Raw genomic sequence first — 72,089 nt, 5'->3', positions numbered from 1 at the left:
TAATGATTTACTTGCAAACTAATAGTAAGAATCAAAATATTACTGATGAGCATTTCACAAAGCATTTATGTCTTTTATATAAAACAAATATACATTCCTAATCAGCTTTCTCACAAAATATGTCTACTAAGTTTTTCACTTCAAAAGTGAAGTATATACATCTACAATGAACTTAGTAGCTTACTTTTAGAAACATTGATTAGATGTTGACTGTTCAAAAAAGGTTTGCTTACTGTTATGTCCCGACAAAAATAATGAATGGTAACTTTTGAGATCCATTTATCGACCAATACTAAATGTATATTTCTATTGTATAATTATTAAGTAACTAAACTATGCATATTCATATTCCTCTTATTATAAGCTTTATTTTGACCCAAAAACTATTATTGTACATTTTACCATTCTTGAGTTGTACCCACTATATTAATTACCACCTCCCTCATTCACAGCCACATCTGGCTAATTCTTGTATAAATGTTGTTTCATACTATATTTGTACGTTGTGGTCTGTTTGATTGGTATATAAACTCAGTATGTTTGAAATAAAATGATTCATATCGCAGAGACTCGGATTGGTGTTCCGGACTTAACTGGCAAGGCTGGGCGGCAAGCAGGATCAATCAAGACTATAGGTTGCTCGCACGTGTTTTCCCGTCCTTGATCCGATCAATAATTCACCGCTCTCTAATCGGCGGTCATGAGTTATAACACTTACCAAATTACTTATCAGATAAAATTTTAAGATGTAAAACTTTGATATACAGATAATAAATTCTGAAAAGAAAGAACATAAAATTTAGCCATTAAGTTAGTAACATTTAGTTCCTTATAACATATGCTCTGCTGTAATTTTAAAAAAATATAGTTAATCATAAAATTAAGGTATTCTGTAAGATTATGATTGATTTTAGTGAATGAAACTAGATTTGTAGATTGTCTATTAGTAAAGCAGGAACCATATTTTCATAATCATATTATTATTGATGGCTTAATTCAATATTATAGTTTTGGTACAATATAGAATAATTCACAGTACAAAGTATTTTAACAAGTTTCCTTTTCTTATTTCTTGATTGATCTTGACGATGAATATTGAATGATTACCAATTAGATGTTAGCAGTTCAGGAATCAACATTAATGATGATTTATTTTCATTCTTTGCAATGCATATTACTAGCAATCATGATGTCTCTGATTGGGCTCTTTTGTAACTTGTACAGTGAAACGTCATAAACTTTTCATAAACGCACCTGAATATATTATTCGGTTAATAGATATAATGAGTTAATTGAAGCTAGACCACCATGAAAAACCTGGAAGCACTAGACGGCCGTTTCACCCTAGAATGGGACTCCTTAGCAGTGCGCATCCACGACCCCGCATCCCACGAGATTCGAAACCAGGACATATCAGTCTCGCGCCAAGAGCTTAACCAATGGACCACTGAGCCGGCATCCAACAGTGTTAATGTCTAACTTCAACCAATCCACGAGGTTGCACCACCGTACACCATTGTCTTTAGTGAGTTGATATCCCACAACAGACCTAGTTGAACTCCACTGGCAAAGGCTTCTCACTAGAACTCCAGGAGTTAACTCATGATTTCAATCAGTGAAATTTCTAAAATCTCCACAAACCCCTTCTGATAATAATAAATTTGATGGTGTGTTAAAACAAACAAAAACGGATAACTTGTTGAAATATCTAGATGATAGAAACAGGTAGCCCAAATATTCAAGCAAGCTGCAAATCATTCAGTGTTTGTATAGTCAGCTAATTCCATACTTCTCCATTCATTATATTTTTTTGAATAGAACAAACAATTCGATAGATACGGTGATAAATTTGTTATGCTTAATTCAAAAAAATAAAAACCTCAACATAAATGAGTAGATAAATTTTGTAATTAGCAAGATATTTGATTTATGCTGAGTATCAGCATAATAGAAAATAAATTTATAGATGACTACTTCTAATAAAAATCTAAAATAACGGAATGGATAAAGAGAAAACTAAAGAAAAGGAAAGAAAAGACTTACTCATAGATTAAAATGTGACAAAATTATTGAAAGAACTTCTTTTATCCCTGCTTATTTCAATAAACGTTTATTGGAAGAAATTTTTCTTGTTTTTTAGAAAAAAGAGAAAAATTGCAAAAAATTTAGTCGTGCATAAATAATTCACCATTTTATCTTAGTTTCTGTTTGTTTATTTGTTTTTTTCGTTTTTTTAATTTAGTTCTCAAATTATTGAAGATTTACTAGTATAGGGGTTGTGGAGATTATTAAGTTTTTGATTGATATGTTAGACCACCTTTGGAAACCTGGAAGCACTAGACGGCCGTTTCGTCCTATTGTGGGACTAATGAGCAGTGCGCGTCCACGATCCCGCTCAATGGATTCGAACCCAGAGCTTTCGGTCTCGCGCGCGAACGCTTAACCTACTGGACCACTGAGCCGGCATCCAATGGTGATAGTGTTTAATATTGTTGTCCAACATTTGTTGATTGGATGACTGATTCCATTTCGACTTACAATTGATAAGGGATAGTAGAAATGAAATTATTCCCATATTTTTTATTTTTATTTCTTTTCATGGTGTTTCTTTTTTTTTCTTGAACTTATTTTACTTGTAGAATACATTCAAAGTATTAATTTATTCTTTTGTCCAATCATTTATCAAAACTTTTAATCCATCAATGGATAAATAAATGAAGATTGAATGCCACAAATCGTCTATTTGAAAAATGTATATTTTGATTAGCATTTGCAAGTTCTATTGATTATCAATGAGAATTTGAATTTTTGGGTTCTTAACACTTGAAATTATCAACATAGATGAAGAATGTATTTATAAAATATCAGCGAAAGAATTTGAAGTAAATCTAACGTTTCATCTGGCAAGGATATTTCCTTGAAAAAGCTTGGACCAAATTGTCAGGTGAAATTTTGGATTCACTTTAAATTCCTTCGATGAGATTTTACAAATACATTCTTCCACTTTAATGTCTCACATTAACTTGGTGCCCAAATACTGTGAAACTATTCGATCAAATTTAGACAAAATCTCTTATGAATATAGATATGTAGAAAATTGAGAACACTAATTAAATGTTTGTTAAATGTGTTACTTCGGTAGTATTATTCTTATGCCAATGTAGATTCTGACTTCTCATCTCAAATATGATTTTGAAACTACTCCAGCTTTAATAAACAATATAATTAGAATTATTTGTTAAGAGGTGTAACAATTTGAAATGCTGTGTGATACCTTGAGAATAAGTATTGATTTTTTCTTACATTTTTAAGCATTCTGTGAAATCCCTTTCAGTCAAATCAGTCTATAGTTAAAACATTTGATAATCATAAACAAACTAAATTCAATAAGTAAGTGATCATAAGTCCTATCTTCGCAAACCTATCCAAGTACAATTTAGTCTGTCAGTTTTTGACAGTTAAGCTTGTTTAAATTGTATGAATAATGTTTAGCTGCATTGTACAAATTATTTGACAGCACTGGTGTAAGCTATTTCACCAGCTGTAGATCCAATGACTTACACGGACGAAAAGAAACATTTTGTTTGAGCTTTATTTCACCATACACATGATAGAAAATACACTTCAAGTAATAACTAACTACTATTTTTTAAACTTAAATTTCTAGAACCTATAATGATTGAATCATTATGAAATTTATAAAAATTTCGTATCTCCGATTGTTATAGAGCGTGAATACTGTAGATTATAACTGCTGAACCTCAATCAATAAAATAAATGATTCAAAGAATTCGATCGCAATGAAAACAACACAGAGGATCATTTTAATGGATTCAAATATACAATGTCTGTCTGAACCATAGCATCCACAGACAAATCAAATAAGGTAAAGCAAATGTATTTATCACTGACTTTAAACGTAATGAACTTACACTGTAGATCAAATAAGCTAATGTGATGTCTTTTTATTCTTCACTTTCATTTTTGAGTAAGTCAGACTACAGTAGCTTTCAAATGACTGAAAGCATCACTGATGTAGGTATAATAAAAAAGCATTTTTATATATGGAAATGATATTCAGTGCATAAAATAGGAATTGACACAGTTCAACGGGAGTCTGACACTGTTAAGTTAAAAATAGGAACATACTTAAACGTTTTGTACATGTTTCTCATAACAATGGTTAACAATTGAAAATGTTTTATATTCATCATATGAGAACGATACTAGTTTCAAAAGTATTTCTTTTTAACCTTACTGGGAAATACTAACGATTTGTGGAAAAGCAAAGGTTTGTTTCATTGCGTTTGTCAGAGAACCCTTCTGAAACCTATGTAAGCTAACCGAAGTCAGAGTAATTTCCTGGTAGCTACAACTCTAACTTGAACTATGTAAATCTCATATATATGATAATTGTATTTTTTTAACAGTACAAGAAGTTCTATATCTTGGAAAGGTTAGATGAAGCATCGTTAGCATGGAATTGTTTTAGCTGCAATTGAAGCGATAAATAAAAATTTATTTTCAGAAAAAAGTTTTGTAAAGATTGTACTAATTTACTAGTTGAATTCACGAATCAATTAAAGGTAGACCATCATGGAACACCTGGAAGCACTGGACGGCCGTTTCATCCTTGTACGCAGTGTGCATCCACGATCTCGCTCGCGGGACTCGAACCCAGGACTAGACTAATGAGCCAGCAATGGTGGATGGTGGCGCAATTTTGTGGGTTGGTTAAAGTTAGACATTAACACCGCTGGATGTCGCTTCACAGGTCTGCAGGATGAATGCTAGCGTGCGAGACCGAAGTTCTTGGGTTCAAAGTTCTAATGGATGCGATTTAGGCTTCTCAAGATATTGTCTTTCAATGGCTCAAGAAAAACGACTCAAAAGTTAAGTTAATAACTTGCTCTGTTTTAATAATTTTTAGCCAGCATTTCGATTTATCCATAGCGAATCCTTCATCACTGTTCTTAATATCCATCAACTTCGTGAAAAACTACATATCCAGCGATAAAAATTCCTCTCTTTACTACACAAACAAGCAAATAGTTGAATGCTTTTGGGACGCTTTACTATAGAATAAAAAAAATGAAAGGTTCTAACAAACTTTATAGTTTAGTGAGTCAAAACTTACGCCCGTCATCTCTTATGGAGGAGCATAAGTCGCTCACCAGCACTCTCCATACAAACTTATTTTGGAGATCCTTTCCAGTTATTTCCAGTTTCTATTCATCCTTTTCATGTCTGCTTGTATTTCCCGACTTATTGTGTTTTTTGGCCTTCCTCTTTTTCGTTTCCCTTCAGGACTCCAAGTTGAGGCCTGCCTCGTGGTGCATTTTGATGATTTCCGTAATGTATGTCCTATCCTATCTTTTCCTAATTTCCTCCTCAGATGGATGCTGTTTTGTTCTATTTCACAGTAGGCTGTTACTGATGTTATCGGGTCAACAGACATTGAATATCTTACGCAGACAATTGTTTATAAACACTTGTACTTTTTTGACGATGGTTGTGGTAGTTCTCGAAGTTTCAGTTCCGTACAGTAGAACTGTCTTGATGTTCATAATGAAGGTTGTGACTGTGCTTTTGTCTGATGTTCGTTTTGAGTTCCGTTTGTTCTTCAAATATAGAAATGCTGTCCATACTTTGCCAATCCTTGCATTTATATTAGCATCATATTTTTATTGTTTATCAGCCATCTTAACTGTTCTATTCTCAAATAAATATCAGTAAAATGAAGTATTTTAAGCCTTAAGGCTTAATACGGAATACTGTTTCAAACTAAGAATTTTATTACTTTTATTACTAACTTCGTGTTTTTGTGTGATTGCAGTAGGTGTTTAGATAACAGTTGTCATGCTTTTTAGAGTAAATAATTTGTTGTGAAAAGTTTATTCATAGTTAACTTGGAAAAATGAAACTTAAGTTAGGGATTGTTTAAAAATGTAGGTTTTTTCCATGCTTTTACAGCAAGATTTTTCAATAGCTCTCGTTTATCTAACGATATCATCAAGTTTTACGGGAACATATTTATCTCGGGATATTTAAAGCATACTAATTTAAGCATAAGACGTGATCATCATTTTTACTTACGAAGTCTAAAAGCGGCTTTTAGTTATTTTCAAGTCGGATTTCAACAGGGCTGGAGGAACAAACAAGTATTTGTTTGTTATTTTTGAATATTCCACTTGGTTAACTATAGAAATAATAAGCTCATTTATTGATCCCTATTTTTTGTAGCTGACTCAGTACACTTATTTCATACATAAATCCAGCTTGTGTACTTAATTCACGTACTAAGAGACCTAAATGAATAATTGAAAATCATACAACCATTGCCCAGAAACAAAAACAATACAACATATTAACTTTTAATCATAATAAACAGAAATTCATCTGTATATTTACTTTTAGGCTGTTTCAAGTATTCTCAAATGTTACTAAATAAAACTGTCTTAACATTCACTAATGCTACTTCATTAAACACTTGATCATTTTAAATTTAGATTGTTGTCTAACACATATCTTCTATTAATTTCCAGGACAAAAAACTTACACAATTATTCCTAAATTGCAACAGTTCACTTAATAATAATTTTTTCTGTCATCAGAACAGCTTTTATGCTGTTTGTTGCGCATATAAGGATAGAAATCAAATCTTCCTTTTTTAAAAACGATGGAAATGTATCAAGATCTCTACATTCTCACAGGTTGAAATCATGAGTCAGTTGAAGCTAGACCACCATTGAAAACCTGGAAGCACTGGACGGCCGTTTCGTCCTAGTATGGGACTCCTCAGCAATGCGCATCTACATTCTATTATTATTATATAATAAAATCCTTTTTCTAGTTTATACTCCTATTTACAAGCTTATCGAGTTGCGGAAATAATTTAGACAACAACAAAAATGTTAAATATAGATAAAATAAAAAGAATTAAATACTTAAACTGTAACGAGACTACAATTTATGGACGAACCAATCACGTATAAGATAATAGGTCTCGGATTTTGGCGCAAAATTCACTCATTCATTTGGTTAAATAGAGTTTTGGCATTATAGCTGATGTCAGTTTGTGATGAAAACCCTAAATCCAATTCCTAACCTTGATCATTAACTGTAAATAATAATTCTAATTGATCACATTGGTTTATAACCCTCATTTGGTCTTAATTATTAGGTGGACACTCTCGTGGTCACTTTAGTGTCACTCAAAGGTCGTCCATAAATTATACTCTTACCTAAATTGTATAAAACACTCACTATTGAAAATTTACTCATGTTTAAACGTTCATGCAACGAAATCTTATGATTAGAATCACTGTTATTATTAAATTGTACAATCAGTTATTGGATTTAATTTCTACTATTCTAATAGAAATTTGAAATAACTGATAGGGTTTTCACAAATATTCAGTGGTTTAAGTCCTGAGTCAATTGAAGCTAGACCACCATAGAAAACCCGGAAGCACTAGATGGCCGTTTCTTCCTAGTGTGGGACTCCTCAGCAGTACACATCCACGATCCCGTCCCCCGCGAGCGCTTAACCTCTAGACCACTGGGCCGGCATCCAACGATGTTAATGTCTAACTTCGACTAATCCACGAAATTGAGCAACACATCCACCATTGTCATCAATGAGTTACTATCTCACAGCAGACCTGATAATAATCATCTGCTCACTAGTAACTGACTTCAAGAGGCATTTCCTGGAATTCTAGTGAGAAACCGTGACCAGTGGAGTTCAACCAGGTCTGTTGTGAGATATCAGCTCACTGGAGAAATTGGTGTGCGGTGGCGCAATTTCGTGGATTAGTTGAAGTTGGACAGTAACACCATTGGATGCCGGCTCAGTGATCTATTGATTAAGCGCTCGCGCGCAAAACTGATAGGTCCTGAGCTCGAATCTCGCTGGGGGCGAGATCGTGAATGCGCGTTGCTGAGGAGTCCCATACTAGGACGAAACGGTCGTCCAGTGCTTCCAGGTTTTACATGTTGGTCTAGCTTCAATTGACTCATGACTTCAACTATTGAAATTTCTAAAATCTCCACAAAACTCCTTCTGAAAATATTCAATAGTCAAATATGTTATAATTTACAGCTGAGTAAATTGAACATATATATGGGTGAAAGTAACTCCATATTTATGAAAATAATTTTATATAATTTGTATTATTACTTAAATTGTACTTAGATTTGTTTAAACTGCATAGATTAAATAACAAAATGTGGTAAATATTTTAATTAACAAACAGCATATTTCAGGGAGGGTTAAAAAGTCACGCCACGGGTTCTCGTGCGTATGTTACATGTTGTCGAGGATTTTGGATGTCGTTATTTATCAGCTATTAACAATATTTTTTCCGCCATACATCAATTTTCGTAATTTTTGTGCTTGTTACATAGTTATTATTATTATTATTATAACAACTATGTAACATGTTACATAGTTGTTATTCCAGGTTATTAGTAGTTTGACGTAGTTGTTGCTCACAACCTGGGTGAAAGTCTAGTCAGCCTAATGTGGTTATTTGTAACAATGCAAACTCAAGCAAGTGAAATTCATCAAAATAGACCACAATCAGAGTTTTATGCAAAAATGAGCTCTAAAAACTTGTTCATTTGACTCACCTCCTAATTATTGGTGGTGATGAACATGGATGTTGGTAGTTGTTTATAAAAAGTAGGTTGAAGCAAATAAGCGCCAAACTGTTTTTGAATATTATATAACTTGCTAATATACATCCATAAACAGTTCTATCCATTATAAGTATTATCGTTTTCGATTGAACGTATCTGATCAGATCTCTGTTAGAAAACCCTATTCTAATTTTTGTTTACGAACCCTTTAGACACTAATCGCAAATACTATCTCCTTGAATGTACCCTGGACTAAAAGGCTATACATGAGCAACTAATTAAAAGCTCGTATTTGGTTTTTGACAGTAAAATGCCTATCATAAAATCATTTATTCGGCAAACACTGGTCTCGATGAAGACGTTATTATCTGATTCATTTTGTAGTAAATGACAGTATACTTTCATCTGCTCACATACCAACAGATAAATAGGCTTTTTACCAAGCATTCTTTATGCTTTCAAACTGACTTATTTAAATAATTCTACATTAGATAGTAGTAAAACTTGAAACTGTTCTTAGACATCCACAACAAAAACCATTATAAATAGATTTATTATTATGAAGTAGAACATTATCAATCATTTAAGATTGTTGATGAGATAGTTAAATGAAGCGTACATTAAAAAGATTTACAGTGACTCTCTTTTGTTTATCGCTTTTAAAAACATTGCAGTAGTAAGTCATACTAAATATCTTTTTCTTCACGTCACATGATACATTAGATTTTACTTTGGGAAAAGATTAACGTGTTTCTGTCACAACATATCTGGAATCAGAATGTTTTCCTTGTGATTATTTTTCCGAAAATTTATTATACAACCCTGTTAGTCAAATATGTGACTGAATATACACTTTACATGCAGATTACATGATATAATATTTATGAAAATATTAAACTAATCAAGCTAGTTTATGATGGGTATACAACCACAAAACTGAGTCAACAAGTGGGTGAACACCTCCCTTCGCGGTCAAGTAAGGGTACAATCTAAATAATATACAGATTCATTCTATTACTCTGATTGATAACGGTCACATTGCTGATGGAAATAAGTGATTTCGGGTGACTTATCGTATACCTGCTACCTTTCCTTATGCGGTTCTTTCTCGTCTCCTGCATATAGAAGAAGCTGTAGGGAATAGAGCCAACAGTCCAAGTCTTTGCAACACTCTTATCTCTCTTTTGGCCAAATTGTGCTCTACAGTTGTGCTACAAGGAACAGAATCCAGCGAATATTAATCTCTTCAACATGCGATTATATATATATATATATATATATATATATATATATATAGAGAGAGAGAGAGAGAGAGAGAGAGAAAGATAAACCCTTAGAAATAATAAATAATCTACACTTAAAACAAGTTGATGGCTAATATAAACTCAGTCGATAAATGGACAAGGTGTTTGGGTTTGAAATGATTACTATCCTATTCGAATTTCAATGTGAACATCAGCATACGTTCCTGCTGCTAACCATGATCCAAACGTTCATTATAAAATATTATGAAGTGATTAAATTAGTAAATAACAAATATTTTCAGGTCATACTTTAACAACTCCATACAACCTATAAACTTATATGATGAATTTTAGATAACCGATTTAGGTAAGCATCATTCAATCGAGTATTTTGACAAGAATAAACTTGAATGTACTCTATGACAATACTATCGAACACTTATGAATCCATTATTAACAATAATGATTCTCCACTCTTGCTTAATTATAATACAATAAATGTGGGTAAAAAAGTTCATGATAAGTTCATCAACGATGATTGTTCAATCTTCTTTCAAAAATGTTGCTTTCAGATTAAAGAGAGTACTTGTTATAAAAAGATAAATATCTTTTTATAGCTTTTATATTCTTTGTTCTTCTCTCCTGTACTTTTGGAAAGTATATCACATGAGTATTGAAAATTTTCCCTTTGTTAAAATGAATCCTTTCAGTGTCCCGATAAAAAGTACATTATAAACACAATAACAATTTAAGAGAAACGTAAATGAATAATCGTAATATCTTCGAGTTAGATGGTTTGTGAAAATTAGTTTCATTTTTTGCTTAGCTTTTGATTAATAATATAAACCGTGGACTAAAGCTATGAGCTACAAGACATTCATAGTTGTAGACTCCTAAGCAGACACAATTCTGTATGTAGACTGTTGATCAATTGCAACTATCACGAAATCAGGAAGCTCTAAACTCGAAGTTTAATGATGCATTATCCCAGTTTTATTCAGTTTGCAATATTAGTCTAGAATCATTAAAGGTTACTAAGGCTAAATTTTTTATTCCCGGAATAGTTGATCTTACTCGCCTACGGCTTGCTAATAAAATTTAAAGAATTTTTTTCCCAAAGCTAGTCACTTATAAGCAAGTTGTTACTACTGATATAAAGTGTTTTTGAAAATCATTCATTTTAAAATTAATTTTCATCAAGGACTGTCATCAACTAAAAAAGTATCGAAAACCATGATTCTACAATTGATAATAACATCAATAGTTTTCGTCCATTTGGTATTAAAGAACTATTGCTGATATATTTACCTTATCGTTATTACTAAACTGTAATTGATACTTCAGTAACTAAACAAGAATTTCCAATTATTCCATTAGCTATCACGTGGTTTATCTATTTCTTAAGACATAATTCAATAATCATAAGTATATATACTGACTGTTGTTTATGATTTTTGATAGGTAATTTGATATAACGGTGTCTATGAACGTTATGTAACCTATCGCTACCTTTTTGAACAAACCTACCATAAGACATAGAGAAACCATAATAACATATTCCCTAGACATTTGAAATATAGTTTTTTTCCGTCTGAAGAAGTTTGCTGAAGGCATAGATTCAACAAATAATCACATGTGACTATCGATCTATAAACCCAACTAAGCTGAATAATAGTCATCTGAAAGTAGTAATACGAATAACTAACGAATTATAGTGTTACTTAATGTTGGAATCTGTTCACCTTCATTCACTAGATTAAAGCAAGAAGTAATGCTTTAAAAACCTAACTAGGTATAGAAATTTTTTTATAATTGAACAACCCTATTATTTCTTAACATTTTGTTCACCTTTTGTCTGTCACGCAATGAACCCAACCTTGAAAACGTTTGTATAACTAATAACTATAATCAAATACTTAATATTTTCAGGTAGAAAATGTTTTTTTCATCGCTCTTAATTTAGGTTTCAGTGTTAATTATTGTTGCATGATTGGTTTTCCGTTTTTTTTTATTTTTTTGAGAAAAGTTAATTGACGATAATGTTGTCCGAAAATATAATGACAGTCTTGTGATTAAACCATTAATTACAGAGAACATATTGTAGTGAACAGAACACGGGTGGGGACAATCGAATGTACTTAGGACAAAATTACAGAGTTACTTGGCAAAATAGAAAAACCATATAGTAAATCGTTAATTTGCAAAATATTAATCCATCATATCAAACAGGACTGTTCCTGCTGCAAACATCAATCCATTGTCTCACATTTCATTGTTCTTGCATTTCTATACTACTTGCTTTCTATTCCCATTCTTCCTTTCTTGATCTATCCAATCTTCTGCTGCCAGACATTACATTCCTGACTCGTGTTATATACTACTTATATTAATATAAGTAGCACACCACAATATCACTACAATCAAAAGCAATAATCTGATGTAAAAACTTACTCCATCGTTCCGATTGTCTACTATCGAACTGAAAATAGAGTTCATAAAAATCATTCAAACTGTAGAACATATTTCTATTTCCATTTTTATGACATTATGCTTTCCACTTATCCTGCGAAATATCAGATACTTCCATATTTTAAACATAATTAAGCTTTTCACTAGTACGATTAACACTTTGTATGTTAATTACCATTCTATAGTTTATTTATCTCTTATGTAACTGATTTAATATATTTAAACATCTATCTTCAGAAATCTTATGTTTATGTTGGTAAGACAATGTGTTGATAATAGTGAGACTTAACACTTATTCCAGATGGGTTTTTTGGAGATTGTAGTAATTTCAGTGGTTAAGATCATGAGTCAGTTGAAGCTAGACAACCATGGAAAACCTGGAAGCACTGGACGGCCGTTCCGTCCTATTGTGAGACTTCTCAGCAGTGCGCATCCACGACCTCGCCTCCTGAGAGATTCGAACCCAGGACCTGCTGGTTTCACTAATGTAAAACATTCATCTAAATTGTATGAAGTTGATGAGAACACATGAAATAGAATGAATTCATTGAATTCTACAGACCTCGTTGATTTAGCCCTATTTAGAAAAAAAAAAGACTTTGATTTCTTCTTAGTTAAATGTAACCAACAAGGCATATCTAAAATCGTGAAGAAATTACTACTGTTCAGTAGATTTCAACCAACATCATTTACTGTCACAGTCAGTTTATCACTCATATATATTTATATATATATATGAGAACATAAGCTGATTGGTGACCACTTAAACAGTAAGGTTTACATAATCAATATTTAACTTTATAACTCAACTACTTTTCATAGAACAATACCTTTATAAAAAAAAGTATTCAGTAGAAAATCAATAAATTCTATTAATTTACCTAAGAACTGCCAGGATATTTTAAACAAAATTGATGGTTGAATTATTACTGGGTTTTATTCATTTTTGATAACATTTTAAAACGTTAATTTATACTTAGGAAAGATTTAATTCATTATATCATATGAAGAAGACCAAAGAACAAATTACTCCGAGAAATGGAGGGAGCCATGAGAAGAATGAATAATAATTGGATAGAACTAAAAAGGAAGGCTCAGAACAGAACGGGTTGAAGAATGCTGGTCGGTGGTCTATGCTCCATTGGGAGTAACAGGCTTAAGCTAAGCTGAGCTAAGTTGCATTTATTTAATACTAGTTTAATAATGTAGAAATTAAAAGTAGTAGTACTTTAAAAATTTAACAAAACTGGTGAAAATATTTTTTTTATCAGCATAACATAATTTCGATTTATTTAATCTAATCACAAACCCATTTTAATCTTCATTCATTAATCCACAAAAACTTTATTTAGCCTTTAAAGTAAACAAATAATCACATATGTAAATAAACTTTATAAAGTAGACTAATTGAATGTAAATATATTCCCTATGTTTGTTTTTAACTTATTATCCTTTATACATTCATGTTTTGTTTTGTTTTTTTTTCATCTTAGCTTTGCGTCATTTTACTTCATCAGTCTGAAATCTTTATGAACTAATGGTGAGATAATAATTATGTGTCGTATACGTATTGTGATACATTAATTAGGCGTACTCTATAGGCGTAACCCAATCTTGTTTGTTTTGACTTAGCATAGCAATGCTTATATATATGATTAAATCTACAGATCGTTGCTTCCTGACCTTTCTAATTTTCATTTGATGACTAGATGTAATAAACAATGATAAGGGATATGTTTTTAATTTATGGTTGTTAGGTTAATTTTGTATCCTTGAAATTTTTTTAATTTTTAAGTCCATACAATTTCTGAAGCATTCATCTTATAATGCGGTTACCAGAGCTTTTTAGAAAAATGATACATGATTGTTGTTAGCTGTGTCCGAATGATTAATTATCAATCAAGGCTATTGTAATTAATCTATCAAAATGCAGCTGAATGCTATGAATATATGAATAGTATAGGATATTATGTTTAAGTGAATTCTGTTTTAGTCTTTCCGTGAATTAATTTGACATGTAAACACTGGGACCAATATAAATAACACTTTGATGGAGATTCATTTAATTTCAATCATACAGTTTTAGTAGCCGTAGATCTGACTCCAGTTAGATCGTTTCTGATTGTTATTGGAATATACATGTCGCCAATACTCGCATATAATTATCACTTAACTCGCATTAGTGAGTAACGAAACTAAATAAGTCAAATACGAGAATGGATTTTTCGTACAGTCGTTGTCGGAAAGCTAAGCAAAACAAAATGACGCGCAATGGAGAAGGTGAGTGAGCCAAATCAATTTAACCAAGCGTGAATCGATATTTATAGTCAGACCAAAAATACGTTACAGACATGTGATGAGCAAGATAAGAAATGCACACACTTACGCTTAGATAAAAACATTCAAGGTTGATAAGCAAATAAGTGACAGGGTAAAGATGTGGCTTGAGAAAACGAATAGACTGATTTGTTCAAAGGATAGAATAACCTATGTGAGTTTGACATAGTACACAGTAATAATGTTAATTGTTCACAAGAGAAAAGGCTTTTATTCTCTTGCCACTAACTTTCAGGACTGACATTGAGCAGTCGCTGCTTACACATAGATACCTTGGAAGTATTTCTCAAAATGGCTTTCTTTTACGAGTCGATTGTATACTATATGATGGTTTCAAGTATAAAACTCAATACTCAGATTCAGCACATTTAAATAACTGATCCAAAATTAAACAATAACAAGTCTAAAACCTAACTAACAATCATTACCTCAGTAATTTTACAAACATCATAAATATCATTTTCTCATGATTTTTACTTACAAATTGTATTGTATTTTGAAGTAGTTGGACAACAAATAAGAAAATAGTCAATATTTACAACTAATGACTGTGACTTCACTTGGTATTTTGAGTACCAGAGTGAACATCAACTCTGAGGTGCAGGTACATCCAGCTAACGAGTCCCAAATAGGACGAAACGCGCGTTCTGGATCCCACCGCTAGCTACTATCCATCTTTGCTTATAATCACTGTGACCTCTGTACGAATAACAACTGAAATGTAAATAATTTATACAAATATTCATCGAGATTAGAACTAATAGTTTGACAAAAATTGGGCGCCGAGTATAGAGAAGTCATTATATATGAAAATTATATTTTAAATAATCTCAGCGATTAAAATTTAAAATAATCCCAACATTTTGTCCAGCTAACTTATCTGAACTTATTCAGGGTAGTAATCAAAATCAAAATCACCATAGAAATATATAGCATTTTAACAATCAAATCAGATCAGATTTATACTGTGTTTATGTAATCATAGGTTCCCAAAGGAAGAACAACAAAATATTGTCCATGAGATCAACTATCGTGATTGTAATGCAGCTTATGTGAAAGAAACATACAGCCAATTGAATGTAAGGTTGAAGGAACACAAACAGTGTTTGAAAAACGTTCCCAAATCCTCAGTTGACTTAAAGAAACTTGAGAATAAGTGTACGATAGCGTCACATACATTAGAAACAGGACACAAGATTAATTTTGAAGGGACTAAAATACTTCAGAAAGATTTTGGCATACATAAAGGAAGTGACAGCAGAAGCGCTATATATATGAGCGAATAAGAACAGTCTAAACGGAGAGGATGGTATTCAGCTATCAACTACAAGTTATTGAACCCATTCTTTATTCAAGCTGTTTATTTCACATGCATCGTTATTTTGACTGAAATTAATGTGAATTATTTCTAACAATACAAACATTCATTTGATGATTCTCATTTTTACTTGCACTTCAATGATTCAGAAACAATTTTTCAACCTTCAACTTACACATTTATTTTTCCTTCATATAAAAACATATCACTTATAGTTTGACAGAAATTGGGCGCCGAGTAAAGAGAAGTCATTATATGTGAAAATTATATTTGAAATTTGAATAATTCCAACGTTTCGTCCAGCTAACTTTTGTGATTTTGATTTTGATTATTACTCTGAAGAAGTCCAGACATGTTAGCTGGACGAAATGTGGAAATTATTTTGAATTTCAATCGTTGAGATTACTTCAAATATAATTATCACATATAATGACTTATCACTAATAGCTCAATCTTACACATACATACATACACACACAGACAATTCGTTTCAGTCATTTATTTTCACATCGTGAACTTTTCACGTGTTTCGCATTTAACTTACTTATATTATCTTATTTACTTAAGTCAACATTCAAATATGATTGAATTAGCACAGTAAAAATTTGATCTGATTTGATTGTTAAAATGCTATATATTTGTATGATGATTTTGATTTTAATCAGAAAGGGTTTTGTGGAGATTTTAGTAATTTCAATAGTTGAAGCCATGAGTCAATTGAAGCTAGACCACCATGGAAAACCTGGAGACACTGAACGGTCGTTTCGTCCTAGTATGGGACTCCTCAGCAGTGCGTATCCACGATGTCACCCTCCGCGAGATTCGAACCCAGGACCTATTAGTCTCACGCGCAAGCGCTTAAACATTGATTTTGTTTATTACCCTGAAGAAGTTTAGTCAAGTTAGCTGGATGAAGTGTGGAAATTATTTTGAATTTCAATCGTTGAGATTATTTCAAATATAATTATCATATATAATATAATATAAATAATTACATCAAATTATTATAATTAATGAATTATATCTTCTTTGTCTTATTCCTTTTAACTAATTGTTTTTATTACTTAGTTGTATTTCTTATATGTGATTGTATCTATAAGAATAATTATTTCCTTTTATTGAAATTTAAAAATAAATCCAGTTACATAAATTATCATTCATCTATTCATTGAAACAAAATAATAGACCAATTAAAAATGTTCTACAAAATATACATACGTACATCTTTGCCAATATCAGATTCGAAATAGTTATGAAAAATGATCGATTGATTATTGTCTTGTTTCTTGTTTTGTTTGTTTTGTTTTCTCATCTTTTTTCTTCCTTTATAATTACTCCATCTTTCTTTTTGTATCATGTGAGACATTGAATAAAATAGAAAAGAAAATTATTCCAAATTAAATATTATTTGAAATAATTTTCAATTCAAAATCTATGACTGAATAATTGTAATTAGATGTAGGGAAAAAAAAAATTAAATACCAACTAGTTTTACATAACTTAATTTTGATTGAATAATAATTTGAAGCTGAGTAGACTAATGGTTAAGAGCTTGCGCGAGGGACTGATAGGTTTTGGGTTAGAATACCGTGAGGTGAGGTCGTGAATGCGCACTGCTGAGGAGTCACATACTAGGACGAAATGGCCGTCCAGTGTTTTCAAGTTTTCCATATTTGTCTAGCTTCAATTGACTCATGATCTCAACTATTAAAATTATTTTGTTTTCTAGACTGATGGTTAACAAAATTCAAATGATTAATATTAAGTTTTTACTTTGAAACCATGATTTACTAAAAGTTTTGATCGCCGTTTTTTGATAGATAGATATATATTCATACTAATTTTGTAACGTCCACCAATAATAGTTATGATGAATTTAAAGGAAATATATTAAACATTACTGAAATTACATATCGTTTGTACAAAAAAGTATCTTAATGTTATTTGCTATTTTGAGTTGATTCTCAGGAAATATCTTAATTAACGTCTCATAAATATATATTCAATAGGGATAAATAAAGATACCATGAACATATAACTATTTTGGGCACACGAATTCCATATTTCAATATTAAACAATTTCGTTGAATTATTCCAAATTACAAATACAAGTTGTCGAAAAATAGATTGTATAATCAATCTTGTCATATAATGTATTGCTTTTAACAATAAAAATGTTCACGTATAAATTCAAAGCTAATATCTTTTAAAAATTACCTAAACTAACTCTTTAGTTAACCAGCAAAGTTGTTCACTATCGTATCTCCCATTTGATTATGAATGTGTGTCAGACCAAAAGTCCACAGAAACTAACTATCCGATCATGTTATCACTAAACATTGTCATTTAATTAATCAACTTTTAAAATACTGTTTAGAAATCAAATATTTACAACGTTTATTCTTTTAAAATATGTCCTGAAAAATTAACAGATTGTCAATAGTTTGACTCATTTAAGAGAATGATTTGATAAAATCTATTTCATCAACATACTTGATTAGAAATACAATTATTTTAACGTCTTACAATTCAAAAAAAAACTATAAACAGTGGAGAAGATTTGTAGCTCAGGTGGATGATTTTGATGGAGTTTTGCTTTCTGCCCAACTAAACCATCTAGCTTATAGAACAAAACTCAGTCAAAAACTGTACACAGTATCATAATAATTCGATTGAATAATATTATATTTGTATACGGAATTCAACTACATTATTAATAATTACATAGTAACAATTTTTTTATAAATTAGATATTAATAATTGTTTTGTTCTTTTTTCCAAAAAGTTTTTCATTGGCAGAAATAATATTTCTCAACTAGAGAATAACAATTGAACTATTGATTTTAAAAGAAATCAAATCAAATTTCTCATTTATTGTAAACTGATCATAATGAAATAGAATGTTCCATAAACAATTATTGATTAGTTATGAGTATTTTGGAAACAAGATATTTTTGACAAGATTTCATTAATGCTTAACCGGTAAATATGAATTATATTGGGAAACAAAGATTCTTCTAACTAACTGAAATCTATTTATTTATTAGCCAATTGAAATTTTATTCAATTATGTGTGAATTTTGTCAGTAGAACAAAACAAAAGATTCAAAATGTTCTTAAATTTGTCTTAATAGATTGATGAATTCTCATGAATATGAACAAAGAAAATAGAAATGTTTTTTTCTTATTATATGTTTGTTCAATATTAATAAATATCATTCAGAAGTATTGATTTTTTTAAATATAAAAACAGGATTATTGAGGAGTTACTATGCTACTTAATCTAAAGGAAGGGGGTGGATATTCTCGATTAGCATATGAAATCGATTCATTTAACTCAATAAAATCTCACTGATCTCAAACGAATTTAAAATACAATGCATCGATAAACCAGACAAATAAAATATTCATTTTATTGTTTTGCTATATTTGCTTGTTTCTTCCTGTTCAACACAATGAAAACAAATTCTGATAATAAAAAGAAAAAAATTCAATTTCCTTGTTCTAAAAGAAAATGATTAATAACTGCAATCATAATAAAAACAACTTCAATAATAGGAATTTATTTATTTTCATTTGTATTTTTGTCGTTGTTTATATTGTTGTTCAGTAGGATCTCTCTTTTTTTGTAACGTGTACATCTCAATGTTCATTTGTCTTGAACAGATTAATACAGAACTCAAACAAAACGTAAGTAAAAATTGATATTTAGAAAATATTTGGAAGATGATAAACTTTGTTAATTCTTTATGTTGTCGTAATAATTACACCAGCTCACTATATAATTCAGTAAGTATGAGAACTTATAGTTTTTTTCTTTATTTCGAAGAGATATCAATTATGTAAGAGCTTTTTGTCATATATATAATTTTGAGTACTTTTCAGAGACTTGGGTGTTATAAGTAGTAAATAAAAATATATCAAATCAATTAATAAGTTTTTATCCAAACAACCAAAAATATGGTAACTTATTTACAAGATAATGAGATAACATTATTCCTTGCTTTGTTTGGACATTTAGTCTTTTTCAGAGGTCATCTATCCTTGAGTAAATGAATCTGTGTTACTGATTGGTCTGATCTAAATGACTTGATCGAGATTTTATTGTCATTTCAGATAACATCATTAACGTCCACTTTATGTAAGGGTGAAGCTTTCATTTATTCCAGTAGTGTTTCTGGTGTTTTTGTTCATGATTTGTTGTTTCGTTATTTTAGTTGTCTTAATTTGTTATGCCATTTGTGTTGAAATTCATTTTTAGTTGACGTTCTCCCATAATATGATTGATCTTTCTTTTTTCTATATATCAATATATAAAACTTATTTTGAGGTGTTTATTGACTGCCAATAAATTTGAATGCGACTCTTTTCAGAATTCTCTGTAATCCGCAACGTTATGCAGTGTCCGTGTTTCACACTGATAAGAAATCAGCCTATACCCGAACCTTAACGTCTACTCGGGTGAAAAGACTTGAAGTGAAAAGGAAGTTTATTGACTAAATCGAGTATGGAATCTTTGTATACTTACTGACATAAATGTACATGTACTTAATACACCAATGGTATGCGTCTCATTCCTTAGAAATATATATATATATGACCTCACTACTAATCTATATTTATGTATATGTTAGTAAAAAAGGTTCCCATTTTGTTCTATGTGATACTTCGCACAGTTGGTGCAATTTATATTATAGGTAATAGCTTCTTTATCTGGTGAGTCTTGAAGTCTGTATAAAATAAAATAAATTGATTGCGTTTGTTTGTAAACAACAGTATTCCCAATTATTTTAGACTCTTTGTAATAGTTTCAGACATATTTTCACATACGTTACGTACATCAATTCCTTGGTTTTTGAAGTTTAATAGCTAGACACCTTTCGAGGAAGTTGCTGGAAGAGCTGTTCTTGTAATAATCTCTGTATCACAGTATGACAATTCAAAGTATTCAAATTGATTCGCTAACTAAAAATTCTCAGAATAGTTCAAATTCAGATAGATAGAACCTGATCAGCACAACTGAAAGTATTACATTAAGAATCCCAATTAGCTGCCGAATAAAAACATTGGAATCATCAGTTAGTACAGATGTCAAATACAGTCTCTACATAAGTTTAATTTACTTTTTCAAGAGACGACTCATTTTGATCATACTGTTTATTCTGTAAACCTGGCTTTGTCAATTCGCTGTGACCTTAAGAGCTTTTTATACATATGCGCATGAAGATATGCAAATCTGTCTGTCGGTTTGAGTCAGCATAATGTAAGAGAGAGTAGGATTACTGTTGAAAGTCCTGTATGTCCCATTAACGGCGTCGAGTTGATCTGGAGAACCATGACAGAATGAGTTCAATACGCCTTGGGGTTTTATGAAAGCGCTATGTGAACTTTTGTTGAGCCCACCTTGTACGTTTATAAGTGCATGCATGAAAAAATCCCTTCACGAATGTATACAATGTGGTAGTACGTTCACAGTTTCTCCTTACACGTAATATTGTTCTCCTTACTCTCTGTATTAATTTACATTAGGTGCATACTTGAGGTCAATACGAGTGATTAGCATTGCTAAATAGTTTCACATTTTGGCCATACCTACTTCTCCGATTCTATATAGTCTCTTGACGGATGTGGCGGTTTTCCTCTTTTAACTCAATGTTGTAGTGACCAGGATTGATTGTGACCATCTCTTGTAGATAGAATTCATGCTTTCTGTTAGTCGAAAATGTTTAGCGTAATTGGCAACTCATTAACCGTGTGACTATTAACACTTAGTTCAATTGGTTCGGTCGTACTTACAGTTTAGATACTGATTACCTGCATAAAACAAGTCGAAAACTACCCATTTGTTGTATGTTCTCATTTTTAATGCTCATCCTTACGTTACGTTGACACCAACTGATCATGATGTTCAGAAGGTCTTAACATACACAAAGGAAAAAGGAAAGATCATCAATTATAACACAGAGAACATCAACACAATCACACTCGATGGAGAAACCCTAGAAGGTATGGAAACATTCATGTATCTGGGCAACATCATCGATGAACAAATAGGATTTGATGCACACGTAAAGGGAATTATTGCCAAAGCGAGCGCAGCATTACTACAGTTCAAGAACATATGAAATGAATAGCATCTAGTGTTAAGTTTGTCTTACATTGTTCCTACTCGTTCCCTTTCTACTATTTTGTATATTGTCTTATACTACTTATTTACATTCAGTAAGCAGTTGTATTTCCAACAACCCAAGTTGTACTGTAATATTCTGAAATGTTCACATATACTTATAACGTTTATTGTACTTATCACTGTATTTATCATTATGATTACTATATCTTAATCGCTGTAGCCGTTATCCACAGTTTTGTGAATTTGTTTAAACGCAACAGTTTCCATATTGTTTGCTCTTGGTTCGGGTTTCGGTTGTTCGTGAACTGTTATCAAATTTAGACGCAGCTACCAGCTGTCCTTTGTACTATTGTATGTTATAATTATTCTTTATGTTGCTGTTGCAGGAAGCCTTTTTATTTTCATACTTGAAGGACGCGTTTAAACGCCCCAGACACCTCACAAGTTGAGGTTTGTAACTGAATTTTGTTTATTATTTAATAAAGAACCGCTATTGTAGACAAACCGTTGTTTTGGAACTTCGGTTTTGCGCGTATCTCAATCGGGTGACTTGGACGCTTCGATAGATCTAACGTCTGGAAATAACTGGAAAGGATTGCTAAGGTTAGAATTCGATGAAGAATCCTGGTTGGCGAACTGCGCTCCACGAGTGTAAGCAAATAACTAAGTAAGCTACCAAGTTACCATGTTTTTATTGATGTAGATCACTGGGTGTTATGCCCACAGACTTCGTAGAAGTTTCGTGCGGTATTCTGGGAATTCTCGACTTTACATTCACTAGTTTCAGTAGAACTTGTTACATTCTGAATCCCACACAAACGCATACACAAAGCTAAATGGGTCTCACAGGATCACACCGTGGAGAACCAAATAGATCATATTTGTATCACGGATTCAGGATCATCAAAGCATCCTTCAAAACAAAGAAGGGAATCACGATGAATGTTATCCAGTGTTATGCACCCATCAATGATAACAAAGACGACAATAATGATCAGTTCTATGAGAGGCTGCAATCAATCATAGTGGAGTGTCCAAGAACGGATCTCATTATCCTGATAGAAGACCTAAACGCCGAATTCGGAATGGACAACAACGGATATGAAGATATCATGGGACGACGTGGACTGGGCGAAACAAAAATGGGGAGAGATTTGCAAATTTATGTGCATTGAACAAATGGGTTATAGGTGACACAATATTCCCAAACAAACACATACACAAAGCTACATGGGTCTCACAGGATCACACCACGGAGAACCAAATAGATCATATTTGTATCACTAAAAGATTTTGATGGTCAAGGGGAGACATGAGAACCAGGAGAGCAGCTGACATAGATTCAGATCACCACTAGCTAGTGGTTTCAAAGATGAATTTGAATCTAAAGCGACACTGGACAACTGGACAAACAGCATTACAAAGGTTTAATGCATCTATCCTTCGAGATACTGACAAACTGAACCAATTCAAGACAACTCTCAACAACAGCTTCCAAGCCTTACAGAATCTACCGAAAGAAGAGGGAACTACGATGGACGACAACTGGAAAGGGGTCAGAGAAGCATTAACTTCAACGTGTCAGGAGGTTCTGGGCCGCAAGAGGCATCATCGTAAGGAGTGGATCTCTATGGAAACCCTGGACAAGATTCAAGAAAGGAAGAACAAAAAGACGGCAATCAACAACAGCCGAACCAGAACAGAGAAAGTCAAGGCACAAGCTGAATACAATGAAACAAACAAGCAAGTGAATAGAAGCAATAATGCCGACAAGCAGAAATACGTGGAAAAACTAGCAACGGCAGCGGAGGAAGCTCCATGAGAAGGAAATATGAGACAGCTATATGGCACAACGAAGAAACTAGCATTGAAATATGGTAAACCAGGGAGACTTGATGAAAGGCAACGAAGGCAATCACCGAGATTCAAGGACAAAGGAATAGGTGGATAGAGTACTTCAAGGAACTCTTGAACAGAGCAGCTCCATTAAACTCACCGCACATTGAAGCAACACCCACAGACCTTCCTATAGATGTCACTGTACGGCGCTCAAACTTCGAGAACTACTACAAACATCATCAAGAAGGTACAAATATTTATGAACAATTGCCTACACAACGTACTCAATGTCCGTTGAACACATACCATCGGCAACAACCTACTGTGGGAGAAAACAAACCAACTTCCAACTAAGCAGGAAATTAGAGAAAGACGTTGGAAGTCGATAGGACATCTATTAAGGAAATCACCAAGCCGCATCACAAGGCAAGTGCTAACCTGGAATCCTGAAGGGGATCGAAAAAGAGGAAAGCCAAAGAGCACACTGCGTTGAGAATTGTAAGCAGACATCAAAGGGATGAATGACGACTGGAAATGATTGCCCAGGACAGGGTTGGATGGAGAATGCTGGTCAGCGGCCTGTGTTCCTCCACGAGAGGTAACACTCGTCAATAAGTAAGTAGGCGAAATCACCGAAAATGTTAACTTCACATTCAACGAGTTTTGGTCACAAAAGACTTGTATTTGAAGACATTTACATACAAATTCATACAAAAGGCACAAATATTTTACACTTGTGTTTTTGTGATGCATAACGACAAATCATGGGAATAGTATCATATTCAAAATTTTCTAATTTTCTGGCGTCGGGGCATGCTCCAGCAAAAAATAAAGCGCTATCGGAGAATCCCTTCTAGTAGTGTCAGCCAATTAATATATCTAAATACTTTTAATTTAATATCCAAAAGTTTTGAATCCTGATTCCGGTAACATCTCGTTCCACAAACTAACAAGTCTTTTTTAATCGAGGGTGTCAACGTCCAAACCTCAACATTGCTCAGAATACCGTTATTGTATAATAGTGGTGGGTAGGATGTGACCGCCGAAACATCTTTAAGGGCGTAAGTAACCTTCTGAGCACTTGACATTCCAAACTTTAGTCGTCAGGTGGAATTACAGATCAATTAACACACTTGATTAGGACGTATATTTGCAGGACTTTAAACAGATAAATATTTCCGAAGTTATCAGCTGGCCATTCCACAGTAATTTTATGATTTGTAGTGAGATCGGAACGTCACCTCCTCCTTAGAAGAGACCTGACACAAGGTCTGTTCAACATATAATAAATAATAATGGCGCGACAACATCGCATACAGAGTGTGCGAATGCATGAATACAAACAACCTTATACTTAAAAGTACTATGTTAAGGTTATTCAATACCACTTTTGTGTTGAACTATTTTCCTATACTATCCTCAGCTCTTGCAGCAAAATGCTTATAATGATTTCTCAAAGACTGGAAGGAGTTTTCTCTTTATAAACCTTCTTGCCTATCGTAAATGGATCGCCGACTCCACACGGTATGGATGAATTTATATGAATCAAGTCAAAGTAGAAGTATTAGTAATTTAGTGTGGAATACTATTCTGCGTCTTTGACAATGTGTATAATTACTCTCAAATGAGGCTTTTGAAGTTCTTTGGATCACTTCACTTGATAATGAATTCCACGGCGGGAATACACGTGAGGATTATGTTTCCCTATAGTCCAGCACACCGCTCAAAACCTCCTAATGGACACTACAAGCTGATGATGCCAGATCAAGCGTCATTACTAGCTCATAGCAGGAGCTAACGTAAAACTATTTCCTTGTGTTAGCTACATAGTTTGTATGGATATGTAAAATTCACACCACGAAGCATTCCGACAAAGGATGTGATAGCTAGATTTATTTGATCAGTCCAATCAACTGAATTTTGTGATATGTTCTGATATATCACTGTCTAGTTGTCTCTATCTGTTAATCTTGCTCCGCTATTCTGCTGACCTATAAAAATTCAAAACTCCGCCTGGAGTCCCTCCGGGGGCTACTGCCAGTCCCAAGCCCGGATAAAGGAGGAGGGTTGGGCATGGGGTTAGCGTCCCCATCCCGTAGAAAACTAACTCGCTAAAAAACGCTAACCAGAAAAAATTATTCAAACCTTTTAAACTCTGCCCCGGGAGTCAGAAGGTCTTCATTTAAAAGAATTATGACGCCTCATGATGAAAGCCGAATCCCTTCGGAAGTTACGAGGCCGATGCCCCTTCTGACAACCAGAGCGACCATTTATTTAGATACATGGAATGTTCGTACAATGTGGGACACCGGGAGAGTCTTCCAAATTGCTGCAGAAGTGAGGAGATACAACTTAGAGGTGCTTGGGACCAGTCAAACACATTGGACACAAGTTGGACAACAACGACTAACTACAGGAGAGCTCCTGTTATACTCCGGCCATGAAGAAGAAAATGCACCACATACACAAGGAGTTGCATTGATGCTGTCCAAACAAGCGCAAAATGCACTTATAGGATGGGAATCTCATGGACCAAGGATCATCAAAGCCTCGTTTAAAACAAAGAAAGAGGGCATTTCAATGAACATCATCCAATGCTATGCGCCTACCAACGACTACAATGAAGACGCTAAAGATCAATTCTACAATAGGCTGCAGTCAATAGTCGAGAAGTGCCCAACAAAGGACCTGACCATTCTGATGGGAGATTTCAACGCCAAGGTTGGAACGGACAACACTGGATATGAAGACATCGTGGGACGACACGGACTGAGAGAAAGGAACGAAAATGGTGAGAGATTTGCAAATCTATGTGCCTTCAATAAGCTGGTCATAGGCGGCACCATATTCCCACATAAACGTATACACAGAAAAACACTATGGAAACTTCTTCGACACTACGGCGTGCCACAGAAGATAGTCAATATCATACAGAACTCATATGATGGATTACACTACAAAATTGTGCATGGAGGACAGTTGACAAAGTCGTTCAAAGTGAAGACCGGTGTTAGGCAAGGTTGCTTTCTCTCACCCTTTCTCTTTCTCTTGGTGATCGACTGGATCATGAAGACGTCAACGTCTGAAGCGCGGGATACAATGGACATCTAAGATGCAGTTGGATGATCTAGACTTCGCAGACGATCTGGCCCTTCTATCCCAAACGCGACAACAGATGCAGGAGAAGACGAACAGTGTGGCAGCAGCCTCAGCAGCAGTAGGTCTCAATATACACAAAAGGAAAAACAGGATTCTCCAATACAACATAGAATGTGCCAATCCAATCACAATTGACGGGGAAGATTTGGAAGATGTAAAAACCTTTACATATTTGGGTAGCATCATTGATGAACAGGGTGGATCTGATGCAGATGTGAAGGCGCGGATCGGTAAAGCAAGAGCAGCATATTTACAACTGAAGAACATCTGGAACTCAAAGCAACTGTCAACCAACACCAAGGTCAGAATTTTCAATACAAATGTCAAGACAGTTCTACTGTATGGGACAGAAACCTGGAGATCTACGAAAACCATCATCCAGGAGATACAGGTGTTTATTAACAGTTGTCTACGCAAAATACTTCGGATCCGTTGGCCAGAAACTATCAGCAACAACCAACTGTGGGAGAGAACAAACCAGATCCCAACGGAGGAAGAAATCAGGAAGAAGCGTTGGAAGTGGATAGGACACACATTGAGGAAAGCACCGAACTGCGTCACAAGACAAGCACTCACATGGAATCCTCAAGGCCAAAGGAGGAGTAGAGGAAGACCAAAGAACACATTACATCGAGAAGTGGAGATAGACATTAGAAAAATGAACAAGAATTGGATGGAACTAGAAAAGCAGGCCCAGGACAGAGTTGGTTGGAGAATGCTGGTCAGCGACCTATGCTCCATTGGGAGTAACAGGCGGAAGTAAGTGAGTAAGTAATAAAAATTCAAGATGCATTAAGTAATTGACGTGTTGGACGGTTTTGACTCATTTCAGTATAATGAAGATCAGACCAATCTTATGAAGACCTGAACTTATTTAAATGCAAGTGATGGATATTGTATTGTCAGTGTTATTTCTATCTCACAAAATCGCTAGTGATTATTTCGCCAATGTATGAGAAAACCCTTTATAATTTTGAAGTCCGTGTATGATATTTATCCAATGCTACAATAACTTTGGTTCCCTTTTGTCTATTGAACCGCGAACCATGTTTATTACTAATGTACATGTCAAGCAAATCAACGGCTGAAACATAGATTACGTGACTTTACTATTTCAGTTCTTATTTAGTACATTAGGCATCACTTAACGAGTTAGGGAAATTTGGCAGAACTGTGGAAATTGTGCTAACTGATGACTCCTTTTTACTTGATTACACGTTAATTACAACTTCTAAATATAACCCACCTAGTTGTGCTCATCTACTATTACCTGCCTTAAATTGTACTATTTCGGAAATCCTTAGTTTTTTCAAAAATCCTCATCACAGTAAAAGACTAATATATGAACGATGAATATTCTTTTCGATAAATTCCCATCAGGTCCTACAAATATATATTCGGATTAGTAATCCGAAAATTGGTCAGGTTTAGGCCGCGTTCAACGTTTAAAGTTATAGCATGCGAATTTAGGATTGTTAAACAAAATAAAGTCGTTAATGTTGGGATGATTCATATTCATCATTTACTTGAGTCAGCCTATACGTCAAGTGAAATGTTAAGATTCGTGATTAGAAAAAATATGGGTCGGACAGGGTGATAGAAATAACAGCGCAATTACAAATTAGATCAAATGTTTAGCGGAAGACTATGTTGTGTAAAAGTTCTATGTGAAATCAATGAAGAATAATCAAGTGGGATGAATATCAAGTAAATGAATAATGTATTCGGAAGATTAATAATGACGTTAAACCAATAACAATAACAATATACATATATGTGAATAAATATAATAGAGAAAATTATATTTGACCAACAAAGTTTGTAAGTACATCAATTAAACTGGGTCATTCAGTAGCCAAGATTACCACTGATTATTTATCACTATCGATGGCCAGTTTGGGATAAACAGTTGAATATACTCCTTTCACACAGCTATGGCTTCTTAATCCGGGTAGCTACTGCTTCCGCAGCAACGAATGATTTTTGGACTGTTCCTCATAATCTCCAGATTAATATTTTGCTAGCTGCATCCTCTCTGGCTTGTGGAAGCATGAACTGGAATTTCTTGTTCACCGTGTTTTTTACCTGGTCTAACCTTCGTGACCACATATTTGTTTAGAATTTTTCTAGGGTATCCGTCTCCCCTTAAGTGTATTACTCAAGGCGTTCAGCTCTTTTTCAACCATATCCGTGGAATATATAGTATGTAGTCGACAGCTAAGAGTTTCGGTCAGGTTTCTTCTGAACCACAGAGGTACAAAGCAAGCAAATGTGCGTACTGTCCTGTCAAGGTATATTTTATTCTTTAAGTATCTTCTTACTGGTCCATCAGTTCATTCGGTTAAGAGAACGTTTAAAAGATTATTCTAAATCCGCTTTCTTCTTCAGATGTAAATTTAATGGTTAGGTGTACTTCAATGAAGTCAATTCGAATGCCACTAATTATCATAGCAGCATCCAGAAAACAGTTTATAAGTTTTAAAATCCTCTATTACTTCATACAGTGTTTTCAACTGTAATCTTGAAAATCCATTGAAAGGATTACTGTGATCCAGTGTCCTTGATATTTTCATCATTTCAGTGACTTTGTATTCTTCCCATTTCATTTATCTACATGATATATTAAGTTCCAAAAAGGGACAGATTCACAGTTTCCGAATTAGTGTGACAGATCACGTTCGGCTCGCCTTCAAAGATGCCACAAGCATTCAGAGTTTGACAGTACCTTAACCAATAACACACTTTGTTGTTAAGATGTTCCAGCACAGTCAAATCAAGAGTTAAATGAGAAGAGGTCCGGAGATATATTTGATAGGCTACCGATATATCAAGAAGTGATAAATCTAAGCTGGCTAGTGGTCGTAGGAGACGTGGAGCACAGCCTACTTTATCGTGATCTGGTGCGGATGCGTAGCCGAGCGCCTTCAGCTAGTTGAGTCCATTACAAATAATGCGTCTGCATCAACGGTCGAGGGCTTACAGAGCTATTGATTTTGGGATTAATTTGCCTTTATCGTGATACCCTCACCTCTAGATCATGCTTATAAAGTCATATTAATGAAGAACTAATACGAGGCCTCGAAATCTGAACAAATGTGAAATCTTTGTCTTTGGTTTTCAATTTGGTATTAAGCGAGGGAGTTTCGACATTTTCTAGGTCACTTTGATATTTGTTAACAGTTCTAAATGACGAATTGAATGTCCTCTAGTTTAAAGTTATGCAGAATGCTCACTTCATAGTTAGTCGTGCCATATTAAGTTCTACTAAGGACACATTTCGACGTTGCTTTAACTTGTCTACCAAACATTTATTTACTACGCCTTACTTGGTCCATAAAATCAGGATATCACGTCACACTCGCATTGATTTATTCAACAGGAATTTTAGCTCTTCAGGTCCCAAGAGTATTACCGATTCTCCAGTTGAGAAGATCAATGCTAAAGGTAATAAAAAAACTTATAATAACTAGTTGGTCAGTGGTTCCAAAAATTAAAACAAGCTTTTCTTATGATGATTCTGTCAAGTCTGTGAAGTATATCACACCACTTAGAGCATTACGAGAATATATGCTTACAAAACAGTAAGTTTCAAGTCCCACTCGAATTTTGTGTTGTTAATGCTTGAAGTGATTTAGATCAGTTACCACGTTATTACAGCCGAAGTCCGTATGGCAATGAAACTAAAACTCTTGTTTTCCTCCGATCAGATGTAGAGCAAATGTAATTCATCCAAATATCTAATGTTTCACTTCAAGGGCTTACGCAAAGCACGGAGGCCATGATGATTTTGAGTTACGACGGAAACTCATGAAGGATATGGAGCGAAGAACCAAAACAGGTAGGTATATAATTGATTTTCATGATCTCTTAGAAATCTTCAATTTAAGGAAGGCCTTAAAATACCTTCAAAACTCAGCAGAAGCCAAGGCGACTGGGACTTCGGTACGTCACTTGTCACTTCGTTGATATTAATTGGTGTTGCAAGAACCGAGAAAAATACTCAGTATTCTCTATTATTTCTTCCTTTATTTATAAACAAGGTATCTTTACTTGCGGATTCCTTGTTCTCTGCTTTCAGTTCTCAAGCGTAATTCGTGTTTTTTTTAGTTCGGTATAACTAGCCTGGAGCGATTGCCTAGTAGTTAAAGCGTTCGGTTTAAAACACTAAGTACCGGGTTCGAACTCTGCTCCATCTACTTCGACCTGGGCGACCGGTTAGTATCATTACCTCTTGCCCTTAGGCTGTAGCTCTTAACCAGGCATTTGGTGGATGAGTTGGCTTCATCCTTATTTTTGTTAACTTACAAGCACTTGCCATTTGACTTCATAATTCTAATTCGCTAGTAAAGTACATGCCACCAATAGATGACTTTACATGTATTGCTTTGGGCGTTTTAAAAAAACAACAGCTGGAGTACCAAGTCACTTGTGATTCTATCACTTGTTTTTCCCTTCTCTAGCTATATTCATTGTTATCTAAATGTTCTTTTACAAACTGCACAGCTCTACAAAAAGCTGCATATTTGTAGTCCTACTAGTTATCGGCTTTGATGTATGAACATGATAGTTGTGTTAATCGGTATCGTAACCCTTCCAACTTTTGCCAAGGTTTTAGTAAAGGATATTACTTAATATAACTAAACTCTAACTTTTTTGAGTTACTGTGCAAACTCGATCTTCATGTATCATATCTGTTTCGCCGCTTAATCGAATTACCTTATCCCTGTTTCTATGATTACGGCATTATCATGTAATCGTAAATAGTATTTTCAAATATTTAATATTTTTTTCTGCTACAGGTTTTTATGGATAAACGGAAAAGTTTGTTTACGTCGGGCCCTGGTCGTGTTGTTCTTTTCGCAATAGCAATGTGAGTTATTTAGATAATTTCGACTAGCTCATTTGCTTACTGAATTTTGCAAGACTGTCTTAATTGTAGCTCCGGCAGCTGCACTAACCTGTGATTGATTTTAACTGAGTCGTTTTAGAGACCATATGAAGGTTTTCCTATTCTGGAGCACATTTTTTTACCTATTAAATGATTTTTAAGTGTTTGAGGGTATAAAACCTACAGTCATTGGTTCTGGTTTACAATGGTGCCTACTTTCATGCTACTGAGGACCACCAGCTAATAAATCCTGGAGTTAGTGTTTAGTAAAAACGTTCATTGGTTCCTGGATTTTTAAACTTTGATTGCCCAAGGTGATCAACATCTGTTGCACATTCTACTATACTCTGTACTATGACATAGTAGTGTTATTATTATTTGTCATTCGAACACATCAATACTGGTACAAGGGGGTAGCAGATACATATGCGCTACACAAATCTCATTTGGTTTGTGTGAGGGCTGTAATACTGTTCGGGTGCCCAAACCGAAGCAGGTAGTTTTCTTAGGGGACCACACCCGCAGCCTTTTAATCTAAAGGTCTGATCCACAATGCAGTGGAGCATCGTAAGGAGATTCAGTCCCATGGTAGCCGGTGACCAATAACTGGTTCATACGCCATTTGTTCCTTCAGGATTCTGGAGCCTATGTGCACCATTGGTTCGGAAAAAGGGTTTTCCAACTCCCCTAGATGGACTCTCCATGTCCACCAACCCGGTTAAAGCACCGGACATTCGCTTTTCGTCCTCTCAATTCCGTAAACAACACTCCTGCCACGGGAAGGCAGTGAGTAGGACTTCCCTGGCAGGGGCTATATACGCGTGGCCATGTGAGAGCATTTCGAGAGGGAGAGCGGACTCTCCCCACTCTCAGCCGTACCAGGGCATTTGAGGGCACATAGTAGTGTCTGAAATAGAAGTAAAGCGAAAGTTTCTGAGTCATTAACATGGGGTAGAAGACTTATTCATAGAGTTAGTGGCTGCTGTATCAAGTTGTTAATATAGTGTCAACTCAAGTACAGTCCTCAAAACACACGAAGTAAAAGATTGAAAATATTCTGTTGTAACTCAAATGCATCTATTCTTCATTCCTTTGTAATTAGTAGTCATAATATTTTCCCTAAAAATTATTTTACACATTAAGTTACCTTTTTGTAGTTTATTTACTGTCAGATATACAAGCTTCTCCATTATTTTTAATCGCTCAACATAATTGAATATATCCTACTACCGTCTAATGCAGAAATATCGGGTATAGAAGAGTACAGTAAAGCTTACTCTATTAACTGGAAAGATTATCTTGTGAATAATTAAAAATAGGACATTATGAAAAGGAAAAATAGTGGTAAATAACAAAGTAAAAACATAGCTAAGATAGATTTTATTAATATTACTGTTTACTAAGAATGCGATAGCAAAATAACAATAGCTAACGAGTCCCATTGTATACGTGGCCATATCTATGGATTTTTGACCATATGCAACTATTTTTGTACCATTCTAATTAACACTAAGAATACGGCTATATTTATCTTCGTTTAGTGGAATATCTACCCGACGGTATTTTTTATTGTGGTTTTACTTGTGTTATATCCAGACAAAGAATAAATCAATGATAACTTCTAAGAAATATTTTTGGACTATTATTACATATATTCTTATTGTGTGACCATTAAGTAACCAGATTATGCATATGTTCATATTGCTTTTATCGTAAGCTTTCATTTGACCTATTATCTATTACTACACAATTTACTATTTTTAATTCATTCCCAATTTATTAGCCAAAATCTCCCATACTTACAGTCCTTTTTGGCTTGACCTTGTATAATAATGAATTCTTATTTTATGTTATTATGCGGTCTGATTAGCTTACATATAAATCACGTGTGTCTAAAATATACGATTCATGCAGCGGAGGCTGAAATTTGTGTTCTGGACTGAATGGGCTGGGCTAGGCGAGAAGTTACTCTACAGGGGACCAATAAGGACTCAGAGTTGACTCTAGACTGTTCGTGCTGGTTAACAGATCATTGGTTTAGCTCAGGGACAAGGTCATATAGTTCGGTATTCCAATTGGCGATTTTGTCACGTGGTATTTAATGGGCCATAGGACATAACGTGAGGTGGTGAACGAGGTTTCGTATTTCGTATGGATAATTCGAATAGATGTATGTGCTTTATCTCTTTCACGTAGTATCTTCCTCAGCATAAGTACAAGTGTGTCATTAATATTTTTTTTATTTTCGCTCATAAGATTATGAAAAGATGCCTGTTGATCCAAACATATTGAAAAATATACTATTATTCTCGATTGCTTATGTTATCGGAATTTGATGTTTATTTGGTGAATATTTTGAATTAGTTGATGTTACCTGTTAGTGGGCTGGCTTCCCTCTTGGTTAAAGTTTCCTGAGAGCACTGTGTCCTATTTTGTATTTATTTGTTTCTATTTATATTAATCAATTAGTAGTACTGTATATTCTATATTTTATTTCCAATAGAAATGGTCTCAACGTCGCTGCCAAAGCCTTCGGTTGGTGGTATACTGGTTCTAAAAGCATGTTTTCTGAGTTGATGCATTCGCTTGCGGATACGATGAATCAGGTACTCTTTTCTGTCAGTTCTCATTTTATACATACTATGTATCACTAGACTGCCTATCATAAAATTCCGAAACTTTTACAGTGGCCATCACAAAACGCAAGGGTTATATTTTTTGTATAATCCAGTCGGACTTAGTAGCCAAAGAGAAGTATGTGTACCGGTTTTGGCTACAAAACCTTGTTGCTTGTGGTTCCTAGCATCAAGTCAACATGCATTAAATATTTAAACCCATATCTTTTCTATGTAACATTAGAAATACACTGGTACTGTTTCACGCCTGTAATATTAATTACTATAAATTATCGTGGGGTGTATACATTAGCACAAACAATACGGAAAGAACGAAGCAAACTATTTTTCAATCCCTTTCAATTTAACTAACTGGTATTCTTATTCCTTTTAGTATCGTTATGAGAACATTGCCGTTGTCGTGGTGTTAATAATGTTCTTGTGATAAGCTACTAATAGGGAGAAACATCACAATTCTTTTGAGCTTTTATCTTCAATGAAAAACATTGGCACGCCCGGCGTCTTGCTAATAGAGATGGATTATTTTTAGTCACATACTAAAATTATAGTCTTTTCACTGTTTCAATATAATCTGAGCAATTCCGCTTTTACATGGCTTCACTATTTGCTGGCATTTTCATTAGCATTTAACCACCGGAGCTATAAAGGTACAACTATCATCCATGAATTTCAGTTTCCCATAAGTTTATTCTTCAATATTTTGCACTTATATCATCTACTTACAAGAAATCTCAAGAATATCTTTAAATTTTACAAACAAAACGTGTTTTCGTTCAAGTAATCTAGTCATTTATTAAGGATTATGCACACATATAGAACGGAAATTAAATAATTTATTAAAGCTCTCGTCTGATTTGTTTTCGCACTTCATTGTGTTCTGAGCCTGATGAGATGATTTTAATAGCAGTATTTGACTCTGTTGACCGCGGAATTCTGCGGCAGTGTCTGTCATTGAAAGGCTTACCTCAGAAGTACACAAACTTTGTCAAAAATCTTTACTCAAACACTACTGGTTGAGTCAGGACTTATGGAGAACTGTCATCTGCTTTTACAACCCCAAGTGGTGTCCGTCAAGGCTGTCCACTTTCTCCATTTTTGTTTAACTTCATCATAGACCTACTGATGAAAACAACGTTCTTGTCGACTGAATTTTCGGGTATTAATCTCCTACCAGGAGGTCCACTTATCGACTTAGAATATGCAGATGATATAGTCCTATTTGGTAAAGATGCTATTAAAGTGCAGAGTCTTTTGGTAACACTGATCAACAATGCCAGAATGTTTGGGATGCGTTTTTCCCCTTCTAAATGCAAACTGTTGCTTCAACACTGGCCTGCGTCAACACTTGAACTATGGATAGGGAGTGAAGTAGTCGAACGCGTTGATAACTCCACTTATCTTGGAAGTCTGATCAGCCCAAATGGGTTGGTGTCTGACGAAATTTCTGCATGAACTCGAGAATCTCGTCTGGCTTCTGCCACCTTACGTCACCTATGGTGAAAGCGAGATATCCGTCATTCAATAAAGGGAAGAGTATACTGCGCGGCAGTCCGTTCTGTTTTACTTTACGGCAGCGAAACATGGCCTTTAAGAGTAGAAGGCACTCGTAAGCTATTAGTATTTGACCACAGATGCCTTAGAAATATTGCTCGCATCTGCTGGGATCACCGGGTAAGTAATAGTGAGGTTAGACGCAGGGTATTAGGGAATGATAGTAAATCAGTTGATGAGGTTGTGAATTTTCATCGACTGAGATGGTTGGGCCATGTGTTACGTATGCCTGGACACCGAGTACCACGACGTGCAATGCTAACCGGTGTTGGAGATGGTTGGAAGAAAGTAAGGGGCGGCCAAACCAAAACGTGGCATCAGTGCTTGAAGTCACTAACTTCTAGTCTGAGCCATGTTGGTAGATGCAGACTACTTGGTTGGGGTCGTTGTGACTATCATAACCAATGGTTGGAGACTCTTGGTGACATGGCTCAGCATCGATCACAATGGCGTCGGTGTATACACTCTCTATCTTCCCTTAAACTAAGAGATTAAAATTGCTTCATATCTTTCTTTCTACGAACTAATTCTTTCTTCATGTACTATATCCTTATTGCAATCTTTCTCCTATATATTACCACCTTTGCTGCAGTTGATTTTCTTTAGGGGTTAGCTGAAACTTTTATAATCTTATTTTCTTAGTATTCAGTTTTCACTGGCATCTTCAAACAGAGGACCTAATTTGTACGTAAGTAAATAGCAAAGTACCCAAATTAGTTTTTCAGTGATACGTAACCGACCAGTTTTCAGTTTTAATAACTTAAGATTTTAGTCCCAGAACCTTTCAAACCGTTTCTTCTCGTACATTTCAATTTTTGTTTAACATATCATCCTTATTCTTTCAAGTCTCACAGGCGCCAGCTTCATGAGTCTTATATTCCACTGATTTTCTATGGATTTCTTTTTAAGTTACAGTGACTTAGAATTGTTTCACGTCAATTGTTTTTTATCAAACAGTCTTCGTTTATTGTTATTTGGTACAATAGATAAGTTAATTGAGTGATTCATAATTACTGTTTTCTCCCAACCTTCTAGGTTCTCGTTGCTTATGGTCTATATTCATCACTTCAGAAACCAGATGAAACGCATCCGTAAGCTCTTTTCTTTTATTTATGTTCCTTTAGATGTGTGATTTCATTGGTTACTATGTATTTTCATTACTTGGTCTTATGTAAATTAGCTTTATGCATACTTTAATCATTAGTATTTAAACTGTTCAACAATAGGATCTACTACAATGTAGCTTTTAATCTGAACTTTGTTAGAAGTAATGTTTTTCAGTATTAACTCAAACAGCTTATTAAGTACGTCACTTTTTTACTATTTTTTCGCAGACACAGTTTGATCATGTATTTCTCTTTACTTAGGTGTAGGTACTGTTTCTAGTTCTGACAAATCACAAACTATAAGTCCATCAAGGAAAATCTCAAAAAGGTACATATAATTAATAACAGGATCTAACACAAACGTACGTCAATGTGGATTATCAAGTACTTCCTTGTTCGCCAAAACTACAATGTACTAGGTAAATAACCAGAGAATTTAAGGCGTTCCTAGAAAATACATTTAACATCAGCTTAGCGAATACGACTACAATGAAGTGCAGATAATAATACCAACAATGGTTAAAAAATTGTAGGTAAGAAATAGAAGAAATGGATTCATTCGAGTAATCAGTCAGTCAGCTACAACGTAGGACCAGGCACATTTATGCATCGGTCCAAGTTGCCATACCTTATTAACACAACAAGATGGACACCGGATTCATAAAAGTAGTGGATTCAGAGGTGGTAATATATAAAAGAGAGATTGCAATAAGGATATAGTACATGAAGAAAGAATTAGTTCGTAGAAAGAAAGATATGAAGCAATTTTAATCTCTTAGTTTAAGGGAAGATAGAGAGTGTATACACCGACGCCATTGTGATCGATGCTGAGCCATGTCACCAAGAGTCTCCAACCATTGGTTATGATAGTCACAACGACCCCAACCAAGTAGTCTGCATCTACCAACATGGCTCAGACTAGAAGTTAGTGACTTCAAGCACTGATGCCACGTTTTGGTTTGGCCGCCCCTTACTTTCTTCCAACCATCTCCAACACCGGTTAGCATTGCACGTCGTGGTACTCGGTGTCCAGGCATACGTAACACATGGCCCAACCATCTCAGTCGATGAAAATTCACAACCTCATCAACTGATTTACTATCATTCCCTAATACCCTGCGTCTAACCTCACTATTACTTACCCGGTGATCCCAGCAGATGCGAGCAATATTTCTAAGGCATCTGTGGTCAAATACTAATAGCTTACGAGTGCCTTCTACTCTTAAAGGCCATGTTTCGCTGCCGTAAAGTAAAACAGAACGGACTGCCGCGCAGTATACTCTTCCTTTTATTGAATGACGGATATCTCGCTTTCACCATAGGTGACGTAAGTTGGCAAAAGCCAAGCGAGCTTTTCGAATCCGTGCTGAGACATTCGAGTAATGAAAAGTAAATAACTTTACCAAGTTCAATCCTTAGGAATGAATAAGTAATAAATCTATCTGCTTCATCGCCACCGTCTTTGTATCCATTTGGTTCGTTATCTCCTAGTTCACAGTTAGACCATATATCTGTCATAAGAATAAATATCAACTACCTGGGTTTTTTATTCATTTAAGCAAAGAAAACCATTGCTGTCTTAATTATAATGGGACTATTTCCTTTTGAAGTAATTGGAATCTAGGTGCATTAGTATGAATTTCCGTTAACTTTGGAGAACTATGGCAAAGTATGGAATGCAGAGAGTAGAGCGAAGGCAATGAACATAGTTTATTAGTGTATTAGTTACAATTCAAAATAACAATCGATTCTCATGCACCGAAATTATTTGATCACCTATTATTATTTGTACATTTTAGCTATTTCAAGAAAAAAAACTATTACTGTGTGATAAAAATTAATAAGTTTGCTCATTAAATAATTTCTCAAATATAATAATGGTAGTATTACACGATAAAAAGTATTAACCTACTTTGTTGCAATATAGAAGTACATGTTTTAGTTGTTTATTTCTGTGTGATTAAACGCTGACGAATATTACGAAACAAATCGTGTTAAAATGTCGTTGCTGATTTATTCAGTCTCTAACTTGATGTTCCTCATGAGCTTATTCTAGAGTTACTTTATGTGCGTCGTATTACTTTATTAAGTATAGTGTTAAAACAACACTAGATTTTCAATGGGAAATGTATTTCAATACAAGCTTCACTCGAACAGTCAGTCAGTCAGTAACAACGTAGAACTTCGTACGTACGTACATCAGTTCGAGTTGCCACACCACATTAGCACAGAGATGCAGTGGTCGATTCAAATCCCCTAGTGGTAGAGGTAATAAGAGTAAAAGCAGTAATTGGGAAGATTAGTGTTTGGAGATGTTACTTAAAGAGTATAATACAGTGAAATAAATTTGGGAAGAGAAAAAAGAGACAAGGGGGAATAAGGAGATCAAAATTTGGGAGAACACAAAGAGTGGATGCACCTGCGCCATTGCAAACGATTTTCAGCCATGTCATTCAGGGTCTCTAACCATCGGTTGCTATCATCTCGCGGTCCCCAACCAGGTAGTCTACACCTACCAACATGACTCAGTCCACTTGTCAGTGACTTCATGGACTTGTGCCATGTTTTGGTCTGGTCGCCCCTTGCTTTCTTCCAACCTACTCCTACACCAGAAAACATCGCACGTCGAGGAAGTCGGTCGTTGGGCATACGTAACACGTGTCCCAGCCATCTCAACTGATGAAGTTTCACTACTTCATCAATTGATTTGCCATCCTTACCTAGTACCCGTTTCCTAACAACTGCGTTACTTACTCGGTGGTCCCAGGATATACGAGCAATATTTCGAAGACACCTATGATCAAATACTAGTAACCTGCGAATATCCTCTACTCTTACCGGCCATGTTTCACTGCCATAAAATAGGACGGAACGAACTGCTGCGCAGTAAACCCGAACTCGAACAGTACAATCCAAAATAGTGATTGGTAATGTTTAGTTCGCGATTAAACTAAGTTTTGCAGACTATTTGACTCAAAGTAGAATGTAATTTCTGTTTAACTTCTTAGTTGTAAACAGTTATCTTGTTATTTAAAAAAAGAATAATGAGATTCAATTTTTTAGATTGTCATTTAAAGTTGAATCTAGTGTATTTTGTGCCTAAGGAATTGAAATCGACCATGATTTAATCTGTTGATATCTTTATTACTAACTACAAAATGCCACTGTTACTTGGTTGTTTTTGTCTAATTTACCATATCATGATCGTGGCTGTACATCATTAAGAAATCCTTTATTAGGACAAAACAGCTATTTAGTGCTGTCTGTTTTTCGATGGCTGTCTAGATAATGCCACTCTGTAATGTAAACCACAAATTGGTAAATCTCCGCAAATTTTCTCTTTTGGTAATAATTTTATTCTCACTAGTTAATGGTTGTGAAAAGTATTTCCGGTGCTCTGGTAGGAGGCCGTGCTCAGCGGAATTCAGTCCAGACCTTGGTTCGGTCCTTATTGGGGTCGGGGATGTGCACTTCTGAGGAGTCTCGTGCTATAAAGAAACAGCTATTCTTTGGAATCTGATTATCAGTTGTCTAGCCAATGTTACTTCGTGGTTCAAACTAACAATAGCAATTTTCTTATTCACGATCAAGAACAGTCCGTTTTGAGATATTGTATAAGTGATTTTTCAGTTTCATTGAAAAGCCACTTTTCTTGCTTGGTTTGATTTTCCTTTTGAATATCATTAATCTCAACAAAGTATTTTACAATAATACTTGATTATTAGGTACGGTTATATTCCAATGCGTAATGTATCATCGTTGATAAGTGGTGTTGCCATTTTCTTCCTGGGAGCTGGTCTTACATTTTATCATAGTGTCCAGGGCATTTTAGCACCTCACGAATTTGAATCTGTTAATCTGGTAATTAGTTTTGTTAATGTTTTATTCTTGCAATAAATGAATAATTAATAAGTAATTGACAGCATTTAAGGCCAATGATTTTAGTTTCACGTATGCTTCAGCTACATAAATGATCTGATGCGAAAATTTGTCTGTCTTTCAAACGGTGCTTATTATTATGTATTAATATTTCATGATTAAAATATAATAGTGAATAATAAGATTCTTGTGAATATTACTTAACAGTAAAATATGGTAAAAGTAGAGACATCTTCAAGAGTAAGATTTAGCAAAATTTTTTTGTAAATATAAATTCAAGAAAACCAAAGGTTATGTAATATAAAGGGGACTAGACATAGAGCTGTCGATATACCTAATAACTTGCTGTAAATTACATCGAAACAGAATCTGAGGCTCACTGCCTCAAATCCATCGCATATTGTAAGGCAAGGATATTACTGACCTACCTGATGTTATACAAAAAGATGCTTTTAAATGCGGCTACAAATGAGACCTCAAGTAACGCTACCGTTGTAGCCATAAATTCAACTGGGATATTATAAAGTCAAATATATTTAAGTTTGGTCGAGCATGTTCTAGAAATTGAACATTTAAAGCGCAGTTATGAATGCCGAAATTAATCTTTAACTGATTTTTGTAGCATCCGAATCGAGCATCACATGTAATATTTGATTGTGAGTTGCACGCAAACTCTCCATTTGTAATACTTATGCAAATCTTCAAAAGCTATTGAACGTGAATTTTTGTACTGCCAAGCAATTAGATCAGTTTCTCATGTTTTGTATACTTGAAGAAAGAGCAGAAAATATGTCTTCATAGTCATTTTATACTAGCACTGAAAAATACTAAATCTACCTGATATGTTGTCCGTATACGGTTCGTAAGCCGACAAGTGTATAAATGCACTCACACATTTTTGTATTGTAAAGGAACATGACTCAAAGAGAATAAATTTACAGAGAACCATATGTTCACAGCTGAGTTGGGAAATATCAAATCAATTGCAGTATTTACGAGTTAACTCATGTTTTTACAGATGAGATTACTTTAAAAATTATCAGTTACTTATCCTTGCATTAGTTTATGTCTATCTCGTATTTTCCTTATCTAGGCTTTGATGGTCATGCTAGGTTCGCTTTTATCCGAAGGAAGTAAGTTGTTTTTAGGCAACCATTTATGATCATATATGATATGACTAGGTTTTCACAAAATTATCATTAATTCTATTAATCCTAATAATGAGTTGTTTTATTCATAAAAGCAGTAAAACATAGATTATGTTAGGGATGTAGTTGTGCAAAATATAATTCCTTTATTCTACACTACCGTCACATTTTCTTCATTGTAATTTACGGTTGGATTCCTCTGAGACATTTGAATTCGATGGAAACAGTTATATGTTTAAGCCTATTTAATTTTAGATTTATAAAGTTCCAATAACTTAATCAAGCGTGGTATGTTGAAAGGCATTCATTTTTCAAACTACTGAAACTCATACAACTACTTCTCAGTTCATATTGATATTAGTCTCTAAATCGAAGTAGCATATCTAATCCTCTTCCAGAGCATTCTAATCCAATGAAAATGAAAATAATCTTGTGTTCACGACAAAGAACTAATCACTTTGAATACTAGTTTTTGACATTTTATCAGTATGAGTTGAGAGAAGGGTGTTAAGTATTTATAATATGTCCAACTGTTTGTACGAAAACTGTTCAATTAAGGTTCGAAACTGATAGAAGGTAATGTACGCATTGATGAAATTAACTGGAGAAACGTTATTTGATATCATTCCCAAAAAATACTACAGTGGTACATACGATGTGCTTTGTTACTATGTTTTTTGGTAGTGGATTATCATTATGACATTTCTAGGGATCACAATATATTTCAAATCTGAAAATTTCTATCCATATCATTTTTAGCAGGTCTTTTTCTCACCTTTTCTCTACCGTTTTAATTTATTTCAAAATTATCTCAACCTTTCTTAAGGCACCTTGGCGTTGGCTTATCGCGAAGCTAAAAGAAGTTCAAAACGTCAAAACTTCTATTCCGTTAGACATTGGTTGTTTTCCGGAGTTGATCCAAGTACTAGTATGGTTTTATTAGAAGATTTGGCTGCTGTCATTGGTGTTGTTGTGGCAGGGTCTGCTATGGCTGTAACTGCTTTCACTGGACATGTTTTACCTGATGCGATTGGAGGGATTTGTGTTAGTGCAATTCTCGCTACAGTGGCTGGTCTGATCATACATACGAATACTGAAATGTTAATAGGAAGGTAGGTTGTATTATGTTAGTTGATAATAAAGAAAGACTTCACTGCTTGACGTATATTTCTTTCAATTATTGTTTATTGACCGTTTATCCAATCTACATATGAATTTATGTAACTATTTATAAAACTAAATGGTCTAAAATGCGCTGAGTTATTTACGTCGTCTCATCTTTCTGACAAATTTTGTCTCATCATTGGACCTAAATTTCATCATATAAGGGTAGGGTAACTGCTTCAAATATTTTCTTTATCAATAGTTTTACTGTAAAAGTAACTACGATCAGTGGTTTGCCTTACATTTCTGTTATCTTAATCCTAGTCATTGTTCATTTGGTTTTTTAGAAGTGTCTATATTTGATGTTATCTTAGTTACTGACCGCCCTCTGCTAATGGCTTACCTGCTTCGGTTTGGGAACCCGGGTAGTATCACAGCCCACACATAAATCGAGTGACTTGTTTGGCGCATATGTATTCGGTAGCCCTTTGCACCAATACTTATGTGTCCAAATAAAATAATATAAATAAAAATAGTTACCGATCACATACCAGTTTAATATCCCTCTGGAGCACTCAGATAGTGAAGTTTATTTAAACTAATTATTGGCCATTTAGAGTTCTATTCATAGGTTATTACGTTATAGACTAATCTTGGATTTCTTGGTAACGAATTAGAGTAAATATGGCCGTATTACATACCAAACTATCGTAATAAGCTTTAAAAATGTTTGGCACATTAGTCTGTTAAGTCCTTGTGTCTTTTGGCTGTTAATGCGGATCTACAATTCCGTCAATTTAATATTTACTTCCTTTTCTCTCCTCACGTTTGCATGCGTTTCTTGGCTGTTCCGAGAGTTTAAAATACGCTATGACTAGATGGGAGAGTTAATGGTTTCATTATTTCCGACGTTTTGTTTGTTTTATGTCTTATTTGTCTAATATAGGTAATAGTTTCAGTTCTTAACTGTCCTTTGAATTGAGACTAAATTTCCTTTACATATGATTCTTTATATTCGTTAACTATGAATAGAGCTATTCCGGTTGAAAATCAAGAGGCAATTATGCGTGTGATGGATAACATAAAAATTATTCGCGGGACATACGACATAAAAACAACTATGATTGGTGGTGAAGAAATACGATTCAAAGCAGAAGTTGATATTGATGGTCGAGAACTTACTAAACGTTACCTAGAAACTTTATCATTAGACGATCTTCTTCAGGTAAGCATATTTATCAATAGTCAACTAAATATTACTTTTGAAAGAGTTTGTACTTCCATTGGTTTTCGAATGTTTTAAGCTTTTCTTATTTTCGATACATTTTATTAATCTAAACCTGAAAGTTCCATATTCAGCCTATATTAAACATATCAATACACTGATATTGTTTTAAATAGTGATCAGTAGATTTTGTGTTCAAATTTTCGTCACTTTTTACATCATTGTTTGTCGAATGATTAATTAATAGAAAAGTTGTCTTAACTCTTTATTGAGCGTTTTACAGGAAGCATGTTTTCTTTGCAGAAACATATACTGCTTTCTTTTCCATGTATTACTTATGCATTGTTAACAATTTCTTACACTGAGTGGGTAAATAAAAGCATTGATTTGGTAATCCAACTTCACAAAATTATACTATTGAAGTATTCCGAAGAATAAACAGGTTTCAAAAGTGAGTATACAATATAACCATAAGTAGGTTTAATCAAAGCGATGGTAAAATTGCCTTGTATATATATAATCAAACAAACCGCGTGATATCTGATAAGACGGAAAGGTTAATATCAGTAAGCAGCCATATAGTGATTTAGACTGCGAACAGTAACTCTTTTTTAAAATAATGGTAATGCTATCTCGTGAATGAAATTTGTATGAGTTGAATGGATTCATTGTTATTTATCGCTAAACGACTGTCTTTTCAAGCACTTTATCATCAGTTCAAAGTGTAAGACGTAAATCAAAAACATCAAATTATTTTCTGTTAGTTATCAATTTTAAAAAATAGACTAAAGCAGCTCAAGTATAATATTCATTTTTGTTTCACTGTTCTCTTACGCGTTTACTTAAATTACTTATCTTATGTCTTAGAGGTAATATAAGTTTTTTCGTACATTGTTTTACGTCATCTTTCTTCCCACTTTTTAAGTCCGAGGCTTATTTATGTGTTTTGTTTCTTTTGTCATGATATTTGTCCCTATTGTTACAATGGGCCTTAGATTAAGATATCTCCAAGTTGTTTCAGCTTGGTTTCCTTCTTGTTAGAGGAAGCGAATTTGTTCATTACCTTGAAACAGCAGTCATCATATTCCAGAAGATTTATTTTACTTATCTAAAACACAGATTTCATTTTTGTTATGTCGACGTTCAAAATTATGTCAGCCTGAATTTCAAAAGATCTGATTGAAGCGACTCAGTTTTACTTTTGCTTTATAAATTTATAGGAGGTGAAAAATGTCAAAACTGAACAGCAACTGGCTCATTTTATGTTGAAACATGGTGATAATTTAGTGAACACACTAGGCGCAGAAATTAATAAAATTGAAGAGAAAATTAAGGTAATACACCTTTCTATTCAGTTTTCTATAATTTGAAGCAACCTTCGTCAGTGACTGACGTCAGATAGTGAACCGTTAAAAACCATAATGGGCTATTTCTGTTAGGTTTGTTACTTACCACAAAGAACCCCATCCAGTATCTAGACTTGGATCGTCGTTATAAAGTATGTAAGTGTGAAACAGTTACCAACTTTAAAGCTCGGTGGTCTTTACTTCGTATTACAAATTGTATGAGGTCACAGTGAAAATTATAGGGAGATACGCCAACGAAGTTAACACACTCAAGAGCAGACATAAAAAAGCTTGGTTCATAAATAATTAGCAGCTAGTTTTGAAGTGATTCATTTGGATCTTGGGTACAGTTGCTAGTGACAACATATCAAGATATTAAACTGACAGGTCATGAATTGCATCAAAAATATGATTTTATAACGTAATGAAATTAATATCATTAATTAGTTAACTGACTAGATATAGTAAATCTGATAGATATAAGTGTTCTTTAGATCTCTAAATTGTCACAACCATTTTTTAATCAAAGTTTGTGAATTCAAATCATCTCTGCGCGTAAATAGACCAGTATCGATCTGTACCCATCTCTTACGATCATATATGTCCTGGCACCTATTTGTACTTCTTGTTTGATTGTGTTGTTAAATCACTAAAGTTAATTACTCTACTTCTTTTTGGTTATTTCTGATTTTATGCAATAAAATATCTCTAGATACTTGATTGTAGGACATCAATTATTTGGCTGAATAGTTAATATCATACCTTAAGTATTCGTTCGTTTAAGGAAGATTTTCCACAACAGAACCGTGGCCGTCCCATAAAACATTGGGAATTCGGTTGTATCTAAAATAATTTGCTGATAGACTTTTTCTTTATGGTGACTTCATTAAGCTATAGGATTTAAGTTGCGATGTCTATGACTGGCACAAAAGTTAGTCCTTCCAGCTGACATGTGAAAATTAAAGATCGGTATATGTTTACGTTCAACAAGTTAAATAGTATGCGTCTGACTTCAAATATCATGACTGATTTCGAATACTTGGTTTTGTTAGCATTTCCGGGAGTGTACCCAAATGCAGTACAATAAAGTTGTTCATAATTGTATTTTTGTGTTTATCCCAACCTATCAAGAGGAGTAAATTACAGCAGTAAGAAAGTCTTCAATTACGTTATAAGGCATATAACTTTCGCTCTCCGGATCCATCAGTTGGAAGGATTAGATTTTGTACCGGTCACATATATCGTGGCCAAATGTTGGGGGCAAACCAAGTCATCTTTCTACATAGAGAATGAAAGGAAGATCAAAACAGTGACTCGTTATTTAAAAGATACCTAGAATGGTAGACTCGAAAGGCGCGTGCGCTGCTGCGACTCAATAGTTGCAGATATTTTAAAATAACTGGTAACTTAAGAGAGCTTAATCAGTCTCACAAAGTGGGCAGTTATTAACGCATTTCTAAGTAAAATCATTTCCTAATAAGATTGTCACCATCAACTTGTTTCTTACTTGAGTCGCGTTTAGAAAGTCAATCGAATTTGGCTAATATATGGAAAGTAGTCACTTAAGCCGATCAGTTACTCTTTCAAGTCCAATTATTTTGCGTTAGGTTGTGTTTCACTGGTCAAATTTATTTGTTCTACGGATTCATTTACTTGCTTCCCTTTTGCAAAAATTCGATAGAAATTACTATGAATTATTTCTAAGAATGCAATAATATCAATAGTATATTTACGTTGCTTATTTTACCAAATTATGCGTCAACTAATCTACAGATTGTATTCCATTTTTTAGAAGGAATTCCCCAATGTAACTCATATCGACATTGAGATTAACTAAATACTGGATTTCCGATTTATTGTCACTATTCATTTCGCGGACTTCCCTTGCTGCATATTCCTGGCTTTTCTGTGATTTGAGATCCATATCGCACTGTGTATAGTAATATAAAATATATGTACACAAAAACAAATTTAGTAAACATTTTTGCTACGTATTAAAATTCTTTTCCGGAAAATATGTTTAGTATGCATGCACTTTGTATTGCCTCGAAGTTATCAGCACAAAAAACGTTCATGAATTTCAATTTATACTCTAGAGTGGTAGGATGGTCGTTCGTTGCTTTAGCCTTCCCATCGTCTCCCGTCAAAGTCCTAGAGCCGGTAACGAAGTTTGTTCAACTAACCCCAGTCCTAAACCTAACTAATGCTGGGGTCGAACTTGTGAAAGTTGTTGTAGTTAGATGGGCACTGAAGACATCCTGTAAATATACATGATTCTTAGTTGTTTTGGAATACATCCACTAATAACCATGACGTCTGGTTATCGACTACATCCTGATACACTCAGTCATTACCTAGTGATGGTTCTCCTTCTTTGCATTAGTTACCCACCACTACCTGGATATCTTGATTCAGTACAGTTAGTTTCTGCTGCTCATTATTTTAGGGGATAACCTAAATTTTATCTGCGGCTTCTGCTGACGTCAATCTAAATAATGATGATACCTAGACTTGGGAGATTGCTAGGTTCAAACAGTAACCAGCATGGGTGAAATTTGTGTTCACTGAACTCGAGTTTCAAAAACTTGAAATTGAGTCAACCTGAGCAACAATCAGTCTGGCGTCGGTATAAGGACTTCGCAGACATTCAGGGCTTGGTAACGATTTTATCCGCTATATTATAATCTCAGACCTTCAGGCGTAAAATAGTCCAAATTTATATTTGAAGGATAGCAGTATTTTTTTGTTATCATCAACTTTATTCAATATTGTATTTTTGGTACAATATAGAATTCTCGGCGCAAAGTATTTCTTCTTGGTCGGTCCTGGCGATAAATATTGAGTGATCGCCAGTTATATGTTAGCAGTTCAGTAAATGGACATCTGAATAATGTGCATTCTTTTCGCTGTATATTGCCAGCGACCACATTGTTTCTTATTGAGTTTTTTGTAACTTTTACAACGAAAGGTTGTACACTTTTCAGAAACGTAGCAGAATAGGTTATGCGATTAATAAACATGATGATATATTAAAGCAAACAAAAATAGATAACTTGTTGAAATATGTAGATGGCAGGAACAGATGTCCGAGCAGGCCGCTCATTATGTCAGGAAGTGTGTAACATAAGCTGGTTAGTTGTCGTAAGCCATGCTCAGCGTATCTTATGGGTATGTGGTTCGGATGCAAAAGCCCCCAGCTCGAGCACGTCTTGTAAAACTAATGAGGTCAGATTTAGTGACGAAGATTCACTGAACGAATTATTTTGTAAGTAATTTACCACTATGGGCATAACCGTCGAGTTGTTAGACAGTTATCTCGTAACAGTATTTCAGAGCAAGTCACATCATTTTTCAAGCGAAAATAATATCGAATCGATGTTTAGTAGTATGATGTTTACAATAGATAGCGACAACCGATAATGTCAATGAAACGCAAAAAAGGTGCATCAAAGTTATAAACAAGTGGGTTCGTATCCATTGTTGAGAAACATTATAAATTCAATCTGTAGTTAAAGGTGTGGATAGGATTTGTAGCTGGCGTGAACAGTGTTGACTCAGCTTTGTGTTTTGAGCTAGACAGTTTTGTCGTGGAGCTTTAATTGTTATTCTGAACGTCATTATAGGCACAAACTTCAGATTGAAGTGTAGTGTTCGAAATTCCCTATATATGAAACAATTTGTCCTACCAACCTCGATCTTGATTGGCTATTGTTGACTCTTAACCCATCATCATCTGTCTCGTTATTTTGACTGCATCTCGTATCGATTTGATTCTTGGTTCTTTATTTGTCTATATTATTTCTGATTGGTTGATAGTTCAGATCGATCATGATGTGTATGTTGATTACTGATTGACGCGAGTGCCGAGCGTACAAAAATTCTCTGGTGTTTTTAGAGTTGCCTCTATCCAAGATCTCAACATCTTCCCGGTTGAATGTGTGTCTACAACTGTCCACATGCATTGATATTGACGAGGATACATCACAGGGTTTGACTGTTATTTGGTGTTCGTGCAGGTGAAGGTGACGTGGGCGTCCATATTTCTCGGTGTAGTACTTTTCGTAGCTGTAACAACTGATTTTGTAGATGATGTTCTGTGCTGTTTGGATGAACTAATGATACCTCTGTACCTGTTGAATGCTTGATTTCGAATTGTAAATACAGTACATTTGTTTGTGGTTATCTAGTAATTCTTGATCCGATTACGTTATTTCTGGGATTCTTCGTTTTCACTATTATTTAAACACTTCTAAATATCAAATGTTCGGTTACTTATCTTCTGTCATCCATCCTTTGGTTTGCATAGGCTTAATTTAAGTGGTTTTGCCCGTTACTTTGCTACCCCTATTCGAAAGTGCCTCAGTAATCTCATTGTAATCTCTTTCTTTTGTATATGGTAGAATGTTCCATTTGTTGGTTTCTGTACTTGATTTCGTTCCCTCGGGTGGGATTGGTTGGCATTTTTTCATGAAATTGGTTTGATAGCCATTCTTTTGAAAGTTAATCTTTAGAAATTTTTCTATTTTTTCGCGCTGCGGTTTGTTGTAATATTTCCTTGCCCTCTTGTAAAATGTTTGTACTCAGTTGATTTTGTGAACTCATGGATTGTTCCCACTGTAATTGGGAATATAATCTATCTGAGTCGGCTTCCAATATACTTGATTCTTGTGTTGGTTTTTTATTTGCGTTTATTTTTTTCGTGTGTTTTCTTGTGTTGGTTCTGGTGGTCAATACACCAAAGTATGTTATTTCGTTGTTCGACCTTTATTCCATTGTGAAATTGTTTTATCAAAGACGTTGTTGATAAGCTTGCAGGTATTGTTCAACTTGTTTTTTTGACGCTTGCAAATGTCTCGCTCAAATAATGAATCCAAAATTTTGCCTTCATCACAGGTAAAATCGAGTCTTCTGAAGTCCTGCTATTGGTGATCCCATCGGTGTTCCTATCGTTTGTTCTCAGAATTCGTAATTGAACTGAAAATATGTTGTCAGGCATAAACCTACGAGTTCTAATTAACTTCGACTTTGAAGCTTCGTTTACTTCGCGAGATTTGTGTCTTTGGCAAGAAGCAGTTTCCTGTGCTAAGCTTGGTTCAGTTGGGGTAAATAAGGCTGTTACATCGAAGTATATCGTCAGTCCGTCGCTGTTGATTTTGTACTAGAATTGTATGGTAGATTTGACGGAGTTACCTGATGGATCCATTAAAGGTTCCAATATTCGTGAAACCTTTCTTGACAAATTGCAGTTTGAGGTTCCGGGGAGTGCTTCAATCAGACGTGGTGGGATGTTCGGTTCGTGCGTTTTTGGTCTGTCGTAGAATCGACGGAGTACTGATCAAATGAATTTCATTCTCGATTGATCTTGCCTCGAGAAGTCAAATTAAAAACTATGAGATTTCAAATGGTTGTGGACGGAATAGAAGAATTTTCACCTAACTAGCTTCCGTGTCTAGTAACAGTAAATCAAAAATACCTCCAGGCAGGAACCTAGGTACATCAACGACAATAGGGGAAATAGAAATTGTCCTTAAACCTTAAGAACAGGTCAAGTTTCCTCTTAAAGGACTCCTCGCAAGCCGCTTGGACTAGTTCAGTAGGCAGAAAATTCCAGTATTTGATGACTCTTAAGGAGTAGAATGTGTGTGTACAGTCCGTCCTGCTATGTTGTGTCTCTAGTTTCTGGGTGTTACCCCTTAATTTTGTGTTTGAGCTAAACTTAATTAAGAGTTTAACGGGATGTCCAAAAGTACTAGGGAGGCTGTAAGCCATTAGAAGGTAGGCTTTAAGGCGCCTATACTCTAATGGGTACAGGTTGAGTGAATTGAGGTGCTCTTCGTAAGGCTTGGACTTGAGTCCTCGAATTGATTTCGCGGCATTCCGTCACATATGCTCCAGAGTGTCCTTATCCTTTTGGAATGAGGGAGAAAATACTATGTTTCCGTACTCTGAATAGGGACGAATGAAACTGTTAAAGATTATGTGGAAAGCTCTACCGTCAAACTGGCCAAAAATGCATTTCAATGTTACCAGTGCAAGATTTACATCACCTTACTTTTTGACCAGATTAATATCCGTCAGTTTGTATACGCTTTTATTCTCAGACCTATGATCTCGGTTTTCTAGTTATGAGAGTAAATAAATCATAATGAACAAGTGTTGTTCATTGAATGAATCTTCACTATAGTTACAAAGTGTGATTTTTTGAGTTCAGGGTTGGTACGTTGAAAAACACAAATAATAATATTTTCCGCTACGTATTTCTTGGATATAAAGGCAAATGATTCTCTTAAATTAGAAATTTCTTATCTACATCAAAGTAAAATGATGGGAAGTATATTTGTTTAATAAAAAGTTGTATATTTCTATAGAATTAATTATACATGCTAGAATTATGTCTGACATGCAAAATAACGTACCTTCGCTCTCAATCAATCCTTAACCAAAACCAGTACCTTCGGAAACATATATATATATAATCTCTAATCTTATAGTATTTTGAGATGCAAAAAGAACATCATCCTTCGAGTTGATTGGTGATTTGTGAGGTCAATTTGAACAAAAAAAATGTCTAAGAGTAACAGATGTAATTATATCTGTCAAATAGGTTTAACCTTCTTTGACATAGGCGAGAGTAATTACTCTGCTTATGCAGAGATCTGACGATAATAATATGGGTAATGGTAATGATACTGATGAAAACAATTGAGATAAAACTGACAGTAATGATAACGTTTAAGACGTGGGTCGGACACAACTATTGTAGGGATGGAACAGTAACTCATGGGCGAGTACATGGTTATCCAGCATTCTTTTAAAGCTATTCAGTTAAAAGTCTGTACTCACTGCATTATGAGATCTAAAATGTTATCTAAATAATGTTTTTCTGATGTACTATTCGTTGTAAGTAGCCTCATCAAGTGCGATGCTGCGATTTGGGTTGAATGTTTTTATCTGGATTGTCAGGAGGCTTAGTATATTTGCATTCCATTGTCAGATCGCCTCTTTCTCTTCTGCGACTTAGCACGAACAATTGAAGATAAGTTGTTTTTACACGACATATTCATTAACCTTTTGGACAACTTCGTAGCACTCCTGTGTACTTGTCACAAGACATTCATTTCCCTTTCTAAGGACGTGGTGTTGGGACAGCGTTGTTGGTATCTATATAGGAACAGAGGTCAGTTTTGAATATTGTCACGTAGTGAGCATGAGTTTAAATGCCTAGCTATTTTTCGGATAAGACGAAGAATAGCGTAAGCTTTTGTAGCGGTAAATAAATCCCCAAACTAAATAGCTCTGTAAGTTTTCGACATTGGATGCTGACCATATGTTTTAGTGGACTCATCTAGCTGAAGGCGCTCGGTCATGCATCCGCACCAGATCACGTGTGGTAACGCTGTGCTCAACATCAACCTCATTCGCTAGCCAGATTAGATCAGAGAATTCCGATATATTGGTCATCGCCAAATATACTCTTCCGATCTCCTCGACTCTGTCTTTTGATTTCTCTGGGTGGGAACGAAATACATTAGGTGTTACTGGTAGAAGCGTTGTCAAACACTGAATACCTGTGACATCATCACTTTGATCATTTCCGTCTGTTAGTTATTCTTAGTGTCCCGGCTAACTGTCAAAATCGGACCTATATCTTGCTCCCTTAAAGTTCTGGAGAGGCGGTGACAGTGTGGTGTGGGTTACTTATATCCACACGAGTAGTATATAACGGTGATCAGTCAGAGAATATATTTCAGTAGAAGGTCGATGAGGAAAGAATGGGAACGGAACGCAATCGGTATGAAAACGCATGAACAATGAAATCTGAGACAATGGATTGATGTTTGAGATGATGGATTGATATTTTGCAAATTAACGATTTACTACATGGTTCTCCGGTTTTAGTGAGATGCTCTGTAATTTTGTAATCATATACACTCGATTGTTCCCGCTCGTGTTCTTGTTCATTACTATAGTAGAAAAGGTAGTCTTTTCTATAAATGACACTTATTATTATAGTCGACTGAAGTAAGTTAAAAATTAGCCTTCAATTTGGTTGCTTAAATTCAGCTTTCCTGTGTTTATTTAACACGTGGTTCAAAGAGCTTTCAAACTATGATCATCACTCAGCTAAGTCGTTTAATATCAAAGTGCGATGAATTTTATAAAGTATACTTCAAACAAAGTGATCTGTTTACCAGTTTTGAAGCAGTCTGAGTACATAACTTATAAGATAACTGATGTTTATGTTGAATATATGATATTTTGTTGCTTTTTGGTTCTAGAAGATATTTTTAGTCACTGTTTCACTAAATATATTTATTTATCACGTTTTGGTAATTTAGTTTACATTGATATAAAATTTGGAAACCTTTGAGAGTATATAATATGCAAACAATTCAGCCTACTGAGAATCAAACTCCAAGAATTGAACTCGATCAGAGCAATGGGTAACATTATTTATTTAACATTTCTGAGCTAACGCCGAAACACGTAAGCGTTACAGAAAAATCATCGGAATCAGTATCTTTGAACAAAGAAATAATAAGTTCAAGTTTGTGTTATGTAAACGAAACAATTGACGGGTTATCATATGCCCCAGCTAAATTTATTTGCAATGACAGGTAAGACATGTGTATTCTAACTCTTATGCCATATCTGATCGATATAGATACTATAGATGTAACGCTAAATGTATAACTATTTCTATATGTATATTATCTACGATTATTTTGAAGTATACTGATAACAATTTTGTTTATTAGCGATCTAGTCATTTGAACAATATTTTTGAGAATTGATTTTAGTGTCAAATACTGCTTTCCGAAAAAAATATAGAACAAAAAACTACAATAAACGTTGCTGTCAGAGATTCACAGCGCCATCTTTTTTCAAAATACTCGAGTAACTGCAGATGCTTGATGTTCGTATATCAAATTAGTCCTTTATGTGACGGAAACGATACTGAAACCAAACGTATTAACGAAACAACTTAGTTTACTGAAAAATGGAATTTATTATCGGCCGCCGTATGTTCTCAATAATTACGTAAAACTATCACTGCTAATTTGATCATAAACCTTGCATAACTGGCTTGGCAGGTCAATATAAACAGTTTGTAAAATACTTCACTCCTTATCTTCAATACTTGCGCAGTTGTTGGTTGCCATTTGGTAACTAATCATTCTTATCAAGGATCTTACATCAGTTATTTATGATTCGATCTAATTTTCATGAGAATATGATCATGGTGGTGTGCAGTAGACCAAGCGAATTGCCGTTAGCAGGTTTTCATCTCATTAAAGTCGAGTATATTATATATATATATATATATATATATATATATATATATATATATATATATATATATATATATATATATATATATATATATATATATATATATCGAGTTGTCACGTTCATCTCTAACAAACTATAAACTCTTTGCAACGAACTGTTCAAGATATCAGGTTGCTTTTAGTTTAGAATCGTTCTTTTATAGCTGCTTGAGCACTTGGCGTATTTGTTATTAATTTTGGCATATTAGCAGTATAATTCATCGTCATTGTTTGATTTGCCATTTCTTATTATTGAAAAACCATAAGAATGAAAATGCAGTATGAGTTTATACTAACTTTTTTTTTCAAATTAAAAGATTACCCGCTTTTTTTCTTGAGCATGTAGATTTTCAAACACTTTTAAGCACCAGTCAGTCAGCTACAGCGTAGGATCAGGCACATATATGCATCGGTCAAAGCTACCACACCTCATTAGCACAGCAGGATGACCACCGGATTCATACAAGTAGTTAATTCACTGGTGGTAATATATAAGAGAAAGGTTGCATATGTGAACATATACCAAGAAGAAGGAATTAGTTCGTAGAAAAAGATATGAAACGACTTCAATCCCATAGTTTAAGGGAAGAAAGAGAGTGTATACACCTACACCATTGTGATCGATTTTGAGCTATGTCACCCAGTCTCCAACGCTAGTCAGCATTGTGAGTCGTGGTAATTGGTGTCCAGGCCTATGTAACACGTGGCCCAACCATCTCAGTCGATGAAAATTCACAACCTCATCAACTGATTTACCATCATTCCCTAATACCCTGCGTCTAACCTCACTATTACTTACCCGGTGATCCCAGCAGATGCGAGCAATATTTCTAAGGCATCTGTGGTCAAATACTAGTAGCTTACGAGTATCTCCTACTCTTATTGGCCACGTTTCTCAGCCGTAAAGTAAGACAGAACGAACTGCCACTCAGTATACTCGTCTCTTAATTGATAGACGGATATCTCGCTCTCGCCATAAGTGACGTAAGGTGGCAGAAGCCAGACGAGATTCCCGAGTTCGTGCAGAAATTTCGTCAGACACCAACCCATTTGGGCTGATCAGACTTCCAAGATAAGTGGAGTTATCAACGCGTTCGACTACTTCACTCCCTATCCATAGTTCAGGTGTTGACGCAGGCCAGTGTTGAAGCAACAGTCTGCATTTAGAAGGGGAAAAACGCATCCCAAACATTCTGGCATTGTTGATCAGTGTTACCAAAAGACTCTGCACTTTAATAGCATCTTTACCAAATAGGACTATATCATCTGCATATTCTATGTCGATAAGTGGACCTCCTGGTAGGAGATTAATACCCGAAAATTCAGTCGACAAGAACGTTGTTTTCATCAGTAGGTCTATGATGATGTTGAACAAAAATGGAAATAATGGACAGTCTTACCGGACACCACTTGAGGTTGTAAAAGCAGATGACAGTTCTCCATAAGCTATGACTCGACTGGTAGTGTTCGAGTTAAAAGCCTTCACAAGGTTTATGTACTTCCGAGGTACGCCTTTCAATGACAGACACTGCCACAGAATTTCGCGATCAACAGAGTCAAATGCTGATTTTAAGTCAAGAAAGACCACCATTGTCGGACGCCGATAAGCATGCCTGTGTTCTAGAACCTGACGAATGGTGAATTTGTAGTCTATTCAGCCACGATCAGACCTGAAGCCAGCTTGATTCTCTCGTCTTTGCAGTTCACGAGTCTTAGTCAGGCGGCCGATAATCACTGAGGCTAGTGTTTTAGGTGCTATGTTAGTCAAACTAATCCCTCTATGGTTGTCACAGGATGATTTTGACCCCTTCTTATATATTGGGACAATCAGTGGTCGCGATCAGTCAGATGGGATTATGTTAAGCACCACTTATAATTATTCTTATTTATATGATACACAACTAACTTGCACCGATATTCAGCATATATTGCATTTTTTTATTTATATTGCAATAGGAGAAGTCATTTATTTGATCAAGACTTAACACGCGTAAATCCGGATTTCCTTAATCAGAAACCTATTCATATCAATAATTTAACTTTGTGAATAGTAAGTTTCCATAATGAGACAGAAATGTCACCATTATGTTAAACTTCTTGACATTTAACATAAAGAACTAAAGCACAAAATGTCCTTGAAATTTACTCTGAAAACATATGACCACCTAGAAGATTTTTGGTTCTGCCAATGGGAACTTACCAAATGTCTATATCCGATCCGCACATTTATTTTCGTATACAGATCAATTATTATTTTTTTGAATTGCTCAAATGGCACGTGTGAAGAAACAGGTATTCCTTATATTTTACGCACTAATCTCTCTTAAGCATATTTCTTGGGGTAAGGTTTGTTAAAAGGAACCTTCAAAATATAGTCTCGCCACTTTGTAACCCAGTTTTTATGAGCTTTGTCGCTTTGATTAATTGACGGAATATATTATTTTCAAGATTTAGCGCTTATTGCCAATAAACTTTTATATGATTCCAATCACCGACAACAAAAGTTCACTTCCATGCATAAAATGAACCAATGAATATTCTAAGATTTCATAGGACTGGATTTATTTAAAACATTTTTTCACACCTCTTTAGGAAAATTACAAATTTCAGAGTATCACTTTAATGTTCAGAGCAGGATAATTCTTTCTATTTTCCTTTGTTAGTACTAATCTTTTCGCTAATTTCCCTTTCTGACTTCTTGCTTGTTTTACGTTTTGTTTATGTGTCAACAGAAGTGTTGTAACTTCACGTGATGTGCACTATTCACCAAGACTTAGGTCGTATATGACTGATCATTGGAACTAATAGAGAATATTCTTCATACATACAGACTTATCTCAGGTCAATGGTATAAGATTATTTCACTTTAGTCTGAATCTCGGTCTAAATATGTACTTTTTGCCAACTGCTATATTCCATTGTACCGTATTCTATAGAATATAATAAATAAAAACGTAATAAATATGAAATTTATTTTTCTTACAGATTGCTAACGAATATCGATGCACTGAAGGGGTTTATATTTTTGCGCTACATTAACGTAGGATTCAATCGTATAACTAATTTAAGAGCATTATATGGTTTAAACAATCTGATTGTGTTAAGAGCATCATATAATGAAATAGAAGAATTTCCTTGTGGAAACTGGCCCACGTTAACACACTTAGACTTAAGAAATAATTGTATTAAAAGGCTGACAACTGTAAATTACCCGAGATTGTTGGTTCTATTCCTTGACAGTAAGTTTTATTACGTGGTAAAATTTACTGAAATTCAGTTTGTCTCCAGTGATAAATGTTTCTAACTTGTACGTATGTCTACACTTGGATAATACTTTCCAAGCTTTGCTATTTTACCGTATTTTATCATCAGTCTAAATAACTCACTTCATTTTTACATCGTATTGCAGCTGATTAATTCCTATTGTACAAACACCCAAAATACGCGTAGAACAATCACAAACTACTAACTCAGTTTGAAAGTAATCACAAAATTATAATCCTACAGTTTCATTTGAATTTTATCTACTAACCCTATGCTTGGTTTTTCCAGATACTTCTTCATTAACCGAGACGTTTACTGTGCATTTTTTAATGTTTAATATAGCTGAGATAACTAGTTTTTAACTCTAACTATTTGTAAGTAATGAAATCGGATAACATACAAAGAATAATAATCACTATTAACCACACTTAAGATCGTGAATAGTTCTTCTCTGGTGAATAATTTAACATGAAGTGCGCCTTATTGTTATTATTAATAATGAGTAGTAGATACACTACTAGATAATCTTTTTACGAAATCAAATTACTTCATTTGACGACAAAACTATCTGTCTACACGCTAAATTTTCATTATCTTTTCGATTAAGAATTCAGAAGAGAATGTGTGTTGAGGCTGAAAATAATATTTTGGGACTCGCAATACACTTAGTGTTTTATTCATTAAGTGTGCCAATAACTTAAACTGTACTTCGATTGGACCTTTTAATCGGCGTTTTTAAACCATTGTGTTAGCGAAAATATAGATAGGATTAATGCATATTACGTGCAGGGCTATTTCTTAACGAATACGGATACTTAGAGAAGACTCGAGAATCTTCTTATTTAAAAAATATATATTTACGCTTTTCTCATTGGTATCACTACTTCCAGCCAACCTTGTTATTTGAAATATGATTAGTTTCCTGTTCAACCGTGTTCTGATTTGAGGATTTGTCGAATGAAGTAGTATCCAAGATTACCAAGTAATAAGAGTAGCTGGGTCATGATAAGCGAATTCATAATAGATTGTCTTTTAATTTTATGGAAACAAATTAAGACTGAGTATCCAGGTCCTTTTGTGTTTTAACAAGATATGAATACCAAGATGTGAAGATAGTTTCATTATTTTTTAAAACGATTATCATCTGCAAGCAAACCTTTGCTGGTTACAAACACAAAGCAAACAATTTGAATAATCCTATTATTTCTCGGCATAATGTCTCAGCTAATTTAGATATTGGTGATGAGTATGTTTGATCTATGTTTACACACTATTATCACTATTTTAGCACCATTGAAATTTAAAAAGCTCATGATAAAACCTCGATGCAGAATGATCAACTTTCCAGATATTTTTAATCAGAAAGCAACATGTCGTTTGTGAGAAAGTGCTCCGTAACTTGACTCACTGACGCCAATTTTTTGAAACTCTTCATACTTTTTAGGAGGACCTTCTTTCTACTGAAAATATCTCTGTCAAATACACAGATCATCTTACGGCACTAAAGCAAGTTATTTTACCTACTCAGACTGCTTTGTCAATAGTGGACGATCTGAGCAAACTAGGTAACTGTGTCTATTGAGTGGCGAAATATGATTCCCTAAAACGTCAGGCTGTCGGTTAAAGTTTATTTATTTCTTTAAACACATAAAAATTAGCACAAGGAGGTACCAAATATATATGCTCCACACAAACCAACTGATTTGCGTGTGGGCTGGGATACAGCCCGGATGCCCAAACCGAAGCGAGTCGTTTCCTTAGAGGGCCACTCTTCAAGCCTTTGACCTAACGGTCTAATCCACAAGGCAGTGGAGAAACGTTAGGAGATGCAGTCCCATGGTAGCCGGTGACCAACAACTGGTTCATACGCCCCTTGATCCCTTAAGATCCTGGAGCCCATATGCACCACTGGCTTGAAATCATGGTTTTCCAACTCACTTAAATGGGTCTTCTGTATCCACCAACCCGGTTAAAGAACCAAACATTCGCTTTTAGTCCTCCCAATTTCATAAAAAACACCCACGCCACGAGAAGGTAGTAAGTAGGATTTCCCTGGCAGCGGCGATATACGCGTGGTCATGTGAGAGTATTTCGAGAAAGAGCTGACTCCCCATACTCAGTCTTGACTGGAGCATTTGGAAGCTCAGTTAAAGCAGTCATTCTGAGAGAATCGAACAGATTTTGTAGGTCCCTTGGTTCTCGTATTGAAAATGTTTCCTTTGCAATATGCACTAAGTCTCATTTAAATCCATGTTAATGGTCTTTTCAGGCTTTTTTATATTCAAACAAACTCTGTTCTCCCTATGGTACAAAATGTCAAAGCGATATTAAGTCATGAATTATGACATATCAGGGTTTAAGGGCATTCATGTCGACACAATTTACTCGAAAACATTAAACAATTATTTAATCAGGTGTCGTTGAACAAAAACAAAGATAATTCAGCGAAAAGTTTCTTTTCAACAAAAACATTTACTTAGACTGTACATTCGTATTTATACTTACTTGGTAAGGATATGAGATAGAAAAGATTGTATTACAAAGTGATTCGATATTTCAAATACCAGAAGGGGTTGTGTAATAATCAGAGGGTTAACGAAGAAGAGGAGGATGAAAGTAGTCTACGGGCCAGAATTGTTTTCATCTTGTTCTTCATTGACCCTCTGATTATTACACAAACCCTTCTGGTATTTGAAATATCGAATCACTTTGTAATACAATCTTTTCTATCTCATATCCTTACCAAGTAAGTATAAATACGAATGTGCAGTCCAAGTAAATGTTTTTGTCGAAAAGAAAATTTTCGCTGAGTTGTCTTCATTTTTCTTTGGTTTACCCAGGTATTCCCAGATATCTTTTCAAACTACACATGTCTCAAAAGTAAACGTATACATTTACTATTATTAGTATTATGGTAAACAATATCGATGAAATAAATTACACATTGGAATGATTCTGATTAAGCTAGAGCATAGATTATCATTAAAAATAAATAAGTAGTTGAGGAATTTTCTGTCCTACTCTGATCAACATGAACTTACTTTCCAGTGACTAATTCAAGAAACTTCAACTATATACTGCAAATTTCTAAACCTTACAACTAGTTGTTCTATTGACTTTTGCTGTTTTTATCTAGTCATCCTAAGTTTCTAGTCAACGTAAGTCTATTTCAGCCAGTATCGCACTTCAGGTACACGGTAACTTATCATGCGCGATATTTCACTCAGACTGTTTAAAGAGTGCTCGCGATTATAATAACTGAACTCTAAATCACCCACTATCTACATTTATAGACTGCAGCCAAATTTATATTATATTCTATGCTTGGCTATATCCATGCAAGGACAACAATCTTACTGGAACCACCAACCATCTATAATTGTGGACTCTGGTACCAAACTCAACCTGAACACGCACAAACCAGCTGAACTAAGTAACGTGCCTAATTTTTATTGTGTTTATAACGTTTAACTGATATATATTAACATTACTGTTTGTACTCAATAACTCTGTTATTATTTTTGAGTTCATATATTGTTTGGTCCACCACAATTATCTGGTGAGCCTCGAGTCTATTCTAGTCGTTATATTGCTTATATTTTTTACTTGACACATTAGTTTATTTTTCATATAATGTACTCGCCAAACAAACTAATTGACATGGACTGTCCTCCAGGACAATAGGAAGTGCACCGACAACGTAGGCATACTTGGTTGCCTGGGAGCGTATACCTCTAGCTATGAATAAGGCATCTATTTGGGCAAACCAAATCATCAGGTTGTTAGCTCTGTATGCAGGTAGTCTGAATTCAGAAATGGCGTTAACTGAACTTAAAATATTATCGTCGGAATGTGATGAGTTAAGAGAATTTACCGGTGGACAGTCCATGTCAATTAGTTTGTTTGGCGAGTACATTATATGAAAAATAAACTAATGTGTCAAGTAAAAAATATAAGCAATATAACGACTAGAATAGACTCGAGGCTCACCAGATAATTGTGGTGGACCAAACAATATATGAACTCAAAAATAATAACAGAGTTATTGAGTACAAACAGTAATGTTAATATATATCAGTTAAACGTTATAAACACAATAAAAATTAGGCACGTTACTTAGTTCAGCTGGTTTGTGCGTGTTCAGGTTGAGTTTGGTACCAGAGTCCACAATTATAGATGGTTGGTGGTTCCAGTAAGATTGTTGTCCTTGCATGGATATAGCCAAGCATAGAATATAATATAAATTTGGCTGCAGTCTATAAATGTAGATAGTGGGTGATTTATAGTTCAGTTATCACAATCACGAGCAATGGAGAACAAGAGGTATATGTATAGTAGTGTATTTGTTAGTAGATAACAGCGTGTGTCATGCTATGGGTGTAACACGACGGAAGAAAGTGTGTTCAAGTTCATGCACTTAAACAACACGTACGATCGTTTAATGATAAATTTACAGGCTGTGAAAAACTACAGAATAAATAATTATAACATCGAAAACTATTTTCAAAATAAATTTGTCATGCCTATCTCCACACCTGTATTTTGGGACCGGAAAAGGAATGAAAATTGAGTTATTATTCTCTTATCCAGCAAAAACGACTTTGTAATGAGTGGCTTTGTTGCTTCTAAGCAACTTTTGGTATCATATTAGTCTCTTTTTGGACACTTCTTTATTGGTCGTCAGAAGTAAATCCCCATATCATTGTTTTTCTTGGTCCCAACCTAGTCTGATCAGAAAAGTTTCAAGATACATTAACAATCTCTGTTTGATAAACTGGTTTAAAACACTCCCATACATAAAGTAAATTGCTTAGTTAGTGTGTCCTGTTATATACACATAGGAAAAATTTAACTTATTTGAATGACAAGATAAAATTGAAAACGAGATATCTGTTTTACTCTCCAATTATCAGTAGAACTCCGATTGATATAAAAATGTAATCAAAATTATCTGCAAAATGGGTTGATCTGGATTAATAAAATTTCAATTAATCTAAGTAAAATCTTAACAATATAGCTCAAAATCGTAAATCGTTATCTTTGTTTTATTTTTGCTATGTTTATTAACAGATAATCAGTTACGTAGTTTGACCAGTCAAACTGATGGATCATGTTATTTAAATGATTATAGTGTACCGAAATTGCATACTCTCGGATTATCACATAATTTACTTGAGGTAGAAGACGCTACAATAACTGATTCTAATATCAATATAGCAATTGGATTAGAATTGAAAAATCTAAAAGCATTATATCTTGGTTATAACAAACTAATTAGTTTTGGAAATTATAAATTAAAAAATGGAAATGTACAAAATTTACCAAATGAACTAAAATACACTACTAATGATCAAAAAGGGCAAATTTATAATTACAATTCCCTAATTGGATATCTTCCAAATCTATCTGTTTTACACATAAGAAGTAGTGGGTTAATCAATCTGGATGGAATAACACCTGAATGTTTACCAAGATTAGAATATTTAAATGTTAGGTAAGTCAGATAAAATGTACTACATGAGAGTATGAGAAAGATGTCCAAATTTGTATACCTGGTTTTCAATGGCACATTTTGTGTGCAAAGAGGAGTTATGCTAGCAAGTTGTGGAACTAAGATAGGTGAAATGCAGTTCCAGCCTTGATGTAATATAAGTTGAATTCAACGTTGAAAAGCGTCTTAAAATAATCACATACATTACAATGCCTGGAGCGATAAAAACTAATATTTCAAACAAAAGCTATTGAAGTATTGTTTATACCAAAAACGAAACTACCTATTAGAACTTTCACAACTCTTTTGATTACTATTACAAATTGAAACAGTGGGGCAAACACAAATCGCCAAATCATAGGTGCGCGTAACTGGCTTGTGTTTGCTAATAATATATAAACTACCGATAAGCTTATATATATATATATATATATATATATATATATATATATATATATATATATATATATATATATATATATATATATATATCAATTTTAAAACACCTTGAGATACAACACGAATCCTTTTTTAAACTTACTAAAACGTTGCACAGGTCCAGATTTTAAAAATATTGTCACCAACTGAGAGATATCTTTTGCACCCTGTTATATCAAAAATTTCTGACAAATAATCTGTTAGGATATTCAGGAAAATATCCCAAAAATTATCCTGTTAAGCCTAATGCTATCCTTGGACATGAAATGGTATCATCTTATTGGTCAATATTTATTTAACGTGTTATTTTCCTGTTGGCCATTATTGTACAATGTTATCTATTTTATGGTACGTTGTGGACTGCTTGACTGGTATATAGACAAAGTATGTTTGAAATATAATGATTCATATATCCGAGGCTGTTGTCATTTTCCAGCTCACTGTGTAATTGAGATATCAATCCATCCACTTCCGTCGCGTTTTCATAGCATGAGTGATTTAGCAGCTGCGTGCGGAATTTGACTAATAACTCCAAATGTCGTTCAAAGAGCAGCTGTAATCGATCGGAGGGGAGAGTCATTTTTTTTCGAATCAGCACCTGTGATGAAAATTACTGTATGACTAATGACCAATGTGGTTCAAGGACACTGATGACAATCTGGATACTGATTGGTTGAATAATTAGACTGGATTTCGTCCAATTACAGAATGACTTTGGATTGTATCTTCTCTTCATAATCTAACTAGCTCAATATAAAAAGTACCATTGCTTACACTGAGGCTGAAAGTCTCGACATTCATTGCATTATGAATTTTGGACAACACATTTGACCAGTCAGACTGATATTCGATGTAATGTTAGCACGTGAAGTGTACTGTTGTCATAGTCAAAGATAAAGAACCAACGGGGCCTGTATTCAGTCAGTCAGACAGTAACAACGTACAACTTCGTACGTACGTACATCAGTTCGAGTTGCCACACCACGTTAGCACAGAGATGCAGTGGTCGATTCAAATCCTGTAGTACTAGATATAGTAAAATTATAAGCTGTAATCAGAAAAATTAGGGTTCGAAGATGATATTCAAAAAAATAATCCGGTGAAATAAATTTGGAAAGAGAAAAAAAGGGACATGAAGAATTCAGAAGATTAGGATTTGAGAGAACACAAAGAGTGGATGCACTTGCGCCATTTCAAACGATTTTCAGCCATGTCATTCAGGGTCTCTAACCATCGGTTGCTATCATCTCGCGGTCCCCAACCAGGTAGTCTACACCTGCCAACATGACTCAGTCCACTTGTCAATGACTTCATGGACTTGTGCCATGTTTTGGTCTGGCCGCCCCTTGCTTTCTTCCAACCTACTCCTACACCAGAAAACATCGCACGTCGAGGAAGTCGGTCGTTGGGCATACGTAACACGTGTCCCAGCCGTCTCAACTGATGAAGTTTCACTACTTCATCAATTGATTTGCCATCCTTACCTAGTACCCGTTTCCTAACAACTGCGTTACTTACTCGGTGGTCCCAGGATATACGAGCAATATTTCGAAGACACCTATGATCAAATACTAGTAACCTGCGAATATCCTCTACTCTTACCGGCCATGTTTCACTGCCATAAAGTAGGACGGAACGAACTGCTGCGCAGTAAACCCGTTCTTTGGTTGATAGACGGATATCTCGCCTACGCCATAAATGACGCAAGTTGGTAAAAGCTAGTCGAGCCTTCTGTATCCGTGCTGAGATTTCGTCACACACCAGACCACAAGGGCTGATGAGACTTCCAAGATAAGTGAAGCGATCGACACACTCAATTACTTCACTCCCTATCATTAGTTCGGGTGTCAATGCAACCCAATCTTGAAGCAACATTTCGCATTTCGAGGGGGAGAATCGCATCCCGAACATGCTTGCATTGTTGCTTAGAGTGGTCAGAAGACTCTGCATTTTGTCAGCGTCTTCGCCAAATAAAACTATGTCATTAGCATATTCTAAGTCAACAAGTGAACCTCCCGATAGAAGTTCAACCCCTGGAAATCTAGACGAGGAAAATGTTATCTCTAAAAGTACGTCGACGACAAAGTTGAACAAGAATAGAGAGAGTGGACAGCCCTGACGAACACCACTTGAGGTAATCAATTCTGATGACAGTTCGCCATAAGCTTTGACTCGGCTAGTTGTGTTCGAGTAGAGAGCCTTTATAAGGTTAATGTACTTCTTTGGTACTCCTTTCAGTGACAAACACTGTCATAGAACCTTACGATCGACAGAGTCGAATGACGCCTTAAGATCGAGAAATACTACGATTGTGTGGCGTCTGAACGTGTGTCTGTGTTCTAGGACCTGACGTAGTGTGAATATCTGGTCTATACAACCACGTCCAGGTCGAAAACCAGCCTGGTTTTCTCTAGCCTGTTCTTCACGAGCTTTAGTTAGGCGTCGAAGTATTATTGAAGCTAATATTTGTCAAACTAATTCCTCTGTGATTGTCACAAGAGGACTTTTGTCCTTTCTTATAGACTGGCACAATCAGTGATTGAGACCAGTCAGATGGGATTACGTCCGGTTCCCAAATTCTACCTAAGACCTCAGTTAATCTCACTGCTAATACTGAACCACCATCCTTAAAAATCTCAGGAGTAAACTTGTCAGGGCCTGCTGCTCTCCCTCGCTTCAGATTTCCTATAGCTTTTTCAACTTCGTAAAGAGTCGGAGGACCTACATTAACTTGCCATTCAGGTTGACTGGAGATCGTGGGAAACCGAAGTGTGGCTGAAGGCCACTTGAACTGATCCCTAAAGTGTTCTGCCCATCGATACAATCCCCTGGATCGAGAATGTATAATGTGTCCATCTTTCTCTCAGAGTGTTTCGCTAACAGTCGGTTTCCTAATACCGGTTTCCTTAACAAGTCTGAACAATTGTCTGCTATTACCTATTGCCGCTGCCTTTTCCATCTCTCCTGCTTTCGCTACCCACCACTGTTCACGATCATTGCGTAGACTTCTTGTCAGCTTGCGCTTAAGCTGACTCCGCTCTTCACAATGTTCAGAGCCAGGTGGAATGAGTTTCCGAGCATCTATCAGTGCAATAGATGCTGCTGAGATCCAGTGTTGCTCCTTAACCTTGCGGTTTACCTTACTAGCAGATATCACTGCTGTTTCCACAGCTTTTCGGATATCATTCCATGCTGCATCGGGGTGGGCATCACATACATGGCTGCCTAATTGTTTTCCTAGTTGTTCCTGAAATATACTCTTAGCTTGACTATCATTAAGTAGGGCCCTAAGAGGTTTCCTTGCAGCGTCTTTCCTACGTCCAGTAAGACGCAGACAGATACGCGCTCGTACTAGAGCATGATCTGAACCTAAGCATGTGCTCCAAAATGAGCGACAGTCTTCTATCGAGCCCCTCCATCGGTGGCTGATAGCGATGTGATCTATTTGGGTCCAACGTTGGGACGAATTAGGGGTCGCCATGTTAAAAGATGTTTTTCCTTATGCTTAAAGTTAGTATTTGCAAGGAAGAGGCGGTTATCTGAGCATAGCTGCAACAGACGGTCGCCATTATCTGTTCTTTGAGCCACGACACCATAAGATCCACCTAGGTGTCTTTCCCTATCGCTTAGTTTACCTACTTGAGCATTAAAGTCACCGGCCATTATTACTACATCCGAGCGCCTAGTTTTCGAAGAAGGTCGGAGAGCTTTCTGTAAAACTCATCTTTTACATCATCTGCGCTGCAGTCAGTGGGAGAATAGGCAAAGACGACGAAGAGGCAACGACGAGTGTCCCTATCTTTTCGGATCCTTGCTGTTCCGTTTAGTCGGACAGCGCACAAACGACTGTCTACTGGGATCCAGTCTAAGAGAGCTAATTCTGCCCTAGGACTCAATGCTATACCTACGCCGGCGAGGCCACGGGAAGCAGAATCAGGGCTTCCAGATACACGAAGTGTGAATCGAGTCGGTTCTTTATTTTGGCATGGTGAGGTCAAGTGAATGACGCTACTCGGATCCTGTATGCGCGTTTCGGAGACGCAGCACATCGATGGCGCGAGATTCTAAAGTCCTAGCTAAGGAAGCCTGCTGTCCTATTTGGCAAAGTGTTCGTACGTTAAAAGCTCCTACGTGTAGTTTAGAGCGTGGTTTCAGGAGACCAGGAATAGAGTTCCACGTACTCGAATCGTTTGCCCTAGCGGTGCGAGGTGATAAACAGACGTGAGGAGGGTTAGTCGGGGAGATAAGAGAGGTATTAGGAGGTGTAGGAAGGATTTGAATGTGACCAACTTGGTCTAGTGCGCTGTTACGGGTATGAGGGCTGATATCATTTCCCGGCTGCCCACACCGTGGAAGGGTATTTCTTGAGGAACCTGAAAAAGAAGTCGGATTAGTGTTGGTCTTAACGACCTGGGAGCGTGATCGCAGAGCCCAAGGGACAACTGCTTGAGGCCGGTCGCGCACGGCCTTTTTGTGGAAGGTTTCTAATGCGTTAGCTCCGTTCTTCAAAGGGCTTTGCCGCCGGAGACGGAAATCCGTGAGGTAAGGTGAGGTGTGACATTTTTAGGGTCGACCTTTTCTAACCCCACCCCTCCTTGTGGGAAGGCAGCATCGCTGCAGATGCTGGTTGTTTTTTGAGGGAAACACCTTACTGCTGTCACACCCCTCTACAGTCAGCAGTACGACTTCGCCCCCAGACCTTGAGTTGCTGCTTTTAGTCTTACCGTTCTCCAATCGACCTGCCTGACATGATAGAACCTACAGGAACATATGTTCCAGCCAATATGGCTCGGTTGTGTCATCATGATAGGCAAGCCTGACCACCGCGTCAAGGTAGCAGCTTCGATCGGGGATGGGCCTGTATTACAAAGGTTGTATACGACTATATCAAATATATTAGCCAAATTTGGTTTAATGTTAATATCAATAGTTTTTTTTTAATTCCTAACCAATCCACAATGTAAGGCCTTATGTCATTAAAATACAATGATAATGAAGAACGGATAAGATAAATTTTGTAAAACACAACTGTTACTGATTTTACAAAAATCCAATCCTTACTTTCTAATTTGAGCAGTTGTGTTAACCAAAAGAAATGTACTTGCTTAGGAAACCAGACAAGCTTGCGAACTGTCCAAATGTTTTTTGGTCAACTAAGAAACGTTTTCACTTGTTGAGACAGAATTTATGCAATGAAATTTGAAATCACTATCTCAAATATAATGAATATCTGGTCATGAAAACACTACTCATGTCAGTGTAACGAAACTGTTTTATGTACTTCATAGGGAAAATCAAATCGGCAGTTTAGAAGAAATAAAAAAACTATCCAACCTCCAGTGTTTACGTACAGTGATTTTAACAGGTAACTTTATCAAATATTTACACATAATACCTCCCTTTAATAATCATTATAAACTAATGATCAAGCATTTCCCGAATTGCGCAAGTTAGAAACTACATTCAAAATTAAATCAAACATCTCATTATTAAATGTTCATTGTCACGAGTTCATGTTATCTTATATCGTAACAATACGATATCAGAGATAGTCCTAAATCTTGTCGCTGAAATAAAAAAGTTTACTAGTTTGTCCCTAAAACTTAAACATCTTAAGAACTCACATTGTAAATATGAAGACAAAATATCTTTACTTTCTATATTTAGCTTGACACTAGCTGATCTTAGTTCAATGTTCGCTATTATTTTAGAAGTCATAAGAAATCTACTATTTTTGATCGAAGCTACAGAGTCTATGCTAGGAACAATAACACTACATCTACGACTTCTCGACACCTTATTTGTTTAGTTAAGCATGATTTTCACATATCGCTAATAGTATTATTTCGATCACCAAAGATGTTTCTACCTCGAAATTAAGAACTTATCTAATTTAGAAGTTTTGGAACCAAAGATTTCCAAACATAAAACGTATGTGGTTGGTGTTGGTAGGATCAGTCTGTGATATTGATTAATAAAGTTACTTCGTGTTGAAAAGTCATATGAGTGAACCGTAAATTGGAGGAAGTGTCTACTAAAAAGTTTGACTGGCTTAAGTTAAGCTACTAGACTCCGACCCAGCATTCTCTTTTTTTCGTAGAATATATTACCAATTTCTTTAATTTTGTTTGTCCACCATCCATTACGCTCCTCTAAACCAGTATTTTCCTTATTTGCACGTACCAACGATAAGTTTAATGTTAAACTGTACATCTACTAACGTATCCTCTGCTTAATTATTGTTATTTTGACCGACTAATTAGAAATTGATAAGCATCCACACTAAGTAGTCGTATAAATTACTGTGATAATATTTTCGAAAGTTATGCCTAGTGGCTAATTTATCCTTCAATCTGATAATTACGTGGTGTGTATTGACCATCTGTAGATAATCCAGTTTATGATGTCAAAGATTACCGACTGGAAGTTCGCGTTTGTTTGGTCAATTTAAGGCGACTTGATAAAGATATCTATACGATGGAAGAAAATGAAGAGGCCGATGAATTGGCTATTCAAAGAATGCAACCAACCTGATTTTCAAAACGTAAGTTACATTAAGTTATTTTGATAGATTTATAGTATAGGGCTGAAAGTATTTCCTTAAGTTACTTATTTAGTTTTATAAGTGAAATCAAAAAGCCCTTAACCATGGGAGTGTTTAGATGGAACTTTGTTTAGTAAAATCGACGAACGAGTACTCTCCCGTAATAAGGGTTCGATTAAATATGAGTGGTTGGTTTTATTATAAAAAACTTGAGCTAACACTGAATCTGCCAAACTAGTGGGGAAATAAACCCCTTAATGCTGGGTTCTGTAGATTTTTGTTACTAACCTCAAATATTTGTGAACAAATATCTCACCACTGTTCCAAGTCAAGACGATGTTGCTTGTGAAACACTACTCAACTTATGAATATTACATTTTAAGCAATGGTCTACGCAGATTGTAGGAAATTAGACACTAGGCAATCCACTTAAGTAGGTTTTAACTCTGGTCTACGCTGAGAATGAATTTTACAAGTTTGGGCATGAAGCGAGATATACAGGACTGCAAACAAATATCATAACGGACATTTTACTTTTTACTAATTATTTTGATATTACAGGAACGTGGATCAACCTTTCATGAGCGTTTGTCAGTTTTCCAGGAAACACCTTTAAAAGTTCCTCAAGCGTTTACATGTATATTTTTACTCCAACACTTCAAATAAGTTTTATAATACAGTTTATCTAACATAAAACTGGCTTTTAATGCTTTATCCTACATTGAATTATAAAGTAGTCAGACGGAAACTATCTTGTATAACATGTGGCGCCAAATGTTTCAGAATGAATTCACATACGTTGACTGCACGTTTAATAGAAGAGTCTGTCATACATTCACGTATCAAGAGAGTACTCTCATCATTTAATCCAGTAATTAACAGAAAAAGTTAAATGAGATTAATTTCCGATATTCATTACACCTATACAATAAACTCTATGTCTCCATAAACAAAACAGATTCCACCAAATTCTGTAGTAACTTCGCGTAATGTTTTGA

The 72,089-nt window shown here is 35.0% G+C and overlaps 2 protein-coding genes across 6 annotated transcripts; both read left to right on the top strand.

Annotated features, from left to right (window-relative positions):
• Nucleotides 1-30,271: 30,271 nt before the first annotated feature.
• MS3_00004166 (uncharacterized protein) lies at nt 30,272-48,954 on the top strand. Of its 5 annotated transcripts, XM_051212059.1 has the most exons (14): nt 30,272-30,583; nt 30,618-30,720; nt 30,767-30,859; nt 30,895-30,977; nt 31,011-31,081; nt 31,939-32,009; nt 34,531-34,633; nt 37,250-37,305; nt 41,046-41,181; nt 42,293-42,332; nt 43,174-43,459; nt 44,484-44,676; nt 45,897-46,010; nt 47,815-48,954. In XM_051212059.1, exons 1-14 carry the CDS (start codon nt 30,358-30,360, stop codon nt 47,857-47,859), a joined length of 1,620 nt encoding a protein of 539 aa, XP_051072198.1. In that variant the 5' UTR covers nt 30,272-30,357; the 3' UTR covers nt 47,860-48,954. The 5 variants fall into 5 exon arrangements, with proteins under 5 accessions (XP_051072198.1, XP_051072199.1, XP_051072201.1 ...); XM_051212060.1 differs by having other exon boundaries at nt 40,688-42,332; nt 46,049-48,954; XM_051212062.1 differs by having other exon boundaries at nt 30,895-31,081; nt 47,815-48,016.
• Nucleotides 48,955-52,202: 3,248 nt separating this feature from the next.
• On the top strand, nt 52,203-71,787 carry MS3_00004164 (uncharacterized protein). Its single transcript, XM_051212056.1, has 8 exons — nt 52,203-52,238; nt 54,362-54,466; nt 54,515-54,640; nt 58,340-58,593; nt 63,689-64,112; nt 69,836-69,912; nt 70,936-71,091; nt 71,653-71,787. Exons 2-7 carry the CDS (start codon nt 54,405-54,407, stop codon nt 71,079-71,081), a joined length of 1,089 nt encoding a protein of 362 aa, XP_051072197.1. The 5' UTR covers nt 52,203-52,238; nt 54,362-54,404; the 3' UTR covers nt 71,082-71,091; nt 71,653-71,787.
• Nucleotides 71,788-72,089: the final 302 nt, after the last annotated feature.

This window comes from Schistosoma haematobium, chromosome ZW, assembly GCF_000699445.3.
Source record: "Schistosoma haematobium chromosome ZW, whole genome shotgun sequence".
Taxonomy (NCBI): domain Eukaryota; kingdom Metazoa; phylum Platyhelminthes; class Trematoda; order Strigeidida; family Schistosomatidae; genus Schistosoma; species Schistosoma haematobium.
Note: the sequence above shows the minus strand (reverse complement) of the source record. Positions and strands in the feature narration are given on the sequence as shown.

Bases quoted from the DNA above. Each gene is read 5' to 3' on its own strand.
- MS3_00004164 (XM_051212056.1), top strand. From the start codon at position 54,405: ATGCAAACAATTCAGCCTACTGAGAATCAAACTCCAAGAATTGAACTC. The intron at 58,594-63,688 runs GTAAGTTTTATT...GTTTATTAACAG, and splicing joins GTTGGTTCTATTCCTTGACA to ATAATCAGTTACGTAGTTTG. The intron at 69,913-70,935 runs GTAACTTTATCA...GACCATCTGTAG, and splicing joins ACGTACAGTGATTTTAACAG to ATAATCCAGTTTATGATGTC.
- MS3_00004166 (XM_051212062.1), top strand. From the start codon at position 30,358: ATGCAGAATGCTCACTTCATAGTTAGTCGTGCCATATTAAGTTCTACT. The intron at 30,584-30,617 runs GTAATAAAAAAA...CTAGTTGGTCAG, and splicing joins TGAGAAGATCAATGCTAAAG to TGGTTCCAAAAATTAAAACA. The intron at 31,082-31,938 runs GTACGTCACTTG...TTTCTGCTACAG, and splicing joins CCAAGGCGACTGGGACTTCG to GTTTTTATGGATAAACGGAA.